We start from the raw sequence: 63,720 nt of genomic DNA, 5'->3' as shown, positions 1-63,720 counted from the left end.
ACAGATGCATAAACTGAGACAGAGAGGCTAAGTGGTCAAAAAGAGGTCCCAGGTCAAAAATCTAAGTGACTAATTATATTGAAATAAAGTTATCAATATATTTTAAACACAAGTTCATGAATGCCAGGGTAAGAGTATCATCATTTAATTAGGGGGTATACCATTGTAAGTCCTTCATGTTTGTTTAACACTGTTTTGGGTATCAGTGCCTAAGCTAGAAGATTCATTGGCAGCCAAGGTAAAACCAGCAAAAGTATCATAGATTAGTGAAAATTTTGTTAAGCTTTATTTTAAAATAAATAACAAAACATTCTGAAAGTTAACCTATGTCCAAGTGAGAAAGATGAGAGCTGATATAAGGGGATAGAATCTTTAGGCAGGAAATATGGGAATGAGAAAGAAGTTATAAAGGAGTAAGAAGTAGATTGGTTCAGGGCAGCTAGGTGGCAAAATGGATAGAGGACCAGCTCTGGAGTCAGGAGGACCTGAGTTAAAATTTGACTTCAGGCACATAGTAATTACCTGTGTGACCTTGGTCAAGTCACTTAACCCCATTGCCTTGCAAAAACAAAAATTTAAAAAAAGTAGATAGGTTCTAGGTTACTTTTAAAAACTGTTATAGAATGAAACAGAATTGAGAAACTTCTAGAAGACCTGGGCATTCAGAAAGATAAGCTACAATAAAATATCCAAACTTTGAAATCTTAGGATAAATCTGACTTAATTATGGGAGGAAATGTACCAAATTAAACACTTGTTAAAACAATTAGGTCTTTCACATTTCCATGTGTTTGGCTTTTACTATTTTTTCTTGAATTTCATCTATTTTTAGGTTCTGTTCATTTTTGTTTGTTTGTTTTAGGTTTTTGCAAGGCAAATGGGGTTAAGTGGCTTGCCCAAGGCCACACAGCTACTTAATTATTAAGTGTATGAATCCAGATTTGAACCCAGGTACTCCTGACTCCAGGGCCAGTGCTTTATCCACTGTGCCACCAGCCGCCCCTGTTTGTTTGTTTTCTCAAGGTTAAGGGTTAAGTGAATTGCCTAAGATCATAGAGCTAGATAATCATTAAATGTCTGAGACTGGATTTGAACTCAGCTCCTCCTGACTCTGGTGGGGTGCTCTATCCATTGTGCCACTTGCTGCCTAATTCCCTTCCTTTTCAAATGCACTTTTCCTCTTTCCCACTTCAGTGAGCCTTCCTTTGCAATAAAATTTTAAAGGGTGTTTTGGGGAAGGGGAAGTCACATAGGAAAAGTAACCCATATATTAAATAAAGCCTATTTAAAAACTACTAAATCACTATAAATTTTTTTTAAAGAATAGAACTAGTGAGAATTTGTGATGGCCTGCTAGAGATGGAAGTTTCAGTTTTGATGGAAATTAGTGAAAATCACATTATTTTGAATCAAAGAACAGGGTAATTGGTTTCTTGAATAGGAGAAACCAATGGAATTGGCGGGACAAGTGGTTGAAAAAAAATCTGACTACATGCATATATTACCAAGGAGTTTATTTCAGGATACAAGCCAAGTGAAAGAATTCAGAGATGAGAAGCAAGAGAGACCATATAGACCTAGGTTAAAAGAAAGACCTTCTGGGGGTCTAGGTGTTGCAGAGAATAGAGCCCTGGGCCTGGAGTCAGGAGGACCTGAATTTAAATCCAGCCTCGGACACTTAATGATTACCTAGCTGTATGGCCTTGGGCAAATCACCTAACTCCATTGCCTTAAATAAATAAAAATTTTTTAAAAAGATCTTCTGACCTGAAATAGAATAAAAATAAGTATCTAATGTTTCAGATTTGTATGAAACTAACAGATATATGTGTAGGGTATTTGTAAATTATATAGTTTTCCTTACACTATACTAAGAGTGTGCCACTGGTAGACTATATACTATTTTGCAGATGGCATAAGTGTGTGGAAAAATGTTACCCTCATGGTAACACTTTTAGAAGAGATTATCTTCCACTCCTGTTCCAACCCAATATAGGACCCCAACAGGCTATGGGTAGTAATGAAAAGTTATTCATAGAAGGAGAGGCAGAATTATGTCTAAAGAAACATTGTTTGGAGGGCTCTTATAATCCAGAAAATAGTTACCATGATACCAAAATACTTATATTTTGACTTAATTTACCAAAAAAATTTCAATCAATTTTCCCTATTACTTTCTCAACAGCTCAAATAATAACTGGTTAGCTCAGTTGATTATAGTACTAATGAAACAAAGGTTATAGACTTTGTAACTTAAAAAGGTTTAATATTTGAATAGGTTTGTTTGCCATATATCCTACTGCCAACTTTTAAAAATATGGGTCATTAGTCACAATATTTCCATCGATATTATTCAAGCAACTCTAAGCAAATACCATAATGAAGATGGTTAGAGTATCATCTTCTTTAAAATAAAATATTTTTCTTTTCATTTTCAAATTTTGCTACATGAAATTTCCAGAAGAGGAAGACAGGAAAAAATAACATCATAGTCCTTCCATACAACTTGGATTTCTTTTTTTTCCCAGTCTATAATAAATTCAGCATGTTAGTTCCAAAAGACTTTTCATTTTTATCAATAGTTTCATTCCCCCTAATCCCACTCCCACCCCGGTAAAGGTTTTAAACTCTCCCTTATAATAATTTAACATAGTCACATGAAAAGAATCAGATATTGGCTACAATCAAAGACATGTACCAGGTGTGTCCAAACTGTGGCCTGCAGGGACAGAGGACCATTCATGCCTCCAAAAGAGCTAAAAAGTTGGATATTCCTCTGACATGCACAAGTACCATCTTTTGTTTATAGGAGTTGACTGATCATGACATTGATCAGAATTATAAACATTTCAAAGATTTTTTTCTATACAAAGTTGTCCTTATATAAATTGCTTTTATTTTTACTCACTTTGTATCTCACTTTGTATCATTTCAGATGGATATTCCCAGGTTTCCTTGAATTCATTCCTTTCATAGTTTCATAGTTTCTTTCTTTCTTTTCTTTTTTTTTTTTTTTTTTTTTTTGCTTTTGCAAGGCAAATGTGCCCAAGGCCACACAGCTAGGTAATTATTAAGTGTTTGAGGCCGGATTTGAACTCAGGTACTCTTGACTCCAGAGCTAGTGCTCTATCCACTTCGCCACCTAGCCATCCCCCATAGTTTCTTTTGAAATAATAATATTGGGGGGGGGGGGGGCAGAGCCAAGATGGCGACAAGAGAGGATTGTGTCTTAGATGCTCTCTCATAAAACTCCTAAACTAAGGACTCTAACTAAATTTTCCAGAGACAGAACCCACAGAGGGACCCAGTGAGGCAGTTCTCTTACTCAAGGTAACCTGGAAAAGATCAGAAAGGCTCTGCTCCCCGGGGTTGGAGGGGCGGCCTGCCAGAGGGGTGGCCTGCCAGAGCTAAAGAACTTCAGCCTCCCAGAAGCAGTCCCAGTGTGTTGGGAGCCTCAGCTCACAGCAGTGGGGGAGTTTCCTGAACTACACCCCAGGGAACACCAAGCACAAATTAGGGGAACAGAGGGGGACCTCTGCCAGAGCAAGCATGTGAAGCCCAGCCCTCAGGGCACACAGAGAGCCGGGACTGGTCAAGGCAGTCCAGATCCAGGAAACAGAAGCAGGCAGAGCGGGTAAGCAGGAGCCCCCCAGGGCATGAGCCCATTGAACCTAGGGAGGGGAGTGAAGAGAGAGAGACTGCCGAGCTCTGCCCTTGGAATAGGAATCTGGGGTTCTGACCACATTCAGATACTGATCGCAGTCTAGGCCCCCCCATAGATGAGAAGGGCCCCCCCACCTCAGCCCCATGGCAGAGGGGGCACATATGGTCATTCACAGACCAGGACGGAGGACAGAGCCTCACACACTGAGACCCTTGTGGGAGTGTCCCAAAAGCCCAGGAAGCACCCCCAAAACAGGCTAAGGCTGGGGAAATGAGCAAGCAGAGAAACAAGAGGAACACCATTGAGAAATATTTTGCCTGTGAGCCCAAGAAGGATCAAAACACTCAGTCTGAAGATGAGGAAGCACAAGCTCCTGCATCTAAAGACTCCAAGAAAAACAGAAATTGGGCTCAGGCTATGACAGAGCTCAAAAATGACTTTGAAAATCAAATGAGGGAGTTAGAAGAAAAACTGGGAAAAGAAATGAGAGAGATGCAGGAAAAACATGAAAATGAAGTCAGCAGCCTAGTCAAGGAAATCCAAAAAAATACTGAAGAAAATAGCATGCTAAAAACCAGCTTAGGTCAAATGGATAAAACAGTTTAAAAAGTTATTGAGGAGAAGAATGCTTTAGAAAGCAAAATTGGCCATATGGAAAAAGAGATAAGAAAACTCTCTGAGGAGAACAAATCCTTCAGACAAAGAATAGAACTCAGGGTGATTGATGAATTTGCGAGAAATCAGGACTCAATACTTCAAAAGCAAAAGGATGAAGAATTAGAAGAAAATGTGAAACATCTCATTGAAAAAAACAACTGATATGGAAAACAGATTTAGGAAAGATAATTTAAAAATTATTGGAATACCTGAAAGTCATGATCAGGAAAAGAGCCTTGACATCATTTTCAAAGAATTACTACAGGAAAATTGCCCTGATATTCTAGAAGCAGAGGGCAAAATAGAAATGGAGAGAATCTACAGATCCCCCAAGAAAGAGATACCAAAAAACCAACCCCTAGGAATATTATAGCCAAGTTCCACAACTCCCAAGTCAAAGAGAAAATATTACAAGCAGCCAGAAGGACACAATTCAAATACTGTGGAGCTGCAATCAGGATCTCACAGGACTTAGCAGCAACTACATTAAAAGCTCATAGGATTTGGAATATAATATGCCAGAAGGCAAAAGAGCCTAGAACGTACCGAGAATCAACTACCCAGCAGAGCTGAATGTCCTCTTCCAGGGAAAAAGATGGACTTTTGGTGAACCAGGGGAATTTCAAATGTTCCTGTTGGAATGGCCAGAGCTGAACAGAGGGTTTGATCTTCAGGTACAGGACTCAGGTGAAGCATGGAGATTGGAGGAGAAGGGGAAAAATATGAGGGACTTAATGATGATGAACTGCATATATTCCTGTATAGAAAAATGACACTGATAATACTCACATGAACCTTCTCAATTAACAGAGCAGGTGGAAGGAGTTTTTGTGGATGGAGCACAGGAGAAAGCTGAATTTGAAGATAAAATATGGTGTAAAAATGGAGTCAATAGAAAAAAGGGAAATGTAATGGGAGAAAGAAAAAGGAGAGAGGAAATAGGCCAAAATATTTCATATAAGATTTTTTATTACAATGAGATGTTGCAATGATATGGAAGGGGGGAAGGCAAGGGGAATGAGGGAATCTTCGCTCTCATGAGGGGTGGCTAGGAGAGGAAACAGCATATATATTCAATGGGGTATAGGCATCTGGAGTAAGAAGGAGACGGGGGGACAGGGGGAAGGGGTGGGGATGTGAATGAAGGAGAGGATGGACCATGGGGGGAGAGTAGTCAGATATAATGCATTTTCTGTTTTACTTCTTGCAGGGGGCTGGGATTGGATGACCTGTCCGGGACCGTGGGGCCAGGTGGATACTGGGCCTAAGAGGTGGTATGGGGGCTCAGGGCCTCTTGGCCCCAGGGCCAGGGATCTGTCTGCTGCACCACTTAGCTACCCTACAGCAGAGTCAGTGAAGGAGAGAGAGAGAGAGAGAGAGAGAGAGAGAGAGAGAGAATATAGTACATGGTAGTGGAGAAATTCGAAAGGAGGGAGTTGTGATCAGAGGTGGCAACAGTAGAAAACTATGGAAGTAACTTTTGTGATGGACTTATCATAAGGAATGTGATCCACCTGCGACAGAGTTGGTGGTGTTGAAACACAGACTGAAGCAAATTTTTTATTATTATTATTTGGGGGGGGGGGTGCAGGGCAAATGGGGCTGGATGGCCTCCCTGGGGCTGCATAGCATGATAATCGTTTGGTGTCTAAGACCGGATTCAGACCCGGGTGCTCCTGGCTCAAGGGCCAGTGCTCTGTCCACCACCTAGCTGCCCCTACTATTATTATTATTATTACTATTTTATTTTATTTAGGTCTTTTTTCTTCTTTTTTTGGTGTATGCAGGGCAGCCGCCCCTACTATTATTATTACTATTTTATTTTATTTTAGGTCTTTTTTATTCTTTTTTTGGTGTATGCAGGGCAGTAGGGTTGGGGTGGCTTGCTTGTCACACAGCTGGGTGATTGTTGGGTGTATGGGGCCGGATATGGGCTTGGGTGCTCCTGGCTCCAGGGCTGGTGCTCCATCCACTGCACCACCTGGCCATACCTATAAGTATTACTATTATTTTAATTTTAATTTTAATTTTTTCTCTCACCTTTACTTTATCGCTCAAGTGAATCTATATTTTTGGGGGAGGGGTATTTTGTTTACTCTTAAACAATAATATTTTATTAATGTATAAAAAAATTGTACAAAATGAGAATAAATAAATATTAAATAAAAACACAAAAATAAAAGAAAATAAAAACATAATAAGCAAAGCAAAAAAACCCCAAAACCCCAAAAATTTACAATTCTCTAATCAGTAGAGTTTTATGCGTTTTCATATGACTATAGATAGCTTTGATTTCTTCATTTACAAATTCTTTGACCATTTTTCAGTTGGGGAATCGTTCTTATTTTTATAAATTTAACTCATATGAGGCTCTTTCAATAAAACTTGTAAAATTTGAAATAATACTATTCCATTTTAGATATGATAATTTGTTCAATAATTCTCCAGTTAATGAGTACTCCCTTAATTACCAGTTCTTTGCTATGTCAAAAAGTGCTGCTAAGAATATTTTTGAACAAGCACTTCTTTGTTTTTACCTCTTTAAAGTAAATGCTTAATATAATATTGATGGGTCAAAAAACACAATTTAATGACTTGTTGGGTATAGTTTCAAATTTCTTTCCAGATTGACCAATCCAGTAGTACCCTTACTAGACCTTTATTGTAAAGAGATTAAAAAACTAATAATAGCACCCATGTATACAAAAATATTTATAGCAGCTTTTATTATTGTATTGTAGCGAAGAGCTTAAAACAAAGGAAGTGCTGGGGCAGCTAGGTGGCGCAGTGGATAAAGCACCGGCCCTGGAGTCAGGAATACCTGGGTTCAAATCTGGTCTCAGACACTTAATAATTACCTAGTTAACCCCATTTGCCTTGCAAAAACTAAAAAAAAAAAAAACACTAAAAAAAAAAAGGAAGTGCCTATCAAATGGGGAATGGTTTAACAAATTATAGTATTTGAATGTGATAGAATATTGTGCCAAAAGAATGATTTCAGAGAATATTGGAAGATTTATATGAACTAAGCAGAGCAGAGAAGTTTATATAGTACAGCATTATGAAGAAAAACAACACTGTATGATTGTAACACTGTATAAGTTCTGATCAATAGAACTATCAGTAACATACCAGAAGACTGATGAGCCATGCTACCTGCTTCCCACTTCATGATAGAGGGGTGATGGACACAAGGTACAAAATAAGACATGTATTTTTTTAGGAAAGATTTTATTTATTTTGAGTTTTACAATTTTTCCTCCATTCTTGCTTCCCTCCCCCCACCGCCCACAGAAGGCATTCTGTTAGTCTTTACATTGCTTCCATGGTATACGTTAATCTTAGCTGAATGTGGTGAAAGAGAAATCATATCCTTAAGGAAGAAAAATAAAGCATGAGATACTAAAAATTACATAATAAGATAACATTTTCTTTTTCTAATACGATGGTAATAGTTTTCAGTCTTTGTTCAAAGCCCATAATTCTTACTCTGGACTCAGATGGTATTCTCCATTGCAGATAGCCCAAAATTGTCCCTGGTTGTTGCACTGAAGGGATGAGCAAGTCCATCAAGGTTGATCATCGCCCCCATGTTGCTGTTAGGTTTTACAATGTTTTGCTTCTGCTCATCTCACTCAGCATCGGTTCATGCAAATCTTTCCAGGTTTCCCTGAATTCCCATCCCTCCTGGTTTCTAATAAAACAATAGTGTTCCATGACATACATATCATATACCACAATTTGTTAAGCCATTCCTCAATTGAAGGACATTCACTTAATTTCTAATTTTTTGCCCCCACTAACAGGGCTGCTATAAATATTTTTGTACAAATGATGTTTTTACCCTTTTTCATCATCTCTTCAGTATATAGACCCAGTAGTGGTATTGCTGGGTCAATGGGTATGCACATTTTTGTTGCCCTTTTGGCATAATCCCAAATTGCTCTCCAGAAAGGTTGGATGAGTTCCCAACTCCACCAACAATGTATTAGTGTCCCAGATTTCCCACATCCCTTCCAACATTGATCATTGTCCTTTCTGGTCATATTGGCTAGTCTGAGCGGTGGGAGGTGGTATCCCAGAGATGCTTTAATTTGCATTTCTCTAATAACTAATGATTTGGAGCAATTTTTCATATGACTATGGATTGCTTTGATTTCCTCAGTTGTAAATTGACTTTGCATATCCTTTGACCATTTGTCAATTGGGGAATGGCTTGTTATTTTGGAAATTTGATTCAGTTCTCTGTATATTTTAGAAATGAGTTCTTTGTCAGAAATACTAATTGCAAAAATTGTTTCCCAATTTACTACATTTCTTTTGATCTTGGTTACAGTGGTTTTGTCTGTGCAAAAGCTTTTTAATTGAATGGAGTCAAAATTATCTAGTTTGTTTGGAATGATGTTCTCTATCTCCTCCTTGGTCATAAACTGTTTCCCTTTCCATAGATCTGACAGGTAAACTACTCCTTGATCTTCTAGTTTGCTTATAATATTGTTTTTTATGTCTAAATCCTGTATTCATTTGGATCTTATCTTGGTATAGGGTATGAGGTGTTGGTCTAATCTAAGTTTCTTCCATACTAACTTCCAATTTTCCCAACAGTTTTTATCAAAGAAAGAGTTTTTATCCCAGTAACTGGACTCTTTGGGATTATCAAACAGCAGTTTACTATAATCAGTTCCTGCTATTGCACTTAGTCTATTCCATTGACCCATGACTCTATTTCTTAGCCAGTACCACACAGTTTTGAGGACTGATGCTTTATAATATAATTTTAGATCTGGTAAGGCTAAGCCACCTTCTTTTGCACTTTTTTTCATTGAATCCCTGGAAATTCTTGACTTTTTATTTCTCCATATAAATTTACTTACAACTTTTTCTAACCCATTAAAGTAATTTTTTGGAATTTTGATTGATAGGGCACTAAACAGGTAATTTAATTTTAGTAGAATTGTTCTTTTTATTATATTAGCTCGACTATCTATGAACAGTTGATGTTTGCCTAGATATTTAAATCTGATTTTATTTGTGTGAGAAGTGTTTTATAATTGTTTTCAAAAAGTTTCTGACTCTGCCTTGGCAAATAGACTCCCAGGTATTTTATTTTTAAAACATGCGTTTTTAAATGTGGTAAATGTTTAGATTTGTTTTCCTGACCATGCTCATTTGCTATAAAGATTGCTTTCTTTGGTGGGGGAAGTGAAGAGAGGGTAGTTACTAATGATGTTGCTTCTTTCCCCTCAAAAAGAAAAGCAAAAAAGGGTCATTGCAACTTTTTAAAAATATTTCCAGGGTGGCTAGGTGGCACAGTGGATAGAGTATCGGCCCTGGAGTCAGGAGTACCTGGGTTCAAATCCAGCCTCAGACACTTAATAATTACCTAGCTGTGTGGCCTTGAGCAAACCACTTAATCCCATTGCCTTGCAAAAACTAAAAAAAAAAATATTTCAAAAGGAAACAGGCAAGTGGGATAGCTATACAAAAACATATTGAAGATATTATTTGCTTTTTTTTTCCCCCAAGGCAAATGGGGTTAAGTGGCTTGCCCAAGGCCACACAGCTAAGTAATTATTAAGTGTCTTGAGGTCAGATTTGAACTCAGGTACTCCTGACTCCAGGGCCAGTGCTTTATCCACTGCACCACCTAGCCACTCCTGATATTATTTGCTTTTACAAAGCAAGTTATACCAAAGAGATTGGCAGTTTCATAAATTAATGAAAAGTATTTATTAAACATTGCTAAGTTCTGAGAATATAAAGATACATACTCTTTCCTTCATTTTATTGGGAACAAGAATATTTTTAAAAATGCACAAACAGGATATAAACCGTATAAAGGAATGTAGGGCATAGAGAGTTGGAGTGTTGAATGCAAGGAGCATTCAAGTAATTGCAGGACAGTGCTACTGGATCATGGAATGGAATACATGTAAGAGAGTAAAATACAAGAAGGCTAGAAAGGTAGGAATGGACCAAGTTATGGAAGTTTTTTTTATAGTTACATAGAGAATTTTTTTAATCTGATACTAATAGAGTCACTGGAGTTGACTGAATAAGGGAGCTGACATGGTCAGGTCTGTACTTAGGAAAATCACTTTACCAGCTGTTGGAGCATGAATTTAAATAGGGAGACTGGAAGCAGAGTTAACAAACAGAAAACTATTATATAATCCTAGGGTGAGGAGATGAGCACCTGTACTAGCTGGTGGAAAAAAAGGAAACCAAAGAAGGAAACATGTATGAGAGAAAGTAATGACAAGACATAGCAATGGATTTGACATACAGATTGAGTACAAGTGGAGAATCAAACACCTAAACTTCAATCCTGGGCAACTTGGAAGATGGTGGATACCCTCGACAATAAAATGAATATTAGCAAGAGAGGAGATTTTGGAGAGAAAGAAAAATAAGTTCCATTTTTGGGCATGTTGCATTTGAGCTATCTATGGAATTTTCCAGTTGTCCAAGAAGCAGTTAGTAATGTAAGACTAAAGTTTGGGATGCAAATTAGGTCTGCATATATAGAACTAGGAACCTATTGCACAGAGAAAATTGAATCCTTGGTAGCTAATTAGATCATTAAATGTGATAATATAGTGAGTTATCAGGTTTTTTCTGTTTTACTTTGTATATGGAACATTGTTTTTAGTGCTCTTTAAAATCAGAATAAAAAACTTAATAAGAATGGATACTCAAACTCTCAGCTCCACCGAGAAGTAAATTAGTGTGCCTGTCTTCCCAAATTCCCCCCCAAAATTATCATTTAGCTTTTTTTGTCATCTTTATCAATCAGAGCTAGAACCTCAAAATTGTTTCAATTTTCATTTCTCTTATTAAAAATTCAGAACATTTTCATATAGTTTTTATAGCATGTACTTTTTCTTTTGAGAATTGCCTGTTTATATCCTTTAACCATTAACTACTGGAGAAATTTTCTTATTTTTATATATTTCAATTAGTTCTCTATATATCTTAGATATCAAATTTTTATGAGAGAAACTTGTAGCAAAGATTCCTCTTCTCGTATAACTTCCTTTCTGACTTAAGCAGTATTGATTTTGCTTGCAAAAAAAAGTTTTTCCATTTTTGTGTAAATAAAATTGTCCATCTTCCCCTCCTCCCCTTGTTTAATCACAAAGGCTACCTTATTAATAGGTATAAAAGGTATCATCTTACTATTCTCCTCTAGTTTGTTTTTGATGTAATCTTTTATATCCATGTCATGTTTAGATTTGGAACTATTTTTGGTATATGTGGTGAGATACAGGTCTAAATCTAATCTCAGCTGACTGCTTTCAGAAATTTTTTTTTTTACCTAGTGAATCCTTATTCTGGTAGTTCTGAGCTCTTGGATTTACCAATCACTAAGATACTATATTCATTTGCTTTTGATGTATGCTCTAGAACTGCTCAACTGTTCCCTGCTTTGTCGTATAATTACTGGTGCCACTAGGCCTACTTTCTTCTTCCTTTTTTAATTTTTTTAGAGTGGGAAAGGGAACTTTCAGCAGTAATAATTTTTATTGATATTGCTTCCAAAAGAGGGGAGAATATATGACCCAAGACCAATACATAAATTTAAAATGAAAGAAAGCAGTATAATGGGGGTTGCAGGATGGACCAGAGGTAGCATATTAGTAATTTTCCTCTTCCATTTTTCATCCAATCTGAAATAAATCCCCCTAATGGAAGGAACTGAGGATGTTGACAAGAAAGAAAGTCATCTTAGAAGAAGTACATGGGAAAAAGGGACACTTTCCACATGAGATTTGGAGACAACCTAAAGGATGTAATTAACTTGCCATTTATCAACTTTTCACCTTCTACCCCATATAATGCTAGAAGAATATTACCACCACTATTAGAAGTGATACTATTGGGTCAAATGGGTACGTGTAAGACAGTTCCAAATTGTTTTTCAGAATGTTTAAACCAATTTGTAGCCCCAACAGAAAATTACAGTATCTGTTTTCCCACAGCCCCCTCAGCAGTGATAATTTTTCTGTTGCCATCTTTACCAACCTGCATTTTTCTTATTGATTTGGAGCATCTTTAATGTGGTTGGTGCTTGAAGTTCTTTTGAACTGTCTGTTAATATGCCTTAAAATTCTTTTTACTTTTTTTAATAACAAAAATATTTTTTCTTTCTACACTCCACTTCCCCTCTTGAAATGAAAAATAACCCCCTTATAACAAATATGTACTATATATCAAGAAAACTAAATTTCCACGTTGACCATGTCCAAAAAAATGTCTTAATCTTGTCTTGAATCTAAACCTTCTATCAAGAGATAGATAGCATATTTCATCATGAGTCCTGGTGAACCAGGCTTGTCATTGTATTGATCAGAGTTTTATATGTATTTGTATCTCCATTAATTAATGTAAGTTGATTGAAAGCAGGCATTTTTTTCATTCTTTGTACTTGCTTCTTTAACTCTTAGCACAATACCTAGAATGTAGAAAGCACTTAATACTTATTGATTGAATAACTATAGCTCCAATTATTATGACCTATATTTATTTCATTACAGTGGTTTGTAGTTGTATTCATATAATTCCTACATGTTCCTTGGTAGCAGGACTCCAAAATATTTATCTATTGCTTTCTTCTGAGTTTTATTGATAACATACAGAAAGGCTGACTTATGTTGGGTTTTTTATGCACTATGTTATTGAAGCTATTACTTCATTTAATTATAACTGAATCTCTAGGGTTTTCTAATTGTGGACCATCTTATCAGCTGCAAACAAAAGTGATGATCTTGGTTTTTTTTTTACCCATACTAATTCTCCCAATTTCTTTTTCTAGACTATTGCTATAACTAGTATTGTTAGGACAATATAAAATAATGATAGTGATCATGAACATTTTTGCTTTTTTTCCTTTATCTTATCTTATTATTATCTTATTATTTCATCCTTTATCTTATCTTATTTCTCTTATATGTAGTATTTGTTCTTGGTTTTGACATTTCCTATTGATAATATTAAGGGTTCAATTATTTGAAATGAAAATTCTATCAAAAGCCTTTTTTTGTATTTATCAATATAATCATGTAATTTTAATATCAATATGTTTTATTATGTTTAATAATTTCCTAATATTGAGCCAACTCTGCTTTCCTAATATAAATTCAACCTGGTCATTGTAAGTATAATAGGGGGGAGTAGTCAAGAGGGTTCAATTTTTAAAGCATTCATAAAATCACTCTCATTTTCTTTCTACTTACTGGAACCTTGAAGACATTAGGATTATATTGAGTCACCTGTCTCTCCTCCCTCATTAGAATTAATGTAAGCATTTGATGATTTAGTATTTCTCAATTGCATTTCTTTTGACTGTTGTTTTCACTTCAAATTTTCTAGTGGACTAAGGTCTTTTATTTAGTTTTTCAGAGTAAGCTGTTTTGAGTTGCAAGCCTTTATCCTTTGTCTTTTGGAAAATCAAATTCCAAGATTTTTCTTCTTTGTGGGAGGTGCTACCAAGGCTTGTATAATCCTAATTGTGGTTCTCTAGTGGTTGAATTCATTTTCTGTTTGTAGTATTTTTTCATTGGCCTGAAACTCTGGATCTTAGTTATGATGTTTCTGGGAGTTTTTATTTTGGGGGGTTTCAATCAAATGACTGGTGAATTCTTTTTTAGTTTTACATTGTCCTCTACTTCCAGTAAATATAGACAGTTTTCAGATTTTATTTCTTAAAACATGGTATTCTGTGTTTACTTGCTTTGATAGGACAAGAAGGAAATCTGATAGTTAAATTATCTCCTTGGCCAGTTTTCCTATACAGTTGAATGAGTTAGTTATATCCTATTCAGTCTTGATCTTGATTTTTTTGGAATTCTATCCCTGACTTTTGCTTCCTCATGAGTTTGTAGTATTGAATATTACTAATAAAATATTAGTAGGCTAAAGTATTACTGGGCATCAATGTTCCTGATCATGATGCTAAAGTTAACTATCTTAAGAACCGATTGTATCTTAGGCACTATCTCATAAAACTTATAAGCTAAGGACTCTAACTAAATTTTAGAGAGACAGAATCCACAGAGGGACCCAATGAGGCAGTTCTCCTACTCAAGGTAACCTGGAAAAGAGCAGAAAGGCTCTGCTCTCCAGGGTTGGAGGAGCAGCCCACCAGAGGGGTGGCCCGCCAAAGCGAGAGAACTTCAGCCTCCCAGAGGCAGCCCCAGGGCACTGGAAGCTATAGCTCACAGCAGCGGGATAGTTTCCTGAGCTATGCCCCAGGTAGCACCGGGCACAAATTGGGGAAACAGCTCGAGACCTCTTCCAGAGTGAGCATGTGAAGCCCAGCCCTCAGGGCACACAGAGAGCCAGGAATGTCCAAGGTAGTCCAGATCCAGGAAACAGAAGCAGGCAGAGTGGGTAACCCCAGGGAATGAGCCCATTGAACCTAGGGAGGGAAGTGGAGAGTGACTGCAGAGCTCTGTCCCTAGAACAGGAATCTGGGGTTCTGACCACATTCAGATACTGATCGCAGTCTAGGCCCCCCCATAGAACAGCAGGAACCCCCCCACCTCAGCCCCGTGGCAGAAGGGGGCACATATGGTCATTCACAGACCAGGAAGGAGGACAGAGCCTCACACACTGAGACCCTTGTGGGAGTGTCCCAAAAGCCCAGGAAGCACCCCCAAAACAGGCTAAGGCTGGGAAAATGAGCAAGCAGAGAAACAAGAGGAACACCATTGAGAAATATTTTGCCTGTGAGCCCAAGAAGGATCAAAACACTCAGTCTGAAGATGAGGAAGCACAAGCTCCTGCATCTAAAGACTCCAAGAAAAACAGAAATTGGGCTCAGGCTATGACAGAGCTCAAAAATGACTTTGAAAATCAAATGAGGGAGTTAGAAGAAAAACTGGGAAAAGAAATGAGAGAGATGCAGGAAAAACATGAAAATGAAGTCAGCAGCCTAGTCAAGGAAATCCAAAAAAATGCTGAAGAAAATAGCATGCTAAAACCAGCTTAGGTCAAATGGATAAGACAGTTCAAAAAGTTATTGAGGAGAAGAATGCTTTAAAAAGCAAAATTGGCCAGATGGAAAAAGAGATAAGAAAACTCTCTGAGGAGAACAAATCCTTCAGACAAAGAATAGAACTCAGGGTGATTGATGAATTTGCGAGAAATCAGGACTCAATACTTCAAAACCAAAAAATGAAAAATTAGAAGAAAATGTGAAATATCTCATTGAAAAAACAACTGATATGGAAAACAGATTTAGGAGAGATAATTTAAAAATTATTGGAATACCTGAAAGTCACGATCAGAAAAAGAGCCTTGACATCATTTTCAAAGAATTCCTACAGGAAAATTGCCCTGATATTCTAGAAGCAGAGGGCAAAATAGAAATGGAGAGAATCCACCAATCCCCCCGAGAAAGAGATCCCCAAAAAACCAACCCCTAGAAATATTGTAGCCAAATTCCAGAACTCCCAAGTCAAAGAGAAAATATTACAAGCAGCCAGAAGGACACAGTTCAAATATCGTGGAGCTGCAGTCAAGATCACACAGGACTTAGCGGCAACTACATTGGAAGCTCGTAGGGCTTGGAATATAATATACCAGAAGGCAAAAGAGCTTAGAATGCAGTCAAGGATCAACTACCCGGGGGTGGCTAGGTGGCACAGTGGATAGAGCACTGGCCCTAAAGTCAGGAGTACCTGAGTTCAAATCTGGCTTCAGACACTTAATAATTACCTAGCCATGTGGCCTTGGGCAAGCCACTTAACCCCATTGCCTTGCAAAAAAAAGAAAAAAACCTAAAAAAAAATCAACTACCCAGCAAGGCTGAATATCCTCTTTCAGGGAAAAAGATGGACTTTCAATGAACCAGGGGAATTTCAAAAGTTCCTGTTAGAATGGCCAGAGCTGAACAGAAGGTTTGATCTTCAGATACAGGACTCAGGTGAAGCATGGAGATTGGAGGAGAGGGGGAAAATATCAGGGACTTGATGATGAATTGCATGTATTCCTGCATGGAAAAATGACATTGATGATACTCATATGAACCTTCTCAGTTAATAGAGCAGTTGAAGCACAGGAGAAAGCTGAATTTGAAGATAAAATATGGTGTAAAAATGGAGTCAATAGAAAAAAGGGAAATGTAATGGGAGAAAGAAAAAGGAGAGGGGGGAATAGGCCAAGATATTTCATATAATAAGATTTTTCTTTATTACAATGAGCTATTGCAATGATATAGAAGGGGGGAAGGCAAGGGGGAATGAGGGAATCTTCACTCTCATCAGAGGTGGTTAGGAGAGGAAACAGCATATATATTCAATGGGGTATAGGCATTTGGAGTAAGAAGGGGGGCAGGGGAAGGGGTGGGGATGTGTGTGATGAAGGAGAGGATGGACCATGGGGGGAGAGTGGTCAGATATAACACATTTTATTTTTTACTTCTTGCAAGGGGCTGAGATTGGAAGGCTTGTCTGGGACCATAGTGCCAGGTGGATGCTGGGCCTAAGGGGTGGTATGGGGGCTCAGGGCCTCTTGGCCCCAGGACCAGGGATCTGTCTGCTGTGCCACTCAGCGATGCTACAGCAGAGTCAGAGTGAAAGGAGAGAGAAAATATAGTACATGGTAGTGGAGAAATACAAAAGGAGGGAGTTGTGATGAGCAATGGCAACGGTGGAAAAATATGGAAGTAACTTTTGTGATGGACTTATCATAAAGGTGATCCACCCATGACAGAGTTGTTGGTGTTGGAACAAAGACTCAAGCACATTTCTTATTATTTTTGGGGTGGTGCAGGGCAAATGGGGCTGGGTGGCCTGCCTGGGGCTGCATAGCAGGTTGATCATTGGGTGTCTGAGGCTGGATTTGCACCCAGGTGCTCCTGACTCAAGGGCCAATGCTCTGTCCACTACCCAGACACCCCTACTATTATTACTATTTTATTTTATTTGGGGTCTTTTGTTTTCCTTTTTTTTTTGGTTTTTGCAGGGCAGTGGGGTTCAGGTAGCTTCCATGTCACATGGCTGGGTGATTGTTGGGTGGTATGGGGCTGGATGTGGGCTTGGGTACTAATGGCTCCAGGGCTGGTGCTCCGTCCATTGAGCAACCTGGCCATACCTACAATTATTACTATTATTTTTTTAATTTTAATTTTTTTCTCTCCCCTTTACTTTATCGCTCAAGCAAGTCTATATTTATGGGGGGAGGGGGTATTCCATTTACTCTTAAGCAAGAATAATTTATTAATGTATAAAAAATTATTTGTACAAAATGAGAACAAATATTAAATAATAAAAAAATAAAGTTTACTATCTTTAGTCAGGGCATTGCCACAATCTTCCATTCCCATTACTTCACCCCTCATTCTGCCCCACACTTTTTCCATTTGGGGTACTTTTGGGTTTCTGGTCTATTCACCTGAATTTGTCCCAGTTTTCCTAGTAGAATCTCCATTTCAGCACTTTTTTAAATTCTGGCTATCTTTTTTGAGAAGTCTTAGATTGGCTGAAGATGTTTAATAATCTATTTTTTATGTTTTGATCATTAATAAAGAAAATTTATTTATCATGTTCAATCTAATTCCCTTTTCAGATTATTGCCACAGCATTTATGATGGAGTCTGCCCTTTCATGCTGATGCCATGTTAAATGGAATCTCTATAGAATTACGTTTGCATTTGAAGAGTAATATATTAGTGACTTTTAAAATTAGTTGTCTGTGACTGATGTGTCTAATAATTACTATCCATCACTTTTCCATCATTAGTTTAGAAAATCAGGATTCCTGATTTAAAAAAAAAAAGGTTTAGGTTCTGTCCATGAAACAACATTGCTTTTTATATTTTGCTACAGAATGAATTTACACTCACCAAATTCAATGGGTGCTATCAATTTGTCTATATTAGAGCTGTTATGCATTAAAACTAGGTCGAACTCATGAAAATACAAACTATTTAGAGAAAAATAATTTGAAGCAAGCAGTATTTTTAGTGGTTGAAAAATCTGAAAAGAAAAATCATTTAGCCATACATGTAGGTGAAATGCTAGTGGAGAGCAAAACCAGTCTGAATTGTTAGTATAATATGATAGTTAATGAAGGTTTAGTAGCAGAGATGCTAATTTTTTAAGTGAACTGAGAGGGAAAGAACTCAAAGAAATTTTAAAGGAGACAAAAAAGAAGAGTAACATTAAGAGTTATTAGGCTGAGAATAGTGAGAAGCAATTTTCCATTCCCATTAAAGAGTGGATGGATTCACATTGATAGAGAATGACTCATCATTCTACATAAAGATAATTATAAACTAAAAATCAGAGATTCTTCTGAATCAATCTAGGAGAAAACTAGTAAAGGCATAAAGTCTTTCATTCTAAGTTCTCCTATTATATAATTCATATATTTCAAAGACTAAGTAAGATAATATGAATTTCTGTTTGTGAGTCTACTAAGATTTTGAAAAGGACATATTCACAGAACCTAGTTTATTTTTTTTGCAAGGCAATGGGGTCAAGTGGCTTGCCCCCAATGAAATGGCAACTTTTTAATATATTCAAGTTTCATATTTTACACTCCACTATTTGCCACTTACTATGTATTATAATTATACAAATGAACTATACCTATATCTGTATTGTACCTATACAGATGAACTCTAGTTATGTTTTCATATACACCTTTTTTCCCCTTTAAAAATAAGCTAGGTTATGGAGTGGCTAGGTGACACAGTGGATAGAGCACTGGCGCTGGAGTCAGGAGTACCTGAGTTCAAATATGACCTCAGACACTTAACAATTACCAAGCTGTGTGGCCTTGGGCAAACCACTTAACCCCATTGCCTTGCAAAAACTAAAAAAAAAAAAAAAAGTTGCCATTTCAAAAGCAGGTAACATCTACTTTCTATTAAGAAGATCAGGATACCAATGTTACCAAAATGTTTAAATATCAAATCTTTATAAGATACATATAAACCCTTTACCAGGGTAATTGATGCTCAAAAGAAAAAAAAAAACAAAGCAAAACATCATCAAGTAAATATTGTTATAGCTAAAGTGATAAGAAGTGATTACAGCTATCTCTTAATTATTTTATTTAAAAGGATGTTCAAGAAGGAAAACATTATATTCAATAAGTTTATTATATCACTCAATTTTTAAACTTGCTTTTTAATAATTCTCTTAGTGAACATTAGTTTCATTCTCTGTTACTTTTGTTGGCTAATATTGAATGCTACTGCATTTAAGCTGCAAAGACTGAATGGGAGCTAATAGATGCTAATGTCTGGTTTGGTTTTTTTCTTTACCTTAAAAAAAGTGACCAAATCAATTAACACATGGCAAAGAATGCTGTACCCTAAAGAGAAACAGTCAAGGAATTTCTTCACTTTTTTCTAAGGGTTTTTTTTTTTTTTGCAAGGCAATGGGGTTAAGTGGCTTGCCCAAGGCCACATAGCTAGGTAGGTAATTATTAAGTGTCTGAGGCTGGATTTGAACTCAGGTTCTCCTGACTCCAGGGCTGGTGCTTTATCTACTGCGCCACCTAGCGGCCCTAATTTCTTCACTCTTTTTAAAATATGCTCTAGTCAGTGGCGCTAAAGTTTTTCAAATACAAATACTCAGCCATTTCTTGAAATGGTCCAGCTTCCTTCTTTCTCATTAACCTCCACCATATATTTCTGATTTGTTGGTAATCTGTGAGCACGTGGGAAGAAAAGGAAGTCAAATGGGAAAGGATACAAAACCTTTAGTAAAAGCACACTCACTACCACTTTCAGTTTATCACACTTGTATCCTTACTTGACACCTTGTGGACACAGGAGATCCAAAAGTATGATAAAAGTAACATTTGAGTAGCTATTACTTTTGCTCATCATAGAGTCATCTCTTTAAAATTTTGTGTATTGTTCCCAGTACAATAAATGCTTTTCAATCTATAGCCTCAAGAGTCTGAAGACTTAAATGGTAATATAATTGAATAGAATTTTTAAAATACTGTTGTAAAGGGTAAAAACATCACTTGTACAAAAATATTCAGAGCAGCCCTGTTTGTGGTGGCAAGGAATTGAAAATTGAGTGAATGTCCAACAGTTGGGGGATGGCTGAACAAAATGTGGTATATGTGTGTTGTGGAACACTATTGTTCTATTAGAAACCAGGAGGGATGAGAATTCAGGGAAGCCTGGGAGGATGTGTATGAACTGCTGCTGAGCAAGATGAGCAGAACCAGCTACCTGGGGTTGATGATCAATCTTAATGGGCTTGCTCATTTCATCAGTGCAACAATCAGGGACAATTGTGGCCTATCTGTGCTGGGGAATACCATCTGTATCCAGAGAAAGAATTGTGGAGTTTGAAAAGACCAAAGACTATTACCTTCAATTTTTTTTAAAAAATGTTATCTTATTATGTAATCTTGCTATCTCTTATATTTTTTTTCCTTAAGGATATAATTTCTCTCTCAACACATTCAATTTTGGTCAATGTATAGCATGGAAATAATGTAAAGACTATCAGACTGCCTTCTGTGGGGGGGTGGGGGACAGAAGTGAGATAAGGGGGAAAATTGTAAAATTCAAAAATAAATTATAAAACATACTGTTATACAATGCACTTTAAGTGCTAGGAAATACAAAGATAGATCCTCACCTCAAGGACTTTACCATTTAAGAGGAAAATGATATATACAAATAACTTAATTTTAAATCTTTTGTGCTTCTTACTCTCACTTGAATTTTTGTCCAATTGATATAATTTTATTTTTCCAATTACATGTTATGAAAGTTTTTCAACATTCATCACAGACATATGCATATTTATAAGTTACATAATTTCCTTTCACCCTCCCTTCCCATCCCCCCTCCTGTCAAACAGTTGTCAGGTGAATATTGTACATATATATTTGTGATTATCATGTCTACAAATTAGTCATTTTCTGTATGAAGAATTAGGACTAAGGGAAAAGAAAACTATGAGATAGGAAAGAAAAACATAAGCAAAATTTTTTAAAAGTGAATGTAGTGTTCATTCAGATTCTATAGGGCTTTTAAATTTGGTTTTGTTTTGGTTTTCTTCCTCTTGAAGTAGATGGTAATGTCTATAAGAGGTCTCCCAGGGTTGTCCTAGCTCTCTGAATTGCTGAGAAGAACTACATCCATCAAGGTTGGATAACAACACAGTGTTGTTATTATGTGTACATAGTTCTCTTGGTTCTGCTCCCTTTGCTCAGCATCAGTTCCTGTAATTTGTTCCATCCTTCTCTAGAGTCCAACCATTTATGGTTTCTAATAGAACAATAATACTCCATAACATTCATATAGTATAACTTGGGATTTTTTTAGGTTTTTGCAAGGCAAATGGGGTTAAGTGGCTTGCCCAAGACCACACAGCTAGGTAACTATTGTGTCTGAGGTCACATTTGAACTCAGGTCCTCCTGACTCCAGGGCTGGTGCTCTATCCACTGCGCCACCTAGCTGCTCCTACCACAACTTGTTTAGCCATTCCCCAAATGATGGGCATCCCCTCAGTTTCCAATTCTTTGTCACTACAAAAAGGGTTGCTCTGAATATTTTGGAACATGTAGGACTTTTCCCATTTTTTTATTATTTCTTCTGGATATATGCCTAGTATTGGTATGGCTAGGTCAAAAGGGTATGATCAGTTTTATTGCTCTTTGGGCATAGTTCCATATAGCTATCCAGCAAGGTTGGATTACTTCACAACTCCACCAACAATGTACTAATGTCCAAAACCTCCTACAACCCCTCCAACATTGTTTTCCTTTTTTTGTGATCTTAACCAATCTGATAGGTATAAGGTGGTACCTCATAGTTGTTTTAATTTGCATTTCTCTAATCAGTTATGATTTGGAATATTTGTTCATATGATTATATATCACTTTCTTTGTTTGAAAATTGCCTGTTCATACTCTTTGACCATGAGACCTTTTTCAGAACCGCTAGCTGTGAAAATTGTTTCCCAGCTTTCTATTTTCCTTCTAATCTTGGCAGCATTGGTTTTATTAGCGCAAAAATGTTTTATTTTGATATAGTCAAAATCCTCCATTTTGCAATTTATAATATACTCTATTTCTTGTTTGGTCACAAATTTCTCCCCTCTCTATAGATCTGATAGAATATTTCTTGATCTATTAATTGGCCTATGGTATTGCCTTTTATGTCTAAATCCTGTACCCATTTTGACCTTATTTTGACATAGGGCGTGAGATGTAGGTCTATGTCTAGTTTGGGTCATACTATTTTCCAGTTTTCCCAACAATTTTTGTCAAAAAGTGAGTTCTTATCCCAGAAATTGATGGCTATGGGTTTGTCTAATAGTAGATTACTGTAGATTATCTAATAGCAGATTACATTTTCTACTATTCTTTTGAACCTGTCCTAATCCACTGGTCCATTACTCTATTTCTTAACCAGTACCAGGCAGTTTTGATGACTAATATTTTATAATATAGTTTTAGATCTGGTAGAGCAAGGCCAACTTCCTTTACATTTTTTTTCATCAGTTCCCTAAATTTTCTTGATCTTTTGTTGCTCCAGATGAATTTTATTACTATTTTTCCTAGCTTAGTTAAATTACTCTCATTTTTATTAAAGTACTGTGTAAATTTTCAAGAGAGCTATCAATTGGGAGATGGCTTGGGTTTTAGGATGGGGGGACGTTGAACAAATTTTCAAGGAGGATGCTATATAAATTGGTTTTAAAGGGCTAGAGTTCAATAAACTTGTGAAGGGTATCTATGCAGGCATGAGGAACAACATGAGCAAAGGAAATAGAAAAACGAGAGTATGAAAACATAGAATGGAAGAATAGTCCACTCATCCAAGGTACAGTGTATGCAACAATAAAGAGTATAATAATTCTGGAAAGGGAAGCCAAGTGATACAGGGCTGTGAATAACAGGTTCCAAAATTTATACTTTATTCAGCATACAGTGGGGAGTTACTGAAGGTTTTTGAATAAAGAAATGACAAATAATTGAAGGAATAATATAAAAAGAATAGTATATACTGTTTAGGCAGAGATGAGATTAGAGACAGGAAGATCAGTCATAATAGTTCTAGCAATAGGGCCTAAACTCAGGTTTCTATAATGAGACTGAAGTTAAGAGACAATTATGAGAGACTGTTGCTGTAGAATCAAAAATATTTGACAAATGATAGGATGTATAAGAAAAGGAGAAATCAGATATCTGAAGTTTTAAGTCTAAGTAATTTGAGAACATGGTGGCTCCATCAACAAAAAGATTTTTGAACCTATTACGGTATTGGTGGAATATTGGATATATATTTAGAGGTCAGAGAATGAGCGTCAGAAGAGACCAAGAAGGCCTAGAGATGAAAGAACAATGTTCTTCTTCTTCCAATGAATACCTGGCAGTGCCCCAGAAGATATTGAGGAAAGGTCTATCAATTGTACCACTGCTGCAAAAGATAGAAGAGAATGAAAAGCATAAAAAGGTCACAGGATTTAGTAATAAAGAATTAAGGATCCAATGGAAAAGGTATTTTCTATAGATGCTAAGGTCATACAAGTGCTCCTGCTTGCAGAAGATATGCTGAGTATGTAAAATTCCAGGACACTATAAGTAAGGAGTTCCAACTATCAACACTTGCTGTTCAGTCTGGTGGATTAATGCAAAGAGGTGTTAAAGTGACTTTCTCCTGGCCACATAACTAGTGAATATCTGAGGCTGGATTTGAACTCAAGTCTTCATGACTACAGGCCTAGCACTCTATGTACTGAGCCACCTAGCAACCTTCAACTAACCAAAAAGGAAAGACTAAATTTTGTCCAAACTAGGATGAAATTTCATGGATAACACACAGAAGTCATCAATTAGTGTGTGTGTGTAGGTGTACATATAATATATATTACATACATATCCTCATATGTGTAAGGGATGTTCAGAGAGAACTAAGAGCTCTGGTGTGAGGGCTTATTGAGTCCTTTTTAGGGTTGTTTATCCAACTTTGGTGTACATCTGTTATACAACTAGTGGTTCCAACAAATTGTAGCATGTACTGGCTAAACCAGGCTGAGGGTATCAGACTTCAACAGGCATCAGTGATAATAAAAAAATTAAATTAAAAAGGTTAAAAATCCTTGATTTATATTCTTGGTGACTTGATTACCTCTAATGAATTTAATTCTCTCTTTGGAGATGACTCAAATTTATAAATCCAGTCCTAGTATCTCTCCTGAGCTCCAGTTCCCCATCTCCAATTTCCTATTGGATATTTCCAAATAGTTGTTCCACAGGAATCTCAAACACAATAATGTCTAAAATAGAACTTAATAAACATTTATTAAGTGCTATTATATGCCATGTGTTAGGGATACAAAAAAGAAGCAAAAGACAGTCCCTGCCCTGAAGGAGTAATCAAAGACATCATGCAAACAAATATATACAAAGCAACCTATATACAAAATAGATAGGAAACAACAGATGGAAGACACTAGAATTAATGGTTAGGGAAGATTTCTTGTAAAAGCTGGGATTTTAGTTTGCACTTAAAGAAAGCCAGGAAGGTCAGTGGATAAAGGAAAGGAGAGAGAGCATTTCAGTTATAAAGAACAATCAAAGAAAATGCCCAGAGCAAAAGGATGGAGTATCTTGTTCATGGAAATAGCCAGGAGGCCAGGGTCACTGGATTGAAGAGAACATGTTGAAGAGAAAGATTATAAGAAGACTGGAAAGATAGGAGGGGGGTTAGGTTTTTGAAGAGTTTTGAATGCTAAAAAAAGTATTTTGTACTTGATCCCCTGAGCTGATAAGGAACTGCTGAAGTTTATTGAATAGGAGTGCCATGGTTAGACTTGTGTTTTAGGGAAGTCACCAGTGGCTGAATGGAAAATAGATTGGTATGGCATGAGGCAGACCCACCAGCAGGCTAGAGCTATACTCTAGGCATGACAAGGGCCAACTCTGGAGTGGTAGCACTATCAAGGAAAGAAGTGGGGCATATTGAGAAAAATTGCAAAGGGGAAAGTGACAGGTCTTAGCAAGAGATTGGAGGGAGTGGGAGTGGGAGTGGGAGTGGAAGCAGAGTGAAAGACAGTAGAGTCTAGGATAACTTCTATTGAGACTGAGGAACTGGGAGGATAGTATTGTCCTCTACAGTAACAGGGAAGATGGGGGGGAGAGGTAGGAATTAAGGGGAAAAGATTTTCATGTGTTCATTTTGGACACATTAAATTTGAGATGTCTTTTAGACAAGTCTAAAAGGCAGTTGGAAATGCAAGATTGGAGGTCAGCTGCGAGTCTGGGGCAGGACAGGCAGATTTGAGACTCATCAGAATAAAAATGGAAATTAAAATCATGGAAGCTGATTAGAGCAAGTGAAGTACTATAGAGGAAAAGGAAAAGGGAACCCAAGACTGAACTTAGAAGGACATCTGTGATTAGAGAGCATGAGCTGGAAGAGGATTTACAAAGGTGACAAAAAAAATGATGTGGTGATAGGTCAGGACTCATTCTTTTCTCCAAAATTCATACCTTCCAAACTTCCTATTGGTAAAGCCATTCAGGATCATAGCCTCAGCATTTTGCTCAATTCCTCTTCACTCCCTATCTCCAGTCAGAGACTAAAATCTTGTCATTTCTACCTCGACAATATCTTTTATCCATTCCCTCTTTTCTACTTTTATATCCATCACCCCAATTCAGGGCTTTACCTCCCTAGTTGTACTATTGCAATAGCCCCTATTTAGTCTCCTTGCCTCAGATTTCTTCCTACTCCAATCTGGTCTCCATACAGTTGCCACAGAAATTTTCTGAAAATCCATGTCTTACCAGGTCATTCCCCTAGTCAATACTCCACTGACTCTCTCTTGCTTCTACAATCAAACATAAGCTTCCAGGTTTAATTTTTAAAACCTTCTACAATCTGATCTCAAGCTTTCTTTCCAACCTTATTATACATTACTCTTCTTCATCCTGCCACTTCTCCATGTCGTTGCATTAGATGTCCCCATGCCTAGAATTGCTGTCTCACATCACCTCTGCCTCTTAGAATCACTCACTTCAAAACATGACTCAAATGAGTGTCTCCTTTTTTTTTGCAAAATGCTTAGTAGGCACTGAATAAAATGCTTCTTCCTTTACTCTCTTTCCCCAGTTTCTCCCCTCCCAACTTCTAGTATCTTTTCTCCAAAATTTACATTGTATTTATTTTGTTTATATATATATATATATACATATATATATATATATAATATAATCTACATGTTGTCTTCTTCCATAGAATGTAAATTCTTGATATAGATATAGATGTAGATATAGATATATAGATATATAGATATATAGATATATAGATAAATCTACCTACTGTCTTCTTCCATAGAATGTAAATTCTTGGTGGGCATTGACTGATTTTTGTCTTTGTCTTTATTTTAATTTATTTTTGTCTTTGTATCCCCCAGTAACACTTTTGACATATAAGGTATTTAATAAAAACTTGTGGAGAATTATAAAAATGTGAACATCCTATAGCACATCACAAATGTGGAACTACACAGATGAAATGACATAAATGGTGCTATTAATGAAATGTTTATCTAAAAAAGATGTCTTATTATGGTATAACAAAGGACACCAGAATTGAAAGCATTAACTACTATGAGATAAAGCAGTCATTAAATATGAGCTCAAATGTTCACTTTTGTGAATCCTAAAAGGCTGAAGCCTGTGCTTTCACTTCCCAACACTAGAATAAGACCCAAATATCTGAAAAAACTATTTCAAACTAAGACATTTAGGAGCTTTGTTCAAGAGGAACACTGGACTCATGTTTGAGAGCATGTAATATTAGCTATTTTTTTTTTGTCTGCACCAGTGAGCCTCTCAATTCTTGATTCAACGCTGCTGTTTCAGTACTCCCTATTTGCTTAATCCCATCAACTAAATTTAATAAGAAACTATCATTAAGATTTCACTTAATCCCTGACTATTCCAGTCAGAAACAGGGACTTAGATTTAGAGTAAGTGATGGAAGCGGCTTAGACATCATCAATCTAACCCTTATCCGGTTACAGATGAGATCCTGAAAAAGGAAAGGGACTTACCCAAGAACATATAAATTTGATACCTGGTCTTAGTACTCTTCCATATTTTCTAATTGATTCTTCTTTTGTATCTAGTTCAAGTTCCTAGATTTCATGTTAACACCTGCCAAAGTGCCATGTACCCTGTGGGCATTCAATATCTTATGCTGAAAATAAAAGACAAGCTTAAATCCATGGGATTTCTTGGAATGAGGGGAAGAACTGAAAATAAATAAAAACATATGTGTGAGTGCTAAGCTCAGAGACAGGAAGACTTGGTTCACATCCCACCTCACTACTAAATTCAACTTAGGACAGTTTTGTTCCATAACCTCTCTATAATTGAATTTAACTTTTTTGGGAAAATGAGCCACTGATGGTTCAGATGAAATATCATTTAATACATTCCATAAATAAATTTAAGCCACAACTCATCTCAAAAGTTTGTAGCTATTTGAAGTTCAATAACAGTAGGACATATAACATCTTATTCATTGTATTTTTCTTTTAGTTTTGGGTAGTGAGTGGTTATTAGGTCTGTTAATCAATTAAGGATTATAGAAGACATCTAGGGACCCAAGAAGAGAACTTTTGGCATTTCATATAAACAATAAGACTAGGCCTCAATTTTCAAAATTCAGGTGGAGCAAATGTTAACTATACTATTAAGTTTTTCCATTTTAAAAACTTAAAAGGTATTTTGAAAACCCAAAGTTCTCTAAGATAGTGAACAGTTATGTTTACGCTAACTTAAAATACAATTTAGAGAAATGGTTCTTTATAATTAGAGAAGATACCTGAAACTTCACAGCATTTTCCCCCTAAAATTCCCCCCCGCCCCCGTTATCAAAATATCCCTCCTATTCATTCCTCTAGAACAGCTAAATTTGGTGAACAGAGTACTGGGTTGGGAAACAGGAAGACTTTAGTTCAAATGTCATCTCAGCTGCTGGCTGTGTGACCTTGGTTAAGTGGTAGACTTTTCAGCATCATTCAGTTTCCTCTTCACCAAATAGTTGAGGATCAAATGAAATAATATGTTTTGCAAAAAAGGGGGGGACTATATAAATGTCAGTTATTTTCCAAATCTGCTCTGTTTAAGGAAGGCATAAAATTAAATGTTTTATCTCAAGAATCATTTTTGAGTAGTCACTATATAACACTTATAAAATGTCAAAATAGTGTAGGATACAGACACTGTATTGTCAGTGAAAGATAATTCGGTTAAAGAAGCACTATGATTTGGTTAAATTGGTTAAAGAAGAACTCTAAGCTGGTTTCAAAAGTTCTCATCACAAAACTGGAGATAGATATTTGAGAACTGAACATTATTAATGAGATAGCTGGATTATTCTCAAGGTAATTTATTATGAAGATAAAAAATTTTAGGCATAATTTTATAGCTCCACATCATCATCTTTGAGATTTCTTCAATTTGTGAAGCATCAGGAAACAGGTCAGAATTCCCAATTCTTAAATCTGTCTGACCTCAGCAACTAAGGCACAGACTATGAAGAGGAAAGGAGAGCAACGAAATTCTGGTTTGGTGGACAGAGTAACAATTAATCTAGATTCTTCCTAATTCTGCCACCAAGTCTGTTACTAGGTAAGTTTTGTCTGTAGCTCGGTCTCTTTATTTAAAAAATGAGATCAATGTATTTCCTCTTCTCCAAATTGCAGTAGGGGCTTTAACTAGATGGAAGGTGGGGGAGAAGATGTTCATTGCCCTAAAAAGTTCACATCTTCTTGATGTGAATCATGCATTGCAGCAGACTGCCACTTAACTGCAGTCTAGATACAAAGAAGGCAGAGGGGTAACAACTGATGTTTTTTCCTGAATCATGGGTTGCCTTTTCTTTAAAGGACTTACAGGTCACCAGGCTGTTACTTAAATCAAGACTGCAGGTTGGCGAGAGGGACTTTAACCTTCCTTTTAGGGGGTGGCATTTTTAAATGGCTGTCACTTCTGTTTTTACATAATGTCATATGAAGTGAAGACGTGAAACTACTACATACGGGAGAAAGCTGGTAAAACAAAAAAACTACCACCAAACTCGGGGAGGTTTCCATAAGCACTTCAGAAGTGGGCAGCTGTCCTGGGATGGCCCTGACGCACGCTGCACGCCTGCTTGGCGGCGTCTCCCTGCCGGCTCTCTAACAGGTGAGTCCCCTCCAGGACGGGGCCCGCGGCCCGCCGCCCGCCGCCCGCCGCAGCTCTACCTGGCCTGCAGCGGGGGGCGGGGGCCGCGGCGCAGCTCTGCTCTCCCCCCGCGTTACAGACCCTGCGGGCAGGTGCCTAACCCGCTTAGGCTCCGGCCTCTTTGCATGCTAATTGCCCCTCGGCGGCCGCAGACCCAAGGTGAGCTTCCACTCCCGGGGCTCGGGGAGGCGGGGCGCCGCTGCAGCCCCCTGCCCCCCCCCCCGGGCTGCTCGGGGGCCCTGCGCTCTCCGAGCGGGGCCGAGCCCCCCCCCCCGATCCGGGCCGGCGGCGGCCTGTCGCCCCCATCGGGGCAGGTCCTCCTCCCTGGGGCTGCCCGCGGGATGCTGAGGCCGCTCCCGGACCTCCGGGCCCCTGGCGGCGGCGGCGCGCCTCGGCCCCTCGCCCCGGGCCCTGCCCCGCGCGCGCGCCCCCGCCCCCTCGGAGCCCCCCTCCCGCTCCAGCGGCTCGGGGCCGTTGGTTCGGTAACTGGCGGGGGCGGGGGCGCGCGCTCCCGAGCAGGGGCGGGAGACGAGAGGGAGCGCCAGGGTGAGGAGGGGAAGGCAGGAGAAAGGGGAGGGAGGAGGGCGCGAGCCGCCCGAGGTGGGGAGCGCGCGCTGACGTCTCCCGGTGTCACGCACGGAGCGCCGGGTTACGCGCCGACGTCTGGCTGCCACGACTTGCCGTCTGCGGCGGCGGCGAGCGGAGCCCGGAGGGAAAGGAGGAGGGAAGCCGGGGGGCTGCGAGGGCCGCGAGGGAGCGGCGGGGTCTGAGCCGGGGCCTGCCCCGCGCCGGAGCCGAGTCATCTTTTTCCCCTCCCTTCACCCTCCCCTCCTTCCTGCTGATCGCCTCCCTCCCCTCCCCCTCTCTCTTCCTCTTCAGCTCGGCTGCTCGCGCGGGCGCCCGCCAGCCCGGCAGCCTCAGCCTGAGCCGCAGCTCGCGCCGCCCGGGACAGGTGTGTGCGCGCGCTCGCTCTCTCTCGCCCTCCCCTCACCTGCTGCAGGACAGCGCCCGGGTAAGCCCGCCGCGCGCCGCGCGCCCTCTCTTCCCTCTCTCGCCTGCCCCCCCCTCCTCGGTCGCTGTCGTTCCCCTCCCCCCCCCTCCGCCTGGAGCCCCTCCCGCCGCCGCCGCCGCCGCCGCCGCCGCTGCTGCAGCAGCCCAGCTGCACCCCAAACCCCGCCGATCGGTGCGTGTGCACCCGCCGGAGCGGGTACCGCCCACCCCTGCTCCTCCTCCTCTCCATGATTATTATTTAATCACTGCAGACATCTCTGCACCCGCCCTCTCGGGGAGAGAGGCTATGCAACACCCCTCATTACTACCACTACTTCCCTTTACGTACGCACCGACGTACTTCATCTCCCCAAAACTCCCCCATACCCTCAAGACCACCGGCGGTGCTGATTGACATCAAATTCAACATTATCCCTAATTTATTTACAATTTTCCACTAGTTGTGGTGCCCCTGCCCACCTTCCTTCCATTCTGAAGCGCCTTCCAAACCGAGGAGCTTAAAAAAAAATTGGTGGGGGGGGGGGAGAGAAGATATGGGGTAGGAATAAGATGCCGTGGTTTACTTCGCTCCTTTTTAACTCCACCTCAGCACACACTACCTTGAAACGTTGTTTTTTTTTAAAAAATGGTTTTGACAGCTTGTGTCAAATCAGATCCGAAGATAGGGCCGTAAAACCAATCTGCTTTTGGGGTTCAGTCCCCGGGGCCTGGAGCTTTGGAGCCCAACTCCTTCCTCATCCTCTCTCTCCACCTCTGGCCTTTGTCAGCGATGGGCAGAACAGGATGCTTGGATTGCCTTCCTCTCAGGTACAGGGTTGCCCCTCATCCCCCCAAAAGGTCAAGATCACGGAAAGAGAAAGGCTATTGGGGATTTCGGACAACCTGGTTACCCGGGCATTTGGTGGTGACAGCTTTCGACTCAAAGGTCAGGGACTGCTCGGCCTTGGGTCCTGATGCCTACTGGCCCGGCCGAGGCTTATCGAGCGATTCTAGAAGAACTTTTTGTGATGTTGCTGTATCTTACAAACTCGGCAAGCTCAGGCGGTTGAAAGCCGTTGTGTCTACCCCCGAGGAAGTCATTCCACTATCCTTGAATTCATGGGTCCCTTCCTATTTTCTCTTGGTGATTCCTCCGACCTTCGATCACAACCAAAAGGCTCTCTGTTGAAAAGGAGACTGATTTTTCGGGTAGCCTGTCGGAGAAAGCTTATTGCCTCTTGGAAAGGTTCAGTAATTTAGGGAGAGCAGAATTTGATTTGCCATGGTTTGTTGAGGTTAAAAGAATCTTTTCCTTCGGGTCCCTCATTGCTACTCAAACTTGGGCTTTTTATAAATATCAAGGAAGATTTCAGGAATTGATGTATTCAGTGTTAATAGAACTTGCATTTTAATTCTTTCGAGGGACTTGAAAACAATTTAAATAACTAGGGAAACATAAAATCTGAAAAGATGGATTGCGGGAGTTTGAATATTTAAAAAAATTGTATCCTGCTTTATCCTTCTGGGTACTCTTTTTGCCCTGCTGAATTTGTTACCGGAAAATTTCTTTGTGTTAATATTGTATTTATTGCTTGCTTTTCTTCAAACGATTCTAGTAGCATTTTGTAATATGGTAGTAATACATAAATGAATTCTTTTCACATTTTTAATGCTCACATCAAAATTTTAACCATGAACTTTTGGAATGACTAAGACTTAAAGAGGTAGAACTTTGAAGAATTGGTTGGAGCAATAAGATAAAGATTTTGATAATGGTTTCATAAGGAATTAAACTATTGAATTTCTGAGGTTTTGATATTAAAATGTATCGAAAATTTCCTCCTATTTCTTGGCCATTAAAAGAAATGCCTTTCTGTCCTCTATGTTGAGCATCATTAATATATCTCAGTTGTGATTTCAGATTTTCAGATTATATTTTGGGGGCTTTTAAGTCAGGGATTTGATTTCTTTTGCTCATGAACATCGGTAGATCTTGTTTTGCTTCTGTTTATGCACATTATAAAATGTTGATACCCTAATCAAGATAACTTGTTTTGGTTAGGGAACTTCACAAGCAAGAGGTGAGAGGAAGGTAGGTATATGGTTTTTAAAATTAGTGTTTTGTAGTTACTATATATGTTGACTTTAATTTTTTAGTTTCCAAGTAGATCTTGTTAATTTTTAAATTCCCTTAACGCCTGTGATGTCAAGGTATCAAATGATCTTCCTTGTCTTTTCCTACCCCCTTTTATTTTGATTGAGTTGGTTTCTTTCGATTTTATGTATTCAGAGCTTGCCTTTCTTATTTGGACAATTGTGCCTAGCAGTTTTTTTTGTAAATGGAGTTCTAAAAGCTACAACCAGTCAAAACTGACCAATAAAATAGTCTTAGCAAGCTTAATACTGTGTACTGATGAGGTTTTTGCTTTTGCTTCCCGCCTCCAATAATAGGAGCATACCTTAAAGAAAAATCAAACACTTAAAACAATTTGGGGGGAAAACTTGTATTTCCTCATCTATAAAATCAGAGGCTTGTATAGATTGATAAAATACCTTTCTTCTTTAACATTCTTTGAATCTCTTAGGCCTTTTAATTGTAAATATCGTTTTCTTCATTGTTTTCAGTTTTATTTCAATTGTACATATTTAATTACATTTTAAAATAACAAATGTAAAAGAAACTGGATATGAGGCATCTTTCTGGAGCCTCATGAAAATAGATAATTAACAAAGGAAGAGATTTCTCTTAAGTGGATAAACTTTTTATTTGGAATTTAAATATTAAATGTAAGCCAGTGTTCAAAATGTTAATCAGACTTGAACAATTTTTCGTTGTAGATAGCCTATCCTTGTAATCACATTCATTCTTTTCAGAGCTTCTTGTAGGTTTCACTAAAATAGGGAGAATCTTGTTTTCTCCCCTTAACTTTGGAACAATTTGCCCTTAGGGAGTTTATTATTTTTTTCTACTCCCAACAGTTAAAATTTGCTTTATTTGATTTATAATTTAACTATTTTTTTTGATGACACATTATTCCTTTCTTTGTTTTGGCTATAGTTTAAAGTAGGACTATTGGAAAGGAAAACTGATTTAAAATGCCTCCAGTTTTTGTATTCTTATTGCTATTGTTATCAACGTGGTAGTGATTCTGTTAGGGATGGATTGTCTCCTCCCAGTCTTGGTCTCCCTAGCCTCTGTTCTCTGAGGCTCCTCTGAAATTTGCACCTATGGGATCGGAGGAAATGGGCTTCAGTTTGTCATCACTTGAAAACTGCTTTGACTGAAAACTGCTTTGATGGGAACCATGCATTTTCGGTGCCCCGCTTGAGGACCCAAGACCTTTTTTGAGCATCTAGGGACTGCAATTGCTTTTTGGGGAAATCTGAGGATCCCCAAATAACAAAGCAAAATCTACGGCGGTAAGAAACTTGGGGAAAGGATTCGTGATTCCGACTCCTCTTTCTGGTAGCCTCCCTAGAGAAGACTGTCCATTGGGGTGTTGGTTCCTTTAGTATTCCTATTGCCCTGTCCTAGTCTGCTAGGAAAACTTTCTCCGAAAATGTGAGAAAAATTCAAATAAGCAGAGCAGCCCAATTGAAGGCATCATTTTCCTTGTTATTCAAAGCTCCTCATTGCCTACTAAGGCTGAACCTGGGAGCAGTACCCCAAACATCTGGGAGCTTAAATAGGGGACAAATCCCTATCTAGAGGGAGGGAGGGAGGGACCTGGGTCTCTCCAGGGTCCTGATCATTGCTGGTGGAGCACTCGGTCGTTTTCCTTGCAATTGATGAAATAAGAGACTGGGCCCCTTCCAAGGCGCAATCAAGTGGATTTTCTTTATGAAAGGTAGTAGGGGAAGGAGTTTCCCCTTCCTCTGGGCTTCAGGGAAAGAATAGAAGAGAATGGAAAGGAACTCTTGTGTTGTGTCCCTACTGGGGTACCTGAAAAATTCTCATCTGGAGGGAAAAAAAGGTTTAACAAGAGAACTCGGAATTTTCTCCCTTCTGTGAGACCATCTCCCAGAACCTCTTGCTTAGTGCTTTGTACATAGTAGGTATATAATCAATGTTTATTAGATTGGATTAGACCTGGGCATAGGTTGGTGACCTTGAGCTGGTAGCACACATAGTAGTTGTTTTTGGACTTGGTTCTTGATATCAGGATTCTAATCCTACTACTTTGATGATAGCCCATATCAATGGAATAACTGCCTGGATTTTAGTAGTTTACCTTCAATCAAGGAGAGTTGTACTCTGGATTATTTAGGTACGAGGGCCCTTGTTTAGTCAAGTACAAGAGGCCTACTTAAATGGTTTTGGACCTAAAAATGATCCATTGATAGCCTTGCTCTTTTGTAGGTCTTTCCCATATTTAGTGGAGGATTTCTTCTATTGCCCCTTCTTACATCAGAACTGAGCTCTGGTGAGGAATCTTGTCAGGGCTAGGCAATCCTGGGATGGGCACTGGAACCTTCGGGTCTCTGAGAAACCTGTTCAGGTTCTGGTCTGTTCTTTTCATTGGAGAAAGTAGTAATAGCCTCCTCTTGCAGTAAGCTTTGGAGGAAAAAGATTGGGTTGTGGGTTCCTTTCATTAGGCCCCTCAGGAAGTGAAGCTTGTGGATAAGGGAGTTCCAGTTTTCTCAGAACCTCCCAAAGGACTTGGGGGGGGGGTGTCTTCTATAGGAGAGAAAGGGAATGGGTCCTTGGCTGTTGACTCAGAGGTTGAACCAAGGACTTTTGGGCCCTCCTCTGTTTCCAACCACTCTGCTAGGACATCTTCCTTTTCCATCATCATCTGAGGACCCAGTATTACACAGACATTGGCAGGTCATGTCCCCCTCACTTAAGACAAATAAGGATCTTTTTTAGAGAGAAGAGAGGGATAGTCCATGCCTGCCACATCTGGAGAGTCCTGATCTTAGGACAGGAAAGGACTCAGACCTGTCCTAATGAATTTTGGGAAAGAGCTGCAGTTCTCCCCTCCCTCTCAAATGATGGCATTTTTATAGAGTGGATTTCCCAAAGCTGACATGGTTTTCTCCCTTTTCTGATACCTCTTTTCTTCTGGAAACCCATTCCTTCCCGAGTATGGTGGCTGGGTACCCTGATTTTGCTGCATAGCTGGTCTGCAACCTAAGCTGAGCCAACCCATGAGCCTGGTGCCCCCCTTCCCGGGCTGATGGTGTTGGGGGGTGCGGTGCTGCCCTCTGAGGGGCTGGCTGCAGCTTAGTAGGGTGCGATGGGATTGGGGGGGCAGAGGAGAGGGGATGAGGACCTGGAAGCGCCCTCGGCAGCTCGCTCCGGCCTCTCCTCCGCTTCCCTCAGTGCCCCCACCCGGGTGCACTGGGCGGTGCGGGGCTGCGGTTGGGGGGAGGGGGAGCGGGATCATCTGAGGCCAGAGCCGCTGCCGTGCGCGGGGAGGGGGAGGAGGAGGGAGCGAGGGAGAGGGAGGAGGGGGAGAGGCGAGGGAGGGACGGGCAAGGTGTCTGCTGCTCCGCCGGCGGCCTCCGCTGTCTCCGGGAGGCCGGGCGGCTCCTCATCCTCCTGCGGGTCCGCCGCCTCCGGGGCCAGGGCTCTGCGGTAGGAGAACCCGGAGCGGGGCCTGTCCCCTCACCCCTCCTGAGACTGGCCGGCTGGGGGCTCGGGGGAATGGCCTTGCCTCGGGCCGGCTCCCACTCCCCCCAGGTGGCTGCGCAGGCCCCGGGGAGGCCGCTCCCGGGGCTCCTGGGCCCCGACGGACGTCGGAACCGGCGCTGACCTATTTGAAGCCCTGCCCCCCCCCCCCGCCTCTCTGCGGATGGTGGCGGCTCCCCTTCCCCCCCTTCCCCTGCGGGCTGTGGCGGCGGAGGGGTCCAGCCCGGCGGCGGCGACGACGCGTCCCAGCTCCCTCCTCCTCCCCCTCTCTCCCCTCCCCCCGGGTGCTGGGGGGTGGGCGCTGCCTCGCGGGCCGAGGGCGGGGAGGGGGACAGGCAGGGGGGAGTGAGCGCTAGCGAGCGCGCGGGGGGTCACGTGCCGGGCGCCGTACAGTAGGGCGCCCTGTTACTGTACTCGGGGAGTCAGTGCCCTGTTACCGGGTCTCGTCTGTCTCGTCTCTTTTCCCCCAGATCTCGCGAGATCGGCTGGCTGGCTGTGGGGGTTGCAGCAGCGGCGGCGGCAGGCGGAGCCGGGGGAAGGGAAGGCAGCGGCGGCGGCGGCGGCGGCGGCGGCGGCAGCGGCGGCGGCGGCGGGCGGAGCGGCGGCGGCGGCGGCGGCGGCGGCGGCGGGCGGCCGGCGGAGCGGCAGCATCATGGCGGACCGAGACAGTGGCAGCGAGCAAAGCGGAGCGGCGCTGGGCTCTGGCGGCTCCCTGGGGCACCCGGGCTCCGGCTCGGGCGGCGGCGGGGGCGGCGGCGGCGGGGGCGGCGGCGGGGCCCCGGGGGGGCTGCAGCATGAGACCCAGGAGCTGGCCTCCAAGCGGGTGGACATTCAGAACAAGCGCTTCTACCTGGACGTGAAGCAGAACGCCAAGGGCCGCTTCCTGAAGATCGCCGAGGTGGGCGCTGGGGGCAACAAGAGCCGCCTCACGCTCTCCATGTCGGTGGCCGTGGAGTTCCGTGACTACCTGGGCGACTTCATCGAGCACTACGCGCAGCTGGGCCCCAGCCAGCCCCCGGACTTGGCCCAGGCGCAGGATGAGCCGCGCCGGGCGCTCAAGAGCGAGTTCCTGGTGCGGGAGAACCGCAAGTACTACATGGATCTCAAGGAGAACCAACGGGGCCGCTTCCTCCGCATCCGCCAGACGGTCAACCGGGGGCCCGGCCTGGGCTCCACGCAGGGCCAGACCATCGCCCTGCCGGCCCAGGGGCTCATCGAGTTCCGTGACGCCCTGGCCAAGCTCATCGACGACTATGGCGTGGAGGAGGAGCCGGCCGAGCTGCCCGAGGGCACCTCCTTGACTGTGGACAACAAGCGTTTCTTCTTCGACGTGGGCTCCAACAAGTACGGGGTGTTCATGCGGGTGAGCGAGGTGAAGCCCACCTACCGCAACTCCATCACTGTCCCTTATAAAGTCTGGGCCAAGTTCGGCCATACCTTCTGCAAGTACTCCGAGGAGATGAAGAAGATCCAGGAGAAGCAGAGGGAGAAGCGGGCTGCCTGCGAGCAGCTCCACCAGCAGCAGCAGCAGCAGCAGGAGGATACAGCGGCAGCAACCCTGCTGCTGCAGGGGGAGGAGGAGGGGGAGGAAGATTGATCAAACTGTAAAAAACATAAACACACATACACACACAAACAGAGAGGAAAAAAAAACTATACTATAAAGAAAAGAGAGAAAATAAAATTAAAAAAAAAAGTTAAAAAAATGTAACTGTTAACTCCAAGGGAGCACCCCACCACCCACCGAACCTCCACCAACTGACAGTTTCTCTTCTTGACTTGCCACCCATCGCTGGATGTTGTCCACTTTATCCACCATATAAAACAGTAAGCAGCTGCTAAAACAAAACAAAAAAAAACAAAAAAGTAATAACATTATATATGAACTGTGTTTCCTACTTGATTAAAAAATATAAAGAACTGAGTGTTTATTTCCCTAATTAACCAAGAACTTTTGTACACGTTTAAGCTATTATTATTAAAAGTGTTTGCAAAATGGTCAAGATTATAATATTGCTGAATTATATTAAAAAAAGTCCTTTTCATGTTGAGCTAACATTTGACTTTAGCACAAAAAAAGAGATATTTTAGAACACGTAAAATAATATTTTTAGTTTTTTCTTCTCATTTTGTTACCAAATTTCAAACCTTACATGGAGGTTATTATAGTATATTTGACACCCTATATACCTGTGATTAGAGATGTGTATATATATGAGGGCTAGGCATGCTTTGTGTCTGAGCTTTGTCTAAATGTTATGCAGAAGTTTGTAGAGTTAAAAGGTACGTAGGTTTAATTCATGCAAGGTAAACAATAAGTGCTCTCTTTTATACAATATGCATTGCATCTGGACCTTAAACATATAAAATGGTCAGTGAAACTTCTGTGAACATGAAGAAAATTATTAAAAAAGGCATTTAAATGAAATTTGCTAAGTTGTGATTTTTACGGTTTGAACCAAAGTTATTCAAATAGTAAAAAAAATGAAAAATGAAAAAAGAATATCTCCTCCCATAATATTTTTCTGCTCCTGTTTGGTTTACAACTAAGTAGGCGTATTGTCATTATTGTGTATATGAGATGTACTTGTATTGTTCATAATATATTTTTTTTATTATGTGTAGAAAGACTTAAAGTACTTACCTTATGTGCAGCAATTTCCAGTGAGCCTGTATTTGGACAACAGGTAGTGAGTCTTTGTGTGGTCACTGACACTAGCACTGTTTCCTAAACTTGCAAGAGGTCTGAAGCTATCCTTTGATTTATGCCAGTGCTATTAATTTATGTAGGCCTGTTAGAAACCAGTGCAACACAATTATAGAGTTATCCTACTGAGCCATGGATTTTGAGTTCATATAAAAGTGGAAGCCAAGTTGGTGTATGTAAAGGATTTCCATGTAGCTGTGGTGCTAGTTATTACTGGCTACATTATATTATTCTAAGTGTATTTGTGACCCCAAGTGTACAAGCCTCCTATCAAGTTTGTTCTTGTAACTCTTATATTCAAGGTGTAGGGTATGAAAATGCAGAACTTAGGAGAGCACTGATTTGTCAGCTGTTGTCCTCCAAACTGAAGTTATTTGTAACTATAGACTTTTACAGGTTTTCCTTTAAAGATGTTTGTGTGCTTTTAATTGACAACTAACTTCTTGCTGCTGTATAGTAAAATATTAATATATTTTTATCATTAAACTGCTGCATGACTATCATCATTGAGTGAAGAGAAAATGTTATAAAAAAGATGCCTTAAACAGTACATTTTTGTTCAGAATTCTGTAGAAAGCATTTTAAGTAAATGGAGAATCTTGTCTGACTCAAAGTTCTGGGGATGAAATAATTTGTTTCTTGACAAACCTAACCATGTAGATCTAACTGCTGTATATATAGAAGACACCACCTGTAGGAACAGGAAGGTATCTGTGCTTCTCAATGATTGTAAAGCATTGGCCTAGGAAGGTGAAAAAGTTGTCTAAAGTAACTTTTCTGCTGGTTCATTTGGTTTTGTTTTTATATTTTTAAAGTTCCCTGTTTTTTCCCTTTGTTTTTGAGATCTACTGTATTTGTTGGATAAACAAGCTATTTCCATTGTACTGTGCATTTCTCTTTTAAATAATTTGCTTTTAGTATTCATGCAATGTTGAATATGATATGACCTTACAGTAGTTAGGAGTTTATTTTTTACTTAAAAATCACTGGAAATTATTAAATTGCTTTTTTTTCCTCCCCAAAATGCATTTTTCTTATTTTCGAATAGTAGATTTAAGCTTTGGCAGTACATAATGTGAGTTATTTGGAATGCTTTTCACCTGCATGTAAACATTGACTAATGACCTGGGATTTTTTGTTGTTGTTTTAAAGTTTGTTGAGCAGTTTTTTTGTTCACTGTACTTTAACTGTGATATGGAAAAGATTGCATTATCTTTACTGTTTCTAGTTAGAAAAGTGATTTGCTTTGATTTTTGTTTCTGGTTTACTATAGTTAAACAGTATATCACAGGTGGTTGGAATACGTCTAGATCAGTGTTTTATAATTGTCAGCAGTAAATAGTGCAAGTCAACAAAACCGAGTCAAATTTAGGCAAAGTGACCTTTCTTATCATAGATAGAAAAGAGTTCTTTCACAAGATTTTCTTTAGGGTCAGAATTATTTTAAAGGGAAATCTCACTATAGATTTCAGATTCTTCTTTGGAATTGGACCAGATAGAAGTTTATGGGTTGTGCAATTCTAGTTACACTGTAAAAGTTGATTGAACACAATCTTAGCAAGTTTTTGTGCACAGGGTCTGATTTGCAGTCAGTGGATTTTTTTTTTAATCCACATACAGTATATACTAAGATTTACATGGTGACCATGGAAAAGATAAATGACTGTAAAGATGCTCTTGTTGCATTGGTTTATCCTTGTTCTCCCCACCCCCACCCCCACCCCAGATGCTTGGTACTTTACTAAGGTTTAAGTATCTCAGTGTTTTGCATCCAAAAGTTGTTTCTTTTGTTTTTCTTTTAATGGTAACCCTGTTTATTCTAGAACAATAAATGTATTGGTATATTTGACCATATGTGTTATTCAGAGAAGACAGTATGATCAAATGTGCCAAAATAAAACAAAACAAAAAAAAAATGACAGAAAACAAAACCAATTCCTGACAAGTATTGCCTTATTTTCCTTGATGATCTGCTTTGTCTTTTAATGATCCTATAGTTTGGTCAAATTATATTTGCCTGAGTATGAAAGAAAACTTGAAATTCATTGCAATAGTAACATTCTTTAAAATGAGAGACACTGTCAAGTAATTCAACCCAGAGAAAAATAACCACCAGATTTAAATACCAATTGTGGTGCTGGTGGTTGTGGTGGTGATGGTGGTGGTGGTGGTGGTGATGATGGTGGTGGTGGTGGTGATGGTGGTGGTGATGGTATTTAACCTTTTATTTTAAAAGCCACTGTTGATTTGTGCCTCATATTTTTTCATGCTGAAGTTACAAGCAGCAGTCATCCAGCCACAGAGGGAGCTAAAGTTAACTAACCAGAACTGTACAGAAATCATTATACATGCTTTTTCACAACAAAGGAAGTTCATAAGAAAAGCCATGTTGGCTTTTACGCTATAAGATGCAGATTGGAGGATAGATGAATATTTGCCAAATAGAAACAATAAGAGAAAAAAATACTCTTTTTTTTTTTAGCTTTTCAAAAGCCATGGAATCTCTAAACCAAAATCTACCAACAAAAATCCTTGACAGTGTCACTTTTTAGTTTTCCCTGAAAGGGACTGAAGTTTAACTAAAGTATAAAATGTATCAGTATGTTGTTTGTTGTTTTTTTTAAGATTTTAAAAAACACTTTTAAAGAATAGAGTTGGTATGTAAAAATGGATTACTATCTTGATTTGTTTTTCAGGTATGCAGAAGGCTGCTAGTAATTTTAACCCTTCCCTTATCCAAAGTAGACAATTATTTTTATTTGGGAACAAGTACATTGTTGCCTTTTAAAATAGCACTATAAAAGCCTCTGATAATTAGTTAGAGTGTAATCTTTATCCCTTGCAAACTATGCAAAGTAAGTGTAAATTAGGATTAAATTAAAGATAGTTTGATTACATTTCAATCAGGTGGCATTCAGGAAACTAACTGAATTATATACCAATAAAAACTATTAGTCTAAGAACTATGTATGCTAACAAAATATAATTTAGCTACTTAGTCTAAAAATTGTCAACATTAATATTGTGTAACTGGTCTGGAGAAGATTGCCTCCTTTCTTAAAAAGAGAGATAAAGGATTTTTATAATTGTTTTTCATCAAATTTTAATATTTTTGTCAAATTTTTAGGTATTTAATTTGTAAAAACAGTCTGCTTTGTACTAGCATACAGAAAATAGGGTATTGATTTAAACTTTTTGAAGCCAAGTGATCAAGTACATTTGTAATAAAAGTCAATGGATGGATATCAGTTGTACTCACTGTTTTCATTTCTTGTACTTTCTAATGCAGTGGTGTTATACTTCTGCAGGAAACATGAACTGAATCTGGGTGGATGGGAGGGAGACAACTGATTTAATATGAATATTAAAAATCTGGATAATTTTCATGACCATGTACCTTATATCACTAAGTCAGTTAAGATTTGGTTGATCATAAGAAATGCATTTTTATTAATAGCCTTACTTTTTGCTTAATGTGTTCCCAACAAATTTGATGTTTATGGGTTTGTTTTTGGGGGGGGGGGGGAGGTTGCTGTTTGTTTTCATCCCTTTTTTTTGCATTTTATTACTGTAACAGCTTTAAACTTAGAGACTTTCCTTTTAAGATATGGACTTTTCTGGTCAGTCAACTCCACCATAGACACAATTATTTTTATATTCTATGCATTTCTCTCTTTTCTGAAACATTCCATCTTTTCTTTTTCATGGTCCACATACGTGTGTATGTATGCTTGTATACATATATGTACACATACCTTTCATACTGTGAATGATATTATAAAAAGGCCTATATATTTATAGACCTAATAGCATTACATTCATGTCATTAATATTCTTTTTTAATATAAACAATGCTAAGCTTTTCTTTCCTAAGTTAGAAGTAATATGCCAAATCTGATGACTTATTTTTTATCCTTTCCCAAAATTTTTGGAATGGGTATAAAATCCTGACATTGATGTACAAGAATGCTAAAACACGGTCATATTTTCAATTACTAATATTTTGGACATTTGATGATAACTAAATATAATATTTATAGTTGAAATGTGATCACTTTGGAGAGTAAAATAAATTGAAACTTAAAAATATTTGGTTAGCAGTTTTTTTAAATAAAGACTTCATTGAGGTAACTTGTGCAGGTTTTTGTTGACAGAATGTTAGATTGAAATTGAAACATTAAGAGAGGTTTTTGATACTTTAATTTTCTGTTGATTGAATTTTGATAGTTCACTTAGCATAACCAAGGAAACAGCAGTAATTGTTACCCTCATTTTTGCTTTACATTTATTAATATCATTGTTGTTTTCATTGTAGGCCATAATGGTAGGATTTGAGTATTAGGGGGTGGGGTCTGTGTGTTTGTGTGTTTGTGTGTGTGTGTGTGTGTGTGTGTGTGTCTAAAACATCCCAAAGTTTAAGTCCTCAGTCACAAAAAAAGGTCCTTTTTTGATCATAATTCCTATATAGTCATCACTTCAAAGGTTGTTGTCTTAAGTTTCAAGAATAAGTATGATGAATATCCTACAATGATAGGATGAGTGAAGCAAAACCTACATAATACCAAAAGAACTGTTGAAAAGTTAAATTAACAGTCAATTACCAAGCCAACAGTTTGAGAAAATTAGGAAGTTTTGGTATGGAATAGATGGTGATCTAAGTGATTGACTCTGGGGGATTGTTGAGTACAGGGCAGGTACTGTCAAAGATTTTTTAATATATGGAAATACAGTTTTGATGGTGTCCATGTTATTTAGTGTTTGCCTTTTTTTCCCCTTTGTGTTCTTTGTGTAGAATAAAGTTACTTCCTACTCATTGGAGTGTTGTACCATTTTAAATTTAGGAGTTTGGTTTTCATGACCATGTACTCTGTTTTTGATGTACCTTAGTAACCTCCTATATAGTAAGGTAAATTTTACCAGCATTTCATGTGCTGGGATTTTTGTTCAGTTACAAATAAAAAGCAGTAGTAAGTCCATTTTCACATTCTTGATGTTTCGGGAGGCCATAAAGTTCTGCCATTAAGGATATTATTGAGCAATTATGTGATCTCCACAAGAAAATGTAGAAGCACACTTGTGAATATTACTCGTAGCAGAGTGTTTTGTGCATAGTAGGCACTTAAATGCTTGTTGAATGCTCATTGTTGAATATCAATTACATTCTGGGTGCTACATGATGAGTCAAGCACAAGTTGGAGCAAATATATCCTTATGATATCCTTCTCCCCCCCTTCTTAAGTAGGGGATAATTTTATCGTTATCTATCTTGACTATTTCAATGATCATAACTGACTGATCTGGTTGTTGGCACCAGAATACCCTAGAGCAAAAGTTAGCTGATTCCCATGGTATTCTACTGTATTCCTCTCTTTGACATTTCTTTTCTCTGTTGCTTTTCCTCCTTTATATTCTATTTTGCCACTTGATATTTTGCATTCTTTCCCAATACTTGGACTTTTGACCTTTCAGTGACATCCATACTTGCCACCATTAGAAGGACTTAATCTTAAAGAGATTGTTGACCCTTGGCCCCACAGCATAGCCAACATAATATAATGGTAAAGAAAAAGCCATGGGCTATGCAGTTTAAACTTAGCATTCTTACCTGACTTTTTTTCTCCTGAAATCTGACATTTTAGTTAAAAAAAAATATTGAAGTCTTATGCGGAGAATTTGTGAATTAAAAGATAGTAAAATGTATATGTGTGTGTGTGTGTGTGTGTGTGTGTGTGTGTGTACATATATATATATGTAAGAAAGGTCATTGAAATTGTTGTTAATGGTTTGGAAATTGGAGCTCTGTTCAAGGAATTTGTGAAAGGGAATGTGAGTGATATAAGGAAAAATGGTTTTAAAAGTAGGAAGGATCTTATAATTGGATGTGAGAAGGGGTACTAAGATGGGTACTTGAAGTGAGTTATTTGCTAAGGTTAGTGAATGAAACAGCACTAGGGATGTTTCTGGAGAATCAAAGGATTACTTCATGTGTTCTGTGGAAAGTGATGGTCTTCCATCTTTCTGGGTTTTAGGATGATGCATTAAGTTTATTAGTCTACTTATGTTTAGGTGGCATGTTATGGAATGGGCCGTTATTTGACTCATTCAAAGTGAACCAAAGCTTAATGGGCTTCATTATTCTGAAGGAAATAATCAGGTATTCCCAAATTCCTAACAATTTTAAAATCAGTTTTCAAAAGCAGATGTGCTGCATAATAGCTACTGTAAGTCTTAAGATCATATTATAACCTAGTAGTTTTCAGTTAAGTTCTTGGATGTTTTTAGTTTTTGAAGCCAGTTTTTCCTCTCTTAGTTACTTCCCATTTCACTCCCCCCCCTCTCCACCTTGCTTAAAGAGCAAATAAAATTCTATGTCCAGGTGAAGTGTCTATCACTAAATTGCAACTTGAGGTAAATTTTTATATTTCTTTTGATAGTTGTAAGCATAGCAACAAATTAACTACATTCATATGGAGACCCTTGATAACATAGCTGAAGTATAAGTTAGAAGACTTAGCTCACCTATCTTTGCCAGCTTTTTTTCCTTCAGTTATTCATTGTAATGCTTTAAAAGAACAGAATTACCATCATCTCTGGTTTATATTTTAGTTAATTAACTCTTAGGAACAATTTCCTGATTTTAAATCATTTATCTTAAAAGTTTAGACAGTATTATTTTTGTTCCAGTCCAACGTGTACATTTTGTTAGCCTTCGTTCAAATTTATTTAATTTTAGAAAATATCTTACATTAGTGTCTAAGAGAATGGAATTAATAATTTCCTGGAAAATAAAATTTTTAAATCAAATATTTCATTTTTGTTAACAATTATAGTATTTCTTGTATTATAACTTATTGATACAGTTGGCACTAAAATATATATATATATATATATATATATATATATTATGATATCCAAATTTTATAGTGAGTCATTTAAAGTAATGCTATAGCTTGAAACTATATATATTTTTAGTCAGTAAAAGGACCTTCTAAAATGACCCCTCAGTTGAACAGTTAATATATTTAAAAATAAATATATTTCCGAACTGATGTTTATTATTGATTTAAATGACTAGGCCAAAGGCTTTTCAAGACTTCCTCTTGTGTTGTGCAAAGAAATGAATGGTAGCTGGCTTTCTACACACAGTTGTGGTTATGCCTATTATTGCCAGTGTAAAAACTGTCAGTCTCAGGGCAAAGTTTGTAAATTGTCTAAAAGATTTCAAGTTTGTTTTCATCATTTTGTTCTACTTTGTATTTCATTTCTCTTTGAAAATGAAAATACATCAGTTTTTCACTTTTGTTTCTAGGTATTTCCAATTTCCTGGTCATCAGCATAATCCTGAAATTTTTTCACTAACCCAAAGGAAAAATTTTATTACAATTAGGCATCCTTAACAAAAGTCAAGAGAATATTTTATAACTGTTTAAAACTAAATTTCATTTTGATTCCACTTAAAATATATTTGCCAACAAAACCCTTTAAAAAAAATGTGTACTTTATGTGACCTGCATGTAAATGTACAAAATGAAATCCTTGGAAAGTATATGAAATGTTGTCTTTTAAGATCCAGATTTCAGCACAAGAAGCTCTGCTTGGGTTCTTTCTGTAAATGTTTTGACCACTATTTCGAAGGGAAGAGGTCTGGTGAGTTGTCAATAATTTTTTTGGCTTTTTTAAAATTGTCAATTGGTTTTCTTATAAGCCATCTGATATGATTAAAATGACAGCCATCTTATTATATGAATTCCCTTAAGGAATTTGGTGGGGTTTGGGGGGAGGGAAGTAGGGTGGTCATGATACATGAAGAGGCTTTATTTTAACCAGAAGTACTCTTGTAACTTTTAAGGTGGAAAAGTTGACACATCAGACCTTTTCTCCCTTGGCAATTAGATTGTGCATGATAGTTGGTTTTCAGAAAGGAAATCAATTACTATTGTCAACAGAACAAAATAGCACATGAGTTTTTTTTTAAGTAAAATTATTTAGTGATTGATCTGTGTTTCCTTTCTTATAACTTTTTAAGGCATGTCATACTTAAAACTCAACAAGTGAGAGGCCTCTCTTTGGGCCTAAGTTTATTTTTGGAATGCCTGAGTGCTTCAATGGGGAGGAAGGGGTTTATTCTTGACATGCTATTCATTTGCATGGTTTTTCTAATCATTCTTGACTTTATGTTTTGCAAATACTATTGAAGGTAAAATATGTGTTCTTAAGAGGTAGTTTTCTGTATGACGAGTATGTTTGTGGATTTGACTCCATATCAGAGCTTTATTATTTTTATATTAATTTTTGTTAGAAAAGTTAAACTTTCATTGTTAAGATTTTGCATTTGTCTTGTGGAATTGTGCCTGTTAGTTCATTTAAATATGAACTAATATGGAGTAATTAAGTTAACAAATATGCTTTTATTTGTCCCAGAAAGTTCTTTAAAAGAGATTCCATGTAATATTGGAAGTTAAAGTCTCGAGTAATTCGGGTTGTTTACATTCATAACTATCAAATTCAAATCCTTATGGATATTGGGATGGTGTACATTATTATCCCTAATGTATTTCCCTGAGAAGATTTGAAAAGATTTCATCTCCAAAGAATCTTTTTTTTGGAGATTATGCTACCATATGTACAGGGAAAAATTAGTGATTTTGATTTTTAAGGTTTTAAGGTTATCTACAAGTTAATCCATGAATTTTCCTTTAGCAAGCTTAAATTTTTAATGATTCAGAGCATTTATTTACCAAATAGAAGTAAGAGGGGAACCAACAATTTGAAATGGAATTTGAGGACTTTTAGATTTTTTTTCCCCATTTCCTAATATAAAATTAATAATAGATGCCCTTTAAGCAAATTTCATATGCAAATTTTTAAGATATGTATATGTACACACGCCTCCCACTTGATAAAGTTTGGAACTAATTCACTTTACATCATCTGGAGCTTTGCAATCAGCCTTCAGATTGGAATAGGTGAAAGGTGGTGGCACCTACTGGCACAGCAGGACATTGCAACCCTGTTCTTTTAGACATGACAAATAGCCAGGAAAAAAGAAAGCATGAAATAAAGTTCTGAGTACTGAGAATATGGAATTGGGAAACTTCCCAGACATATAAAAAAAATTCCTTTGTTTCAGGGCAAAAGATAGAGTGAATAATGTTGACTGATGATGCTAGCTTAGAAAAGTAAACAACTGAGCAGGTTTAAATTCTAATGTACAGAGTTGTTCAGTATGCTAGAAATCTGGTTGCTTTCATAAATTGGCACTGTTACCAAACAGTTAAATTTGGGGGATATATTCCTCAATAAAAATGCCAATTTATGGCATTTGCCAGTGGTAAAATATAATTTGCTCTGATAGTTGCTTTACCAGAACACAGCTATTCAGTGAAGTGAGGGAGACCCATTTTTACTATTGAGAGGTTGTGTGGAACAAAAAAATACATTGTTTCTTCTCTATCTAAATCAGTATTTATGAGTAACACTTATTTGGGTGTCTTTGTGTTGGCAACTTTTATCAGTAAGTATTGGTTTATATTTGAGACCAAGAGCCAAGTTTATAAGACTGGCTAATATTTCTTCTCCCCCTTGTTAAATGCAAACACTTTAAAGATATATACATATGTGTCTAGGTATGTATGTTTGTATGTATCTTAAGTTATACCTTCTGAGTTTTTTTTTTAAAAAACCTAGAAATTAGAAACACATCTAATAAGACAGGCATCTGACAAATTGTTTCCTCCCAATTTAAAATCTTATGAGAAACAGTACTTTGAGTCTAACTATACACCATTCTACTGTGTATTAGTTTTATTACAGAATTTTGGGGCATGCCCTTGGGCTTATTCAAAAGTGTACAATAGGAAACTAAATTTCCTTTCATAGGAAGGAGATGTTTTTCTATTTTGCAACACATGACTATAAAGCTTCCACTATGGGAAGATGAATCATGTATCAAATTAATGAGACACATATATATTTTTACATATTTAGAAGGAATCTATGTAAAGCGACATTCAGAACCTATATAGAAATGATTCTGTATAGGGCCAATATAGAAGCAACATGCAACATTTAAACATTTGGACTTTTTCAGGTAGGGAGATTTTTAGGTCTTGTAATGACTTGCAGATTTGAAATGCAGTCATTATTTGAAATTCACTGGGGAAAAATTGTTAGAATGTTCTCTTGAAATGTGTTTAACTTAAATACAGCAGCTCTGGGCTAGCATATATGTAGGAAACAAGTAAAACCAACTAAATAAATCAATCTGGTTTGCCAGCCAATCCAGCTTGAATGAAGTGAATGCATTGTTAACTTGCATAGTGAAAAAAAAAACAAAAAATATTCTGGATCTTAGCCTAAGGATCTAAGAAACAATCGTACCTGACACAAGAAGACTCACACTTTGATAGTTTCTAACATAACTGTCGATTTAAGGAGCTATGATACAATTTACTAATTTAATCCGCAGATACCTGTTGATTACCTGAGAGATTGTTAGTCCAAAGGGGCCCAAAACCCTTATCCCTGGAATTAGATCTCAAACTAAACAGGGTTTGATCAGGTCATTATTTGACTGGGTGACTTCAGGTCCTATAGAGTCTTATAGATTAAAGAGCTATACCTGCTTTCCTTGAGTTAGTACTGAACCTTTATCCTGCATGATGTTGCTGCAGGTGCTTTCTCTCAGAAGAGGCATGGAGCCCACATCCTGAAGGCTTGTGGCATTTTGAGAGGAAGGTGTTAACTCTACTGCCCTAGCCAAATTCCAGCTCAGACAAATGGGTATTCAGTCTCGTTTTCAGTGGAAATGTTCATCACTTCCCAGCCAACCTGGATGAACACTGGGTTGAACTGCTGTTTCCCATCCCTCCCCACCCAAGTCTGAGATGCCTGCATGTACTAACTTGATGATGTTAATCCTTTAACCTGCCTCACAGGGATGTTGTGAGGCCTCAAAAGTTCGTGTTTATAAAATGTTCTAAGTTCATTGGGTAGTTGACTCTTTGTAATTGCTGTGCGGTTAAATTGAATTTCTTCTAGGCCAAGTTTGTAATCTGTGGCTACTGGAGTATTCCAGTTGTAAAGTGTGAACTGAAACCTACTTTCCTCCTTTTTGTTCATGGTGTGTGTATGAGAAAAATACCTGTTCAATTCTCTGTCAGGAAGGTCCTGAGTTGAGCAGCTTCTGAGTACTAAGGCTGTGGTGGTATCCTTGGGTAGTTTGAACATGACTAGCAGGATCCTTGGATTCCATAGACACAATGAGAACTCACCATTATTTTAAATGGTTGTAATAGCTCTTTCCTCTAGTTGTTATTTTAAGAGTAAGTCGCAAAGTTGCTTTATTTTGAGCTTTTTTGTGTATGCACAATCCCAAACTGGAAGAAACAAAAATCCTGCTGTGAAAGGTATATATTACTCTAGATTTTTCTTATTGTAAATATTGTAAGATTGTAATACTGTCGATATTTTATTAACCAACAGATGTTACTCTATGTGAATTCAGACTTATTTTAAATGTGCTTCATATTTACTGTATGTTGTTCCTGTTGCAGACAGTATTAAGTTATATTCTGATGTAAGATTAACTTTATTAAAGAATGTAAACATTAATGTTTCCTTTTGGGAAAAGAAATAAAATATTATAAAGACAATTCTTTTCATTGAAATATACTGTGTACTTATGCTTGCTAGACCAGTACCACTTATAAATTTAGTACAACTACTCAAAAATGTTAATACAGCTAACACAGTTGTGCTGTTATTTGAAAGTTCAAGAATAAGTATTGTTGGAATATAAAGTTTGTATCAGTCTGCTGTGAATCAGAACCTTGACATTTCTAATCACATTTGTAAACTTTTTATAGTGAAAATTTTAAAGACTTAATTTTGAAAATTCTCCACTAAAGAATAGTCAAATCAATATCCTTTCAGAAGTAGAGTTGTCTTTATTGTCTTTACAAAATGACTTTGGTTATAAGGACCAGAAGTATGTTAAAGGCTTTAGAGCAGTTGTTGATATTTGAGTTTACAAGTTAGTCTTCATTGGAGATGTGCCAATATACAGTAGAATATCATTAATTTGCACTGATTGGGAAGCCCTTTGAGGGTACTTGAATTTTGCCAATTAAAAAAAGTAAGCAAATGCAATTTTAAAACCAAATTCAAGGATTCTGTATTAAATAAATGCAATTGTTGTGTAATGAAAAAGCAATGTTTTGGAATGTAATGTAACCCTAATTTGCTGCCATGCATGTCCATCCCATTGTTGAAAACTCAAAATATGGAATTACGGCAGAGAGCTCATGAGTCAGCTGACTCAGAGTTTGTGGAATATCAAAATGGAAACTAGCAAGGTTCTACTGTACTGCTTATTGAAGTATTGTGATTATTTTAGGCATTTTGATTCTTACAAAATATATACTGTAACAGTATACTTTGTACAGATTTAAATTTTATTTGAAAAAATGAAATAAAGTAGGAAAAATAAAGATGTTTATTTTTCATGTGACTATATAAACAGATCAGTCTTTTGTTTCAGTACTTTTGGGGAATGGGGGGAAGGGGTACTAACTATTCTTTAATCTATTGCTTCCTCTGAAGGCTAAATGGAAATACTCTTTCAGAAGCCCAAAAGCATGTGTGCTTGCCTGTTAACTGTAACCTATAATTATGGGCTGTAAAAGTATACTGTCTCATATTGAAAAGAAGTGCTCTGGCTGTATTTTTTGTTTTGTTTTATGATAAAAAAAATTTTTAAAGGATTTTAAAGTGAAAGACCTCTCCTTTTTAAAATCAGTTTTGAAAATCCTATGGTTGGGAGTGGTTGACTTAATGATATAATGAGGAATTAAAGTTCCTCAGATGCCAAGTTTAAGTAAAAGGACTAATCATAGACTGTGATCAGATTTTACATGGGTTTTTTTTAATTAGTTTTTTTTATTGGGGTTTTTTTTGAGTCTACAACAAAGATGGCCTACTAAGAAATTTCATTTTCACTTTATCCTAGAGAATAAGAGGTGTTTGGGGGCGGCTAGGTGGCACAGTGGATAGAGCACTGGCCCTGGAGTCAGGAGTACCTGGGTTCAAATCCGGCCTCGGACACTTAATAATTGCCTAGTTGTGTGGCCTTGGGCAAGCCACTTAACCCCATTTGCCTTGCAAAAAAAAACAAACCTAAAAAAAGGAGAAAATAGGTGTTTTGAAATGTTTAAAGTGAAGATTTTCTGGATTATTTTTCTCTTGCATAGAGCAGCAGTCATTGATATATATATATTTTTTTAGTTTTTATGCAAGGCAATGGGTTAAAGTGACTTGCCCAAGGCCACACAGCTAGGTAATTATTAAGTGTCCGAGGCCGGATTTGAACCCAGGTACTCCTGACTCCAGGGCCTGTGCTCTATCCACTGTGCCACCTAGCCACCCCCATCATTGATATTTCTAATAAAAATTTTATAAAACAATCTTAAAGTATAGTTTTAGTTTGGAGTGGGGGAAGATAAGGTGATTTCTTTAGAGAAGCTTATGTTATCTCTTTGAAGAGAACTGTTGTTCTCTAGGACATATAAACATAGAGGAAAAAGTGTCAGTGACCTTCATTTCATCCTTCACACCTTTTTAAAGTGAAGTTTGTTGTTTTTGTTTAAGAGTTTCCTCTTTAATTTAAAAAAAAGATTTGTGTTCAACCAGGTTCTGAGGAAAATTTGAGTGTTGCTGAAAGTTCCTGGCAGCAAGCATATCATGGAAATTTTTTTCTATTATTTTAATTATTTTTCTACCCTAATATAACAATGATTATATTATACTGACATTTCACCATGGAATTATTTCAAGTTAGATGCAAAGCACAGTTACAGGGTTCCTTAGGTAAATCCTGCTGATTTTTCTTTCATCCAAAGCTGACCTCCTTGCCCAGAAACAAAAGATTGAAAAATAATCAGTTACCAAGTTTGGCAAGCTATAAGCTTCAAATAAAAAAAATAATCAAGTTTTGTTTCATTACCAGAAGCTCAGTGTTGAGACTCTCATCTGTCTGGAAAAGAGCCGTCCAGGACAGCAAGGTTGTTACCATTAGTTTCTGGACTGTCACTGCTCTTAGTGAAGGCTCACTGGACCTTCAGCAAAGAGAACTGGCTGGCAAGAGGAAACCTGGTTATTCTTCCTATCTAGGGTGATTAGATTAAATGAATCAAATGCTCTGACCTGCCAGAACTATGGTCAAGTTATATGTCTTTAAAGTACTAGTGGAAGAAGACCTTGTTGGGATTTGTTCCAGGTGAGTGAAAGGTAGGGGGCAAAAGGTCAGGCTTCAATTCCCACCCCCCCCCAATCCATTCCCCAGCTCCTACTCTTGGATTTTATTTTATCACAGACCTACACAAAGTATAAATAACTGGATTGATTTCTAGACAGAACTTGTTTCCACATTCCAAAGGAGCCTTAGACTTCAGTGTCATCACCTCAGTTGGGGTAAGGATTTCAAGCTAAGAATAGGAATTGTTCATAGCAGTAAGGGTCTCTGAGAGGGAGGCACATGTAGGACCAGACTGAATTACTGAGAAAAAACTCCGTATTGTGCTTAAATGTCTGTCCTTGTCCTAAAGAGAACTATTTACCTCTTTGTATTTTTTCTTTGGTTACATTTTAAAGAAAATAATAGAGAAGCTTTATCAAATTCTGCTAATAGATGTTAACTTTCAACCATTGACTATTTCATTTGCTTTGCATTGCAGTTTTTAGAAATTCTTTTGTACTAGTTTTCATAACAGTTTCTAAGTAGACAAGACCTTTGGCTTGAGAAGTCCAAAGTCAGCATAAAAAGAAAGATAACTTACCTCTTTCTTGAGTTTCATAAATGGTACATCACACGCTTCTGTAACCCTCTCTTGTCCCTCATAAACATCTGACCAACAGAAGAACTAAGAAATATTCCCTTTGTTCTTTAAGCAGTGGCTCCCAGCTGTAGTTTTGCCACACTCCAGGGTCTTGGTAATAATCTCAGAGGATTTCATGAAATTCTCAAAAGTTGGCAATTTTAATTCACTTTAATTAAAAAAGGAAATAGGTCATGCAGCCCTTTGGAAAAAAGTAAGGGAATGTCATAGAAATCCAATAAATCTGAGGTGCTATGGCTCAAAAAAAAAAAGGTTGAGAGTAGTAATGGAAAGAATGATGGACTTGAGTTAGAGCAGACTTGGGTCTAGGATCCTTTCTCTTGATAGTTATTAACTATGTATTCATGGACAAAACCAACAAAACCAATTACCTGAGTTTCAGGTAATTCAGAAAATAATATGTGGGTCTGGTTAATGTTACAACTGGAAAAACCTTCATCTATTCTACACTGCCTAAAGAATAAAATATAAACTCCTTAGCCCAGCATTTGAGATACTCCATAAGCTATCATCCATTTTCTACTTTATTTCATACACCACTATTTGTGTTTTTTGTGCTCTAACCGTACTGGTCTTCTTGCTGTTCTCTGGTTTCATCCTTCCTTTTCCCATCTCTGCAAATATTCATGCTGTCTGCCACACCTGGAATGGACTCCTCCATTCTTCATCTCTATATTTTTAAATTCTTCAAAATGCCTCCCCTTTATGATGCCTTTCCTGATACACTTAGAAATGATTCATCCCTCCTTGAAGCTTTCAGGCCACTCTATACTCTCTAATGCTGTTAATCATATCTAAGTGTGCATATCTCCTATCCCTACTAGCTTGTAAGCTCCTTCTGAGCAGTAAGTGTATTGGTTAATGTTTGTGATCTGAGTGGTTAACTCAGTGCCCTGCACACAGTACTTGACAAATCAGTGTATAATGACTTCTCCAGTCTAGATGTGAAGCTCTTCTACCAATATGTTTTTTGTTAGGTTTTTGCAAGGCAAATGGGGTTAAGTGGCTTGCCCAAAGCCACACAGGTTATTATTAAGTGTCTGAGGTCAGATTTGAACTCAGGTACTCCTGACTCCAGGGCCGTGCTCTATCCACTGCGCCATCTAGCTGCCCCATACCAATTCTTAAAATATAGACATGCCCACATCTAACTTCTGCTTCCTTTTAATTTCTTTAAGTGTATAGCCTTTAAGTTCAGTGTCTGCAAAATCTGCCCTAATCAGAATGACCTTTACAATCATTTCAAGTTTGTGACTTTGACAGATTATGACTTTCATCTCTTTTCTGCTTTCCTCTCTCCTTCCATCTTAGTCCATATTATCTCCTTCAGTCACTTTACATTTTAGATCATATCCATAATTTTGGGATTCATGTTGCTTCTAATCCAGATGACAACTTCTGCTATGAGTAGCTAGATAACTACTGTGATCTGAATGTGTCCAGACTAGTCCTCAAAGGGAAGCTTTATATAACCCTCTATTGGATGAGAATTTGAGTTTGCCCATTACCCTAAAATTCAGTATTCACTTTTAATTGGATCAGTTATCGGATCTCTCAGAACAAGTCCTGCTGTTCCCAACTCAATATTTTGCCTTGGAACTCTTCAAAGACTCCAAAGTGACTCCATTCTTGCTTTTTAGAAAAAGAAATCCTCACAAGCATTCAAACCCTCCTATTTTTCTTGCCCTCTACTATTAAATAAGTCCCAGGAGGGCATTGTGTTCCTTGGTAGTTGTTTGACCCAATAATACTCCTTCTGTGGACCCTGTGCCAGATCATTTAAAAAAGTTATTGTAACATTCTTGAATGTACTCCTTTGGCATTCCAAGAACACTAAAGAAAAACAAGTGCAAAAGATGCACTTTGCCAAAAATATGGGATATCCCCAACCACACCAGCCTCCCCCCCCAAAAAAAAAAATAAAAGTCCTATTACTGGAGTTGAAAGATTTACATCTCAAATAAGAAGATAAAACTTTGGTGTCTGCTTGCAGAGAGAGACTGCTTCCTTTGGTATTCCTGTACTCGATGAAGGGAACATAATTATTACCTATACACTTTCGCCTTTAATAAGTAGCATGTCAAAATCCATGCTTTCTTCTGTCAGAATTTCTCTTGTCAGTGCCAAAATCACAATGAAGTATCTGGGAACACTGCCCCATTTGGTGATGCCCACTCTCTATATTTTTCCTTGCCTCCTTTTACAAACAATTTTTGGGGTAACCTGGTAACTAAGCAACATTCTCAGTATTTTTTTTTCACTTAACTGATTGACATCTCAGCCAGCTAACAATATTGGTAGATAGTGACCTCCTTCCCCTACAGCAAGTTAGCTATTTCTCTGAGATCACATTAATAAAGTCTCTACACATGGCCCAGTCCCTACTACAAGCATCTTTACATAATCACTAAGTTTGAGAGTTGAAGGGGAACTTAGTTTATGTTGACCCAACCCATACCGAAAATCAATCAATCAACAAGCAATTATTTGTCAAATCAGTTAAGTGTTAAAGTTACAAAGAAAGGCAAAGTTAGCCCTTGCTCTTGAAGATCTCAGTTTAAGGGGAGACACAATATGCAACAAACTATACAAAGAAAATGGATATGGAATAAATTGGAAATAATCATTAGAGGGCAGGCACTAGCATTAAGGAAAATCAGTAAGTGCTTCTTTACAGGATTTAAGCTGAGAATGGAAGGAAGCCAAGAAAGTTAGGAGGTGGGAAAAAAGTTCCAGGCATGGGGAAAGCAAAGAAAAAATAATTTATATTGTACCACTATAAAATACCAGGCACTTTGTAAATACCTCATTTGATCTTCATTCCAACCCTGTGAGATAAGGACTGTTATTATCTCCATTTTATACTTGAGGAAACTAAGGCAAACAGATATTAAAGTACTTGCCCCTAGGTTACACACAATTTCTGAGGACAGAATTAAACTCTGATCTTTCTAGTACTAGGCCCAGCATTCTATCACTATACCAGCTAGTTGCAAGGTGAGGAGGGAGGAGGAGAGGAGGAAACAATTGAAAATGCTCTTTTGAGGGACAGCAAGGAGGTCACTGTCACTGGATTGCAGAGTAATTGATAAGAGAAGGGCAAATGGGAGGGATGTTATAGAGGTGAATATGACAAGAGTTGGCAACTGATTGGAATGGAGATGAGTGAAGGTGAGGAATTGAGAAAGACACCTAGGTGGTGTGTCTGGGTGACTGGGAGGATAGTGGTATACTTGGTAGTAATAGGGAAGTTATGAAGAGAGAAGGTTTTGGGGGAAAGGTTAAGTTTTGTTTTGTACATATTGATTTGATTTGATTTTTTTTAGGCTTTTGCAAGGCAAATGGGGTTAAGTGGCTTGCCCAAGGCCACACAGCTAGGTAATTATTTAAGTGTCTGAGACCGGATTTGAACTCAGGTACTCCTGACTCCAGAGTCAGTGCTTTATCTACTGTGCCACCTAGCCGCCCTACATATTGATTTTAAAATATCTAGGAGATATCCAGTTTGAAATGTCCAGTAGGCAGTTGGAGACTCAAGATTGGAGGTTAAGAGAAAGGTTAGGGCTGGACAAATAAATTTGAAAATCATCAGCCTGGAGATCATAGCTGAATCCATGGGAACTAATGAGAACACCAAGTAAAACAGTATATAGAGAGGAGAAGACCCAGGACCAAACCTTGGGGGATAGTCACAGCTAATAGACATGACCAACATGAAGATCAACAAAGGAAAATGAGAGAGTAGATAGGAAGGAGAACTAGGAAAGACTGGAGTCATGAAAATCCAGAGAGAAGAAAGGGTCGAAGAAAAGCAGGTATCAGAAAAGACCATTAGATTTGATGATTAAGACACTATGCTAAGGGTGTGCTTGTGGTCATTCACAGACCAGGAGGGAAGTAAGAGTTTCACACACACTAAGATCCTTATGGGAGGGGTGTCCCAATAATACTCAAAAGCTCAGGAAGCACCCCAAAACTAGGCACAGTCTGGAGAAATGAGTAAACAGAAAAAAGAGGAACACTATTGAGAAATACATTGTCCATGATCCCAAGAAGGATCAAATACTCAATCTGAAGATGAGAAAGTACAAGCTCCTGCATCTAAAGACTCCAAGAAAAATGGAAATTGAGCTCAAGGATATGAAAGAGCTCAAAAAAGATTTTGAAAATCAAGGGAGATAGAAGAAAAAATGGGAAAAGAAATGAGATGCAGGAAAAAACATGAAAAAGAAGTAAACAGCTTAGTCAAGGAGGTCCAAAAAAATGATGAAGAAAATAGCATGTTAAAAACATGATATAGGTCAAATGGATAAAACAGTTCAAAAAGTTATTGAGGAGAAGAATGCTTTAAAAAGCAGAATTGGCTTGATGGGGAAAAAAGATAAGAAAGCTCTCTGAGGAAAATCCTTCATATGTAGAATGGAGCTAAAGGAAGCTGATGACTTTAAGAGAAGTCAAGACACAATATTTCAACACCAAAAGAATGAAAAATTAGAAGAAACTGTGAAGCATCTCAATGAAAAAACAACTGATGTGGAAAACAGTTCAGGAAAGATAATTTAAAAATTATTGGGATACCTGAAAGTCATGATCAGGAAAAGAGCCTTGATCTCATTTTTAAAGAATTCCTACAGGAAAATTGCCTAGATATCCTAGAAGCAGAGGTCAAAATAGAAATTGTGAGAATCCACCGAGCTCCCCAAGAAAGAGATCCAAAAAAAAAAAAACCCCAGGAATACTATAGCCATGTTCCAGAACTCCCAAGTCAAAGAGAAAATATTACAAGCATCCAGAAGGACACAATTCAATTCAAATATTGTGGAGCTGCAATCAGGATTGCACAGGATTTAGCAGCAGCTACATTAAGGGCTCATAGGGCTTGGAATATCATATTCCAGAAGGTAAAAGAGCTTGGAATGCAACTGAGAATCAACTACCCAGCAAAACTGACCATCTTCTTCCAGGGGAAAAGATGGACTTTCAATGATCCAAGGGGATTTCAGTTGTTCCTGTTGAAATGGCCAGAGCTGAACAGAAAGTTTGACCTTCAAATATAGGACTCAGGTGACGCATAGAGATTGGAGGAGAAGGGGAAAATATGAGGGACTTAATGATGATGAACTGCATGTATTCCTGCATAGAAAAATGATACTGGTAATATTCACATAAAACTTCTCGTTTAATAGAGCAGGTAGAAGGAGCTTATATCGATGAAGTACAGGAGAGAACTGAATTTGAAGATATAATATATTGTAAAAATGGAGTCAATGGCTAAAAGGGAAATATACTGGTAGTAAGAGAAAGGAGAGGTGGAATAGGCTAAGATATTTCATAATATTTTTTTTTTGTAATGAGCTATTGCAGTGATATGGAAGTGGGGAAGACAGGGGGGAATGAGGGAACCTTTACTCTCATCAGAGGTGGCTCAGAGAGGAAACAGCATATACACTCAATGGAGTATAGATATCTAGAGTAAAAAGGAGAGAAGGGGGACAGGGGGAAGGGGGGGGTGTGAGTGATGGAGAAGATGGTGGACCTTGGGGGAGAGTGGTCAGATATAACACATTTTCTTTTTTTACTTCTTGCAAGGGACTGGGATTGAGTGGCCTGTCTGGGACCACGGGGCCAAGTGGTTGCTGGGCCTTAGGGGTGGTATGTGGACTCGGGGCCTCTGGCCCCAGGGCCAGTGATCAGTCCTCTGCTCCACCCAGTTACCCTCCAGAACATTTTAGAAGAGGGACAGAGTGAAAGGAGAGAGAAAATATAGTATATAGTAGTGGGGAGGAATGGATGGAGGGAATTGCAGTCAGCAAGGGTAACAGTGGAAAAATATGGAAGTAGCTTTTGTGATGAACTTACCAGAAAGAATGTGTTACACCCGTGACAGAGCTGGTGGTGTTGGAACACAGACTGAAGCACCTTTTTTTCTCTTTCCTTTACTTATTTCTCTTGAAGGTCTATATTTTTTGGGGGGTGGGAGTATTACGTTTACTCTTTTTTCTTTTTTTTTTTTTTTTTTTTTAGGTTTTTGCAAGGCAAATGGGGTTAAGTGGCTTTCCCAAGGCCACACAGCTAGGTAATTATTAAGTGTCTGAGACCGGATTTGAACCCAGGTACTCCTGATTCCAGGGCCAGTGCTTTATCCACTACGCCACCTAGCCGCCCATCCTGTTTACTCTTAAAGAAGAATATTTTAGCAATGTAAAAAGAAAACATCATTTGTACAAAAATCAATAATTAATTAAATAATTAAAAAAAATACTCATGTGATCCTCCCAACTCCAAAAAAAAAAAAAGACACTGTGCTTAGTGCTGGAGGACACAAAGAAAGGCAAAAACTCAGTCTCTCTCCTTAAGGTCATTTCTAATAGGGGAGACAACACACTTTTGTATGGACTAGATATACAGCATAAATGATAGATAATAACAAACAGAAGACAGGTGGAAAGTATAGATTGGATAGGCTTCTGCAGGAAGTGATATTTGGGCTGAGTCTTGAAGGAATCAGAAGGCAAAAGTGAGGAAGTAAACGATTCCAAGCATGAGGGCACAGTTAGGGAAAAGGTCTAGAATTTCTTTGTTTCCTTCTGATTATCTGGGATATTGCTAGACCCCTTTGACTCAAAATGGGGTTCACTCTCCCTCCCCACTCCCACCCACACCCACTTTTTCTTTTCCCTCAAACCAGGCCTTGGGCTGTTCCTGAAGACCTGAAATTTGTTTCTCTTTGGGGAAAATCACATGACCCTCTTAGAAGAGGGAATTTGTCCCTAAAAGAATTAATATTCTTCTACTCCTAGAAGCAGAGTCTGGAAATGCCACTCCTTTCTGATAGAGACAACTGATTCCTTATTTAGATTGAGGAGGATGAGGAGAGAAGTATATTTCCAGCTTCATGAACAAGGTTCAACTCTTGGCCCTGGCATTCTGCAGTCTGCCATGAGGTTGAATCCTTTTCTGCATCTTGGTCTTGATTGTTGATGTTTCTATGTTCCTTCCAAGATGTTAACCCTGGCAGTAAGTTTAACCCTTGCATTAATGTAATCTTTCTCCATCCTCTAACTTCCTTCCTAACTTTTCATGAGTTTTTTTCCCAAGTTCTTCCAGAGACAGTAGAACAGGTAGTTAGTCTTCATCCTCCCTAACTCAATGAACTAAAACACATATTCAGTGGCCTTAGCACAAAGATGCCTAGAGCCCTAGCACTGCTGGTTTAGGTTTTGTACATCCAAAGTGACTATTGGCACCTTCCAGCATACTACCTTCTTAGTGAATGACTAAATGAGATTCTTGAAGCAGGAACTGATGCCCAAATCAAATGTCACTGAATCAGTAGGATGAAGGGGTGGGAATTTTGGAGGCGGGGTGTTTTTTCCTTAATCAGGTCTAAAAAGATGAGACTGTAAGCTCACAAATCTCTAACATCATCAGAATGAACTGGCCTCAGCCACTGGGGCTGTTATTTAACAAAATGATAAAAGGCCTATGGAAGGGAGAGGGATTCAGACCAAAGGAAGATACTACAGGCAATCCTGTCCTAGGAAAAACTGGAGGATAAGAGTCACTGCTAGAGTGACCAAGTAACAAAAAGTATTCTGGCTTCTTCCCTCACCACTACACCTAATTCCCTGTGCTCCATTTCCCCCAGGCTATGAATTGGGAATGATGCCGGGTTTCCAAGAATGGGGTGTATCAGTAGTGGGCATCTGAAACTCCTGGATTCCTAAGAGTGAGGAAAATTATTTTCTTCCCTGATTCCGATCTAAAAGGGGAAAGTGTGGGGGGCAACTAGATGGCACAGTGGATAGAGCACTGACCCTAGAGTCAGGCAGACCTGAGTTCAAATGTGACCTCAGTCACTTAATAATTATCTAGCTATAGGGGCAGCTAGGTGGCGTAGTGGATAAAGCACCGGCCTTGGAGTCAGGAGTACCTGGGTTCAAATCCGGTCTCAGACACTTAATAATTACCTAGATGTGTGGCCTTGGGCAAGCCACTTAACTCCATTTGCCTTGCAAAAAAACCCCTAATAATAATAAATAATTATCTAGCTGTGTGACCCTGGGCAAGTCACTTAACCCCTTTGCCTTACGAAAACAAAAACAAAGGGAGAGAGTTGAAGTTCCTGGAATCAGCTGGGTTTAAAAGATAAATTTAGGTTCTAGGATAAATTTAGGACTATGTATTATAGAAACAAATAGTGGAGCCATGCTGAGATAGAAGATGACTTTTGAGGATTTCAAGTTAACTAATCACTAGGATAACTTCCTAATGTGAACACTGGACTTCCAGGTCCCTAGGGACTTTGCTTGAGAAATATTTTCAAATACCCTCTGAAAACTACAGTTGAGGGGCAGCTAGGTGGCGCAGTGGATAGAGCACTGGCCCTGGAGTCAGGAGTACCTGAATTCAAATCCAACCTCAGACACTTAATAATTACCTTGCTGTGTGGCCTTGGGCAAGCCACTTAACCCCATTGCCTTGCAAAAACTAGAAAAAAAAACTACAATTGAATGGAAAGGGGGCAAGATAAATGTGGAAATTGAGGTATAGAGTGGTTCTATGCCTTCAACTATATTAACTACCTTATATTTACTTTTAATCAAAGATAGTGGAAGCCTTTTTTTTGGAGGGGAGCAATGATTTGATGGGAAGTGATTACTTTTACAGGATAAAATATATCAGCAAAAATTTTAAGGGACCCTTTTGTATACATTGAGTTGGAGCCCTCAAATTTCATCTTATTCTCAATTTCTCTATTTCCTTCAGATTTTTGACTCCCAGTCTAAGTGCATTTCATAACCCTCTATTCACTGAACTGATTTTTTTTATTGTTTAAAATTCGCTTTCAATTGTTTTATCATTCCTGTCTATTCATTGCTGGGGCTTCCGCAATTTCTTGTTAGAAAGGGAAGGATTTGCCTCCTTTAAAAAACCAACCCTGCTAGGGAATCAATTCCTTATTGGATACATATGACTTCATATCAATTTTGCTATCTGTCAAGCTAAAAGGACAAGCCTATGACTTTACTAAAGGTCAAAACTTATTATAAATATACCCTGTGGCAGGAATTAGTATTAGCAAACAATTTTTTCTTACAAGAAGTAGATAATAATTTATACTTCTTGAGTAAAGGACTATGCTGTGCTTCTGAAGGTAAACTCATCTATTGGACCATGACTGAGATGCTGTGGGAGAGTTCAAGCTGTTTTAAATTGAAATTCATGTGTGATTAGCTCATATGGTTAGGTTACTCAGTTTGGTGCCTTGGCAAGAATAGTCACCTAGCCTCAGAAAACTTTCTATAAGGAGACTAACTACTAGAAATGAAATAACAATGACAGAGACATTTTTTAGAATAGGCTAGAACTAGAGTTAAGTGCCTGTGATGCAGGATTGCAGGTCTTGTTGACAACCCTGAGAAAATTGGAGGTTCTTAGCAAATTTATTGTTTCTCTTTTCTTTTTAAAGTTGGCTCTAGTTTTTTTTTTGTTTGTTTGTTTTGGGGTTTTTTAGGTTTTTGCAAGGCAAATGGGGTTAAGTGGCTTGCCCAAGGCCACATAGCTAGGTAATTATCAAGTGTCTGAGACCGGATTTGAACCCAGGTACTCCTGACTCCAAGGCTAGTGCTTTATCCACTATGCCACCTAGCCACCCCAGTTGGCTCTAGTTTTGAAAACAACTGCTTGCCATTTCATCTAGGTATGGAGGTCATACCTAAGGTGTCCGATTGGCACATTGATGTAATTTAGCTTATTCAAGTCATCACTTCCAGGTGGGTACAAAAACAGGTCAGTTATTCAATGGAGAGACCAGTCATTGTGTTATCTTTATTTGTTACTGTTCAGTTGTTTTTCAGTTGTGTCTGACCCTTTTTGACTCCATTTGAGCTTTTCTTGGCAAAAATACTTCTCCAGTTTATTTTACAGATGAGTAAA

General features: G+C 38.5%; 1 protein-coding gene across 1 annotated transcript; it reads left to right on the top strand.

Moving 5' to 3' along the window:
- Positions 1-36,815: 36,815 nt before the first annotated feature.
- PURA (purine rich element binding protein A) lies at positions 36,816-42,976 on the top strand. Its single transcript, XM_074212852.1, has one exon. It carries the CDS (start codon positions 36,833-36,835, stop codon positions 37,775-37,777), a length of 945 nt encoding a protein of 314 aa, XP_074068953.1. The 5' UTR covers positions 36,816-36,832; the 3' UTR covers positions 37,778-42,976.
- Positions 42,977-63,720: the final 20,744 nt, after the last annotated feature.

This window comes from Macrotis lagotis, chromosome 1 (assembly GCF_037893015.1).
Source record: "Macrotis lagotis isolate mMagLag1 chromosome 1, bilby.v1.9.chrom.fasta, whole genome shotgun sequence".
Lineage (NCBI taxonomy): Eukaryota > Metazoa > Chordata > Mammalia > Peramelemorphia > Peramelidae > Macrotis > Macrotis lagotis.
Note: the sequence above shows the minus strand (reverse complement) of the source record. Positions and strands in the feature narration are given on the sequence as shown.

Bases quoted from the DNA above. Each gene is read 5' to 3' on its own strand.
- PURA (XM_074212852.1), top strand. From the start codon at position 36,833: ATGGCGGACCGAGACAGTGGCAGCGAGCAAAGCGGAGCGGCGCTGGGC.